Here is a 70,244-nt window from a genome sequence, read left to right as displayed (position 1 = left end):
TCATGTGTTTAATAAAGTAACATTAGTACTCATATCTGGTATATATTTACAACATTGGGTATGAATTATGGCACAAGTTCCTCTTGTGCAACCGTTAGAATATCTAAGGCCAATTGGTTTTGTAAAACACCTTTCTGATTTGTATTTGTTCAGCATTAAGGGCTGAAAGTTAGTCAGAGCATCATCTTGTAGCATAACATCTATAGGTCCCAGAGAGGGAATGAATATTGTAGTAGGATAATCATACCAGTGAAATACATATCTTGCCCAACAAGTTCTAAGGTGTGAATATTACCAGGCTTCTCTGGAAGCTCTGAAAATATGAAGCCAAGAGTAAAAATGAGACCTAGGGTGCATCTTCCTATCCAGCCAGGGGGAAGCCACACCCATAGGTAAGAGCCACATATCCAGTAAGTCCCGTTTGGAGCAAACCAGCATGACCGAGGGATCCAACCAGTCCCAAACAGTTTCTGGCCAGGCCAAAAGGAGGACCTGAACTGGGATTGGAAAGCACAGGAATGATTACATTGCATATTTCTTGAGGCAAAAAATTCCCAATTGTTTCCAATCATTATCATTAAGTTCTTGGCTCACTTCTGGGGATGGCTCTATTTGTTCCCAGCATATGGGAGCATTAGATAGTAGGCTTCCCTTTTTCAGGAGGGACCTCATCCCATATCTGATAAACATCAGGTAAGAAACCACCAGATCTAGACCCATTTACCTTCTTCAGATTAGTTCAGTTCAGTCGCTCAGTCGTGTCTGACCCCATGAATTGCAGCACACCAGGCCTCCCTGTCTGTCACCAACTCCATTCACTCAAACTCACGTCCATCTAGTCAGTGATGCCATCCAGCCATCTCATCCTCTGTTGTCCCCTTCATCTCTTGCCCCCAATCCCTCCCAGCATCAGAGTCTTTTCCAATGAGTCAACTCTTCGCATGAGGTGGCCAAAGTACTGGAGTTTCAGCTTTAGCATCATTCCTTCCAAAGAACACCCAGGGCTGATCTCCTTCAGAATGGACTGGTTGAATCTCCTGGGGACTGGAATGCAAAAGTAGGAAGTCAAGAAACACCTGGAGGAACAGGCAAATTTGGCCTTGGAATACCGAATGAAGCAGGGCAAAGCTAATAGAGTTTTGCGAAGAGAACGCACTGGTCATAGCAAACACCCTCTTCCAACAACACAAGAGAAGACTCTACACGTGGACATCACCAGATGGTCAAGACCGAAATCAGATTGATTATATTCTTTGCATCCAAAGATGGGGAAGCTCTAGACAGTCAGCAAAAACAAGACTGGGAGCTGACTGTGGCTCACATCATGAATTCCTTATCGTCAAATTCAGACTTAAATTGAAGAAAGTAGGGGAAACCACTAGACCATTCAGGTATGACCTAAATCAAATCCCTTATGATTATACAGTGGAAGTGAGAAATAGATTTAAGGGACTAGATCTGATAGATAGAGTGCCTGATGAACTATGGACGGAGGTTTGTGACATTGTACAGTAGACAGGGATCAAGACCATCCCCATGGAAAAGAAATGCAAAAAAGCAAAATGGCTGTCTGGGGAGGCCTTACAAATAGCTGTGAAAAGAAGAGAAGTGAAAAGCGAAGGAGAAAAGGAAAGATATAAACATCTGAATGCAGAGTTCCAAAGAATAGCAAGAAGAGATAAGAAAGCCTTCTTCAGCGATCAATGCAAAGAAATAGAGGAAAACAACAGAATGAGAAAGACTAGAGATCTCTTCAAGAAAATTAGAGATACAAAGGGAACATTTCATGCAAAGATGGGTTCGATAAATTTACCATCTTATGTGCAGCAAAATAGTCATTAAACCAAGATAATGTATGATCAAAGTTGAAAGTCACATTATGTCCATAGTTAAGGTACAATATGTTACATCAGCCCATCTTAGGATTGTTAGATGTCATTAGATCAAGAAGAAGTATTCACAGAGCTAAGAAAGTCCTTTCCTTGAAGTGGGGAAAGCCACCATGTTAAGCCTTTAATTGATGAGGAGGGGCGTGCTCCACAGATCAAGCAATTAGACTGATTATGGAATGCAGCCTAGAAGTGAGTCCAGGACACGAAGGTGTTGTCTTGAAGGTCAAACAGCAGACTCAGGACTTTTGGAGTCAACAGAAGCAAGCCCACATAGATTCTTCAGCCCATCTCAGTTCCTGGCTCAAACAGCAGCTTGTTTGACTCAAAGTCTGGGTCAGGAGTTAACCTCTCAGTAATGTCTGTTGAAAAGCTGAAAGCTGAGTCACATAGTTAATTAGTTTTAAGGTTTTAGGACTTTTGATAATATCTGTGCACAAAAACAGCCTGCCACAGAGACATTCCCTTCTGTGGTGGGTGGTGGGGGGTAGGGTGCAATTTGAGCCCTCATTAAAGCTATGGGTAAAACTTTAAACCAAGTGCCTTGTGTTTCTTGAGTTAGCTTACATGGATATCTTTTAATAACATCATTAGTCTTTTCAACCTTTTCTGAAGATTGGGATCTCCAGGAACAGTGTAAGTGATACTCTATTCCAAGAGCTTTCGACACCCCTTGAGTTACAGCAGCTTTAAAGGTGGAGCCATTGTTCCTCTGAACTTTAGAGTTTAAGATCCCACTTAGATCATGAGAAGTCAGTACTGTAAGATTTTGCCCATTCCTTAACCTTGGACTTTAGTGGATACTGCTTTTGATGTGAAAATAGGTGAGGGTCTTTGAGCTTGATAAAGACAGGAACAGCATTTTGTATTAGACACACAGTTTTTTAAATCAGCCCAAACTCTAGGACTTACATTTTGTAAATTTACATTTTGTAAAAGAGCAGGTTCCATATTTGTGAAAACAGAGGCCTGGACCTTTTTCAGTATATCCCTCCCCAGAAGGGGTGAGAAAGACTCTGGCATGATCAGAAACTTGTGAGAAAATATCACAAAGTCCTAGTTGTAGCTTAAAAGATGACTGAAATAATAGCCTTTGGCTTGTCCTGATAGCCCCATTATGGTAGTGGATTGGGAGGAAAGTGGACCAAGGGCCTCAGTGAGCACAGAGAAAGTTGCCTGAGTGTCCAAAAGAAAATCAACTGATTTGCCCCCACAGTTATTAATACCTGGGGTTCCTCAGGTGTAATTAGGAAGGGAGCTTGTGTGGGGACCCCCAGGCACCTTCAGTCCTGACTGCCTTGAGAGTCCAACCACTGGGGCCTACACCTTGGAGGGCAGTCTCTTCTCCAGTGTGATCCTTTGCAGACTGGACATGGATCCAGGGGCGGCTTAGATGCCTGAGGGCAATCCTACTTGAGATGCCCTTTCTTTCCACAGTAATAACAAGTCCACCCCTTTTTACCTGGGTCCCTCTGAGCATTTTTCCTCAGGCTGTTTCAGAGCAGACCTAACAGCCATTGTTCGGGCTTCAGTCTTTTGCCCGGTTCTTTTTTCCTCCTCATATTCTCTACCATAATATACGTCTGAGCCAGCTGTAACAGTTTTTTAAAAGACTGCTTTGGTCCAAAGGTCTGTTTTTGTAACTTATGGCAGATATCTGGAGCTGACTGAGTAAGAAATCTATCCTTTAAGGTCATTCTTCCTCTGTACTTTCAGGATCAACGTCTGTAAACTTTCGGAGAGCCTCCCATAGTCTATCTAAGAATTCACCAGGAGTTTCTTTCTTTCCCCATTCTATGTCAGTCAGCTTAGCATAGTTTAGTGTCTTAGCATGCACTTGCTTGAGTCCTTCAAGAACACATCTGACAAAGTGGCTCTGTTATGGGAACTGCTTGGCTCCCAGTAAGAAGGAGGGCTATTTTTATGTTCCCTCTTTACCCTTGTCTCACGTTCAAGCCATTCATTTCCAAAAGTAGTAGCTTCTCCCCAAACTCAAGTTTTTGAGTCAGGAGTGGTCTGTCCCAAGACATGCATTACATCTCTCCAAGTAAGGTCATAAAGTAAAGTTAGTCCTGTAAAGCCTTCTATGTACCTTTTGGATCCTTTAGATAGTCTCGACTGCAACTGGGACTGTTTGAATGTCTACCTAGACTGAGGCAACCCCTCCTGGAAGGGTGCCCTGATTCTCAGCCTGTTCACTTGGGAGCCCCAGATACAGGGGCAAAGTAAGAGAACAGGAGGGAGCTGAAGATTTCACACCCAAATCTGTACCCTTAGGGCACAAGTCTGTCATGTCTTGAAGAGAGATAAAGAGCAACATATATGGCATTTTTACCCATTTCTCTTGTTTTCTACAGAACTGATCTAATTGTAAAACAGTATAATTGAGACACTTCAACAGGCCAGGGTTCCCCATCTTCCAAAGGATACTGTGGCCATTCAGTATCACAGAAGAAGATCAGGCATGTCTTTTTAAATTCTGGGGATCAAACTTGTCCCAGCTTTTTAAAAATACATTTTAAAGGAGTGGTTCTGGAGCTGATAGCTCCCATCTGTAAGAGAGAAAAAAGCGGCAGCCACAGCCTTGGCTTCTTCCCATAGAAGGTGTCTGTCTCTGCTCTAGATGGTGGTGTAAACAGATTTTCCACTGCAGCTTTCCTTCCCTGGTCAGACTTAGTCTGTCCCTTACTGATGCAGGCACCTTAATCATCCCTCCTGCTTCTGCCACTGAGGCGGGGTGGAGGTGCACCAGGGGTAGACCTGATGGCATCCCAAATTGACTTAGTTCCACACCATCATGAAGCAGCAAGGCTAGGCGTTTCCATACAGGGGGTCTAAGTAAAAGTACACAGTAATGGCATGGATCATAAGTCCCTTGAAACTCTGTGATCTGACTGATTAGGTTGCTGCTGCTGCTGCTAAGTCGCTTCAGTCGTGTCCGACTCTGTGCGACCCCACAGACCGCAGCCCACCAGGCTCCCCGTCCCTGGGATTCTCCAGGCAAGAACACTGGAGTGGGTTGCCATTTCCCTCTCCAATGCATGAAAGTGAAAAGTGAAAAGTGAAAGTGAAGTTGCTCAGTTGTGTCCGACTCTTCTCTACCCCATGGACTGCAGCCCACCAGGCTCCTCCATCCATGGGATTTTCCAGGCAAGAGTACTAGAGTGGGGTGCCATTGCCTTCTCCGATTCCTCAGGCAATTATGAAATGGTCAAAGAGACCAGGAAAAGGTGATCAAGAAAAGTAAAGTTCGGTCCACACGCTTCGTCCATTTCTGGCCGCTCCCCTTGCAGGGAGGTTGGGTGTCTCTTGGCACTGGCAGGTCGGTATAAATCCCCAACAAGGCTCCCTTTTTTGGGGCCTTGCCTTCAGTCATTATGAGGCATCGCAAAATTGCAAAGCAGGGCTCATCACTTACTTCATGCAGGGCGTGTCATTCATTCATGCAAGCACACCGTAGAGTTAGTAAAGTAAAGCAGAAAATGTGTTTAGTGAGAAAACAGAGAGGCTAAAGCTCTGAGTGTTCTTATCTTGTCCTGAAGATCAAGGATGAGTCCCCAAGATAATAGCTTACAGTGAACAGTGTCAGATTCCTGATCTCCAAAGAAGATTTAGCTTTGGGATAAGGGACAAGGCTTGATCGCTCAAGAGATTTTGTGTAGCAGAGTTTTATTAAAGTGAAAAAGGACAAAGAAAGCTTCTGACATAGGTAACAGAAGGGGGATGGAAAGTGTCCCCTCACTAGTCTTAGAAAAGGGAATTATATACTTTTGCAATTGATTATTACAATAAATCAAAAGAATTTTTTAATTAATTAATTTTTTAAACTGAAGGATAATTGCTTTACAGAATTTTGTTGTTTTTTGTCAAACCTCAACATGAATCAGTCATAGGTAGACATATATCCCCTCCCTTTGAACCTCCCTCCCATCTCCCGCTCCATCCCACCCCTTTAGATTGATATAGAGCCCCTCTTTGAGTTTCCTGAGCCATATGGCAAATTCCTGTTGGCTATTTATTTTACATACATTAATGTAAGTTTCCATGTGACTCTTTCTATACGTCTTACCCTCTGCTCCCCTCTCCCCAAGAATGTCTCAAGGTTGTAAAGATCTTACCATACCCACTCCCATAATATACATTTTAAGATAATCAGATCAGATCAGATCAGATCAGTCGCTCAGTCGTGTATGACTCTTTGCCACCCCATGAATCCCAGCATGCCAGGCCTCCCTGTCCATCACCAACTCCCAGAGTTCACTGAGACTCACGTCCATCGAGTCAGTGATGCCATCCAGCCATCTCATCCTCTGTCGTCCCCTTCTCCTCCTGCCCCCAATCCCTCCCAGCATCAGAGTCTTTTCCAATGAGTCAACTCTTCACATGAAGTGGCCAAAGTACTGGAGTTTCAGCTTTAGCATCATTCATTCCAAAGAAATCCCAGGGCTGATCTCCTTCAGAATTGACTGGTTGGATCTCCTTGCAGTCCAAGGGACTCTCAAGAGTCTTCTCCAACACCACAGTTCAAAAGCATCAATTCTTCGGTGCTCAGCTTTCTTCACAGTCCAACTCTCACATCCATACATGACCACAGGAAAAACCATAGCCTTAACTAGATGAACCTTTGTTGGCAAAGTAATGTCTCTGCTTTTCAATATGCTATCTAGGTTGGTCATAACTTTCCTTCCAAGGAGTAAGCGTCTTTTAATTTCATGGCTGCAGTCACCATCTGCAGTGATTATGGAACCCAGAAAAATAAAGTCTGACACTGTTTCCACTGTTTCCCCATCTATTTCCCACGAAGTGATGGGACCGGATGCCATGATCTTCATTTTCTGAATGTTGAGCTTTAAGCCAACTTTTTCACTCTCCACTTTCACTTTCATCAAGAAGCTTTTAGTTCCTCTTCACTTTCTGCCATAAGGGTGGTGTCATCTGCATATCTGAGGTTATTGATATTTCTCAAGCAATCTTGATTCCAGCTTGTGTTTCTTCCAGTCCAGCGTTTCTCATGATGTACTCTGCATATAAGTCAAATAAACAGGGTGACAATATACAGCCTTGACGAACTCCTTTTCCTATTTGGAACCAGTCTGTTGTTGCATGTCCAGTTCTAACTGTTGCTTCCTGACCTGCATGCAGATTTCTCAAGAGGCAGATCAGATGGTCTGGTATTCCCATCTCTTTCAGAATTTTCCACAGTTTATTGTGATCCACACAGTCAAATGCTTTGGCATAGTCAATAAAGCAGAAATAGATGCTTTTCTGGAACTCTCTTGCTTTTTCCATGATCCAGCGGATGTTGGCAATTTGATCTCTGGTTCCTCTGCCTTTTCTAAAACCAGCTTGAACATCAGGAAGTTCATGGTTCACATATTGCTGAAGCCTGGCTTGGAGAATTTTGAGCATTACTTAACTAGCATGTGAGATGAGTGCAATTGTGCGGTAGTTGGAGCATTCTTTGGCATTGCCTTTCTTTGGGATTGGAATGAAAACTGACCTTTTCCAGTCCTGTGGCCACTGCTGAGTTTTCCAAATTTGCTGGCATGTTGAGTGCAGCTTTTTCACAGCATCATCTTTCAGGATTTGGAATAGCTCAACTGGAATTCCATCACCTCCACTAGCTTTGTTTGTAGTGATGCTTTCTAAAGCCCACTTGACTCCACATTCCAGGATGTCTGGCTCTAGGTCAGTGATCACACCATCGTGATTATCTGGGTCGTGAAGATCTTTTTTGTACAGTTCTTCTGTGTATTCTTGCCACCTCTTCTTAATATCTTCTGCTTCTGTTAGGTCCATACCATTTCTGTCCTTTATCGAGCCCATCTTTGCATGAAATGTTCCTTTGGTATCTCTGATTTTCTTGAAGAGATCCCTAGTCTTTCCCATTCTGTTGTTTTCCTCTATTTCTTTGCATTGATCACTGAAGAAGGCTTTCTTATCTCTTCTTGCTATTCTTTGGAACTCTGCATTCAGATGTTTATATCTTTCCTTTTCTCCTTCGCTTTTCACTTCTCTTCTTTTCACAGCTATTTGTAAGGCCTCCCCAGACAGCCATTTTGCTTTTTTGCATTTCTTTTCCATGGGGATGGTCTTGATCCCTGTCTCCTGTATAATGTCACGAACCTCATTCCATAGTTCATCAGGCACTCTATCTATCAGGTCTAGGCCCTTAAATCTATTTCTCACTTCCACTGTATAATCATAAGGGATTTGATTTAGGTCATATATGAATGGTCTAGTGGTTTCCATACTTTCTTCAATTTAAGTCTGAATTTGGCAATAAGGAGTTCATGGTCTGAGCCACAGTCAGCTCCTGGTCTTGTTTTTGCTGACTGTCTAGAGCTTCTCCATCTTTGGCTGCAAAGAATATAATCAATCTGATTTTGGTGTTGACCATCTGGTGATGTCCATGTATAGAGTCTTCTCTTGTGTTGTTGGAAGAGGGTGTTTGTTATGACCAGTGCATTTTCTTGGCAAAACTCTATTAGTCTTTGCCCTGCTTCATTCCGTGTTCCAAATTTGCCTGTTACTCCAGGTGTTTCTTGACTTCCTACTTTTGCATTCCAGTCCCCTGTAATGAAAAGGACATCTTTTTGCGTGTTAGTTCTAAAAGGTCTTGTATGTCTTCATAGAACCATTCAACTTCAGCTTCTTCAGCATTACTGGTTGGGGCATAGACTTGGATTACTGTGATATTGAATGGTTTGCCTTGGAAATGAACAGAGATCATTCTGTTGTTTTTGAGATTGCATCCAAGTACTGCATTTCGGACTCTTTTGTTGACTATGATGGCTACTCCATTTCTTCTGAGGGATTCCTGCCTGCAGTAGTAGATATAGTGGTCATCTGAGTTATAATAGGATTAGTCAGAAGATTTTCAAGAAGAAGAAACTGTCCTCAAGCAGAATACATTGTTGTTATATAATCCTTACTAAGGAATGTAGAAAAAAAAAAAAGTTTGTCCTTCCCTCCTCCTTGAGAATTCCAGAACCCTGTCTCCTCCTTGACAGCCCCAGACCCTTTTCTCCTCCTCGGGGACCCCAGACTTCTTACCAACCTACCTAGAAATTGACTCTCTCAGTAATATGTGTTTAAAGTTTCTCCATGTCTTTTCATAGCTTGATAGCACATTTCTTTTCATTGGTGAATAACATTCCATTGACTGGATGTACCACAGCCTATTTATCCATTCATCAACAGTGGAAACAGTGGCTGACTTTATTTTTCTGGGCTCCAAAATCACTGCAGATGGTGATTGCAGCCATGAAATTAAAAGACGCTTACTCCTTGGAAGGAAAGTTATGACCAACCTAGATAGCATATTGAAAAGCAGAGACATTACTTTGTCAATAAAAGTCTGTCTAGTCAAGGCTATGGTTTTTCCAGTGGTATTGTATGGATGTGAGAGTTGGACTATAAAGAAAGCTGAGAGCCGAAGAACTGATGCTTTTGAACTGTGGTGTTGGAGAAGACTCTTGAGAGTCCCTTGGACTGCAAGGAGATCCAACCAGTCCATCCTAAAGGAAATCAGTCCTGAATATTCATTGGAAGGACTGATGTTGACGCTGAAACTCTGATTCTTTGGCCACCTGATATGAAGAGCTGACTCATTTGAAAAGACCCTCATGCTGGGAATGATTGAGGGCAGGAGGAGAAAGGGATGACAGAGCATCACTAACTCAATGGACATGGGTTTGGGTGGACTCCTGGAGTTGGTGATGCACAGGGAGGCCTGGCATGCTGTGGTTTGTGGGGTTGCAAAGAGTCGGACACTACTGAGCGACTGAACTGAACTGAAGTGAACTAAAGGTCATCTTGGCTGCTATCAAATTTTGGTGATCATGAATAAAGTTATTTTAAATATTCATGAGCAGGTTTTTGTGTGGATCTAAATAATATATTTTTAAATAAATGGATGAGAAAGGAAGGCTTTCTAGGAATGATAGAAGCCATAAAGAAAACAATTGTTAAAATTTCCAAACACAGCAAAAAAGTTAACATAGTGAGTTTAAGAGTAAACAGCAGGGGGTAGTATTGCAAGACATTTGACACCACTTGACAGTTCTATTTTACTGAGCATGTTGTGAATTTAAATGTGAGACACAAACCTCAAACTTCTCTATTTTGTTTTATTGCTTGCATGCCTATGGCAGAGGAAAGGACTGTCAGTGATCTCCTGTGGATCTGTCCAAGAAACCATTTGAGTATTAAGACCTGTTAGGAATGACTAGATTTCAATTTACATCTCACAGTAGGGAAACATTTTATTAAATAAGACAACCATAATTCCACAGACTTAGAGAGATGAACAGTTATTTTCACAGGGCAGAACTACAGTTTTCAAGGACTGAATATGTCACAAACTTTTTTGTAGGAATAATACTTGTTGTTTTACCCTGCACCTGTAGAGGCAGGAAGGAGCAACTCCCTTCCTCCTTCATAGGTGATATTTCTTTCACCAGCAATTAGAAGCACCTGTGGTTTAAAGAGCTTCCCTGGTGGTGCATGGGTAAAGAATCTGCCTGCAGTGCAGGAGACCCAGGTTCAATCCCTGGGTTGGGAAGATCCCCTAGAGAAAAGAATGGCAACCCACTCCAGAATTCTTGCCTGGAGAATTCCATGGACAGAGGAGCGTGGTGGGTTACAGTCCATAGGGTCACAAAGAGCTGGACATGACGATGGAAGGACTAATACATGGTTTGAAAAGCCATCACTAGAATTCCAAGTGCTAATGCAGGAGGAAAAAGAGGAGTCCTGAATAGCCATAAAACTCTAAAGAAAGAAAAGAAAGGGGCAGAGGAGGAGTGTTAATGGTTGTTATATAGGATAGATAATCTTTTGCTTTCTTGAGTCATAAATAAAGGCTTTTCTTGAATCAATGAGAAAAACACATACAATTTAATAGAAAATATCAGCTAAGAGTATAAAGAGAGTGTCTAGAGGGAAAAGTGTACAATTGTCCCCAACAGAAGGCCATCCCATCTCACCCTTTGATGTAGTTGAGAAAATGCCTGAAGACAGAACCAAGATGATTTTTTTTCAATGATTAATTTGCATTTTCTTTAATGCACAGAAAGTAGCTAGTCAGGACCCATAGTCTCTATGGTATGGGGGCACCAGTAGCCTAAGACAGGTGAAAAGACTGGGCTACCTTAACCATTAAAACTCACAAGGCAGATGTAGATTTGATTCCTTTGAGCAATGTCCCAAGTATTTGCAAAATATGTGCTGAGACAACTGAACAAGTTGACTTCAGACATAAAAATATTCATGATAAACCAGTTAAGAGTTAGATGTGTAGCAAAAGAATTTTGTTTTAGAAGAGTTGATCTTTAACCCTCTTCTCCTCATGCCACCCCCACCCTGGGCAAAAATGAGATATCAGAGGCTTTTCTAGCTAGCAAAGAGAAAATAATGTCTTCTGTATGTTAAAAGCAAGCTTTTCTGTCCTCTACAGTAGGAGGGCATGTATCCACCATATTCAGTGTAATAGTATTATTTGGAAAGTTAAAATTACAGTATTAATATGGATGAATAGTTTGTAAGTTAAGTGTGGCTTTCACTGTAAATGTGAAATGTGGGTGTTAATCTGCATTATGGCTGAGCAAATAAAGAATCTGCCTGCAGTGCAGGAGACACAGGAGATGCAGGTTTGATCCCTGGGTCAGAAAGGTCTCCTAGAGGAGAAAATGGCAACACACTCCAGTATTCTTGCTTGGAAAATTCCATGACTGGAGGAGCCTGACTGGCTACAGTCCATGGGGTCACAAAGAGTGGGACACGACTGAAATGACTTAGCACATTTCTCCAAGCTAAGCAAAAGAACCAAGAGTTACCTGTATTTCTATGTCCCATTTAGTGTTGCTTTCCCAGAGTTAATCTGAACCCAAATGGGCTAGTAATGCCCCCTTCACCCTAAGAATGTCTCCAGAGAGGTGCTTCAGCCCAGCAGGGCCTTTGCCTGGAAGCAGAGGAAGCGAGAGGCTGCCAGGGCATTCTCTTAAGTACTTGTCACTTTGCCTAAATCATACTGTGAGTGGGGACAGATGTGTCCCTGGCTTCCATGGAAATGCAAGTCCACCCAGATGAAGAAATCTACCAAACTTTGTTTCCCCCTGAATCCTCCCACCAATTCAGGAGCTTCAGGAGACATGGGTTCGATCTCAGATAGTTTTCATATGTGAGTAGTAAAAAAACCTACACAGAAGATTATCGAACTCCAACTCTCATGGTAATTGGCATGAACACGCGCCTGCTTTCCAGGTGGTGCTAGTGGGAAAGAGACTGCCTGAAAATGCAGGAGACATAAAAGACATGGGTTCAGTCCCTGGGTGGGGAAGATCCCCTGGAGGAGGGCATGGCAACCCAGATCAGTAGTCTTGCCTGGAGAATCCCATGGACAGAGGAGCCTGATGGGCTACAGTCCATAGAGTCGCAAAGACTAGGATATGACTGAGACACGGAGCACACATGCAAGTCAAAACATGACTAACTTGAGGGCAGGGCATTTGACGAGAGACAAGAGGACCAGATCCACAGAAGATCTCAAGTAAGATGCCTGTTTGAGTTCAGCCTTCGCTGCCATCTGGAGTTACATATAAGAAGCTATCTATGCAGAAGAGGTAAATGGTGGATGTGAGGAGATGCCTGTTGGTCCACTTTATGCCAGTGAAAGGTGGCAAATGCTTGGTTTGGGGTGCAGCTGTGCCCCAGATGTTCATTGGCTCCCCTGGGTCTCCAGACTAACTGAGGTAGAGACCTTGTTCTGCACAAAAGCCTTACAGAGATGTGGTAGGGAGAAGGAAATGGCATGTTATTAAAAAGAAAACAAAACCAAAGCAAAAAAAACCCTCTTCCTCTGGTGTCTCTGCCTCTGAGGTCATTTGAGTCATTCTCCAAGGATGGCTTGGTGAGGAAACCCACACGTTGTTCTTTGCCTACCCTGGGGCACTGGTCCTTCTCTGTCTCTGGCAGATAGGATTGGTGGCCAGGTTTTTTTCATCATCCACTGATCTTGTGTTTTTGTGATGAGACTAGAAGCCAAAGAAAGAGGCTGCCTGGAAAGGAAGGAAGAGTGCAGCAAGATTGTCTGAGAACTTGCAAAACTTTGCAGCATCTAGCAGGTAACAGGGTTTGTTCGTCTCTCTCTCTCTCTTTTCCCCCCTCCCTCCCTCTCTACGTGATTCCCCTAGTAACAGTCTGGGTCAGCCTGCACACTTGATCTTTCAAAGCCTCAGTTTCATTATTTCAAAATTATTAGGGTCAGGAATTACGTAGCCTAAATCCCCAAATTTACTGCAAGAGAAAATATTACTTTTCAGAAATGATTGTATCAATCCATCAGACTAGTATAATAGTGGCAAGAATGCTGGAGTGGGTTGCCATTTCCTCCTCTAGGGGATCTTCCCAACCCAGGGATCAAACTTGCGTCTCCTGTATTTCTTATGTTGCAGGCAGATTCTTTACCCACTGAGCATAGGGAAGTCCATACTTTTCAGAACCTAAAATATGGAACATAATGAGCTCAGACAGTAGCCCTCTGGTGATACTAGCTTGCTTATTTCTTGTGTTTGTGCAAAAGAATTTTCACATATGCACCTAGTGGCTGCTTCATGCACGTCTGTGTTAGTTGCTCAGTCATGTCTGGCTTTTTGTGACCCCATGGACTGTAGCCCACCAGGCTCCTCTGTCCATGGGATTCTCTAGGCAAGGATACTGGAGTGGGTGGTGATTCCCTTCTCCAATCAAGACCAAGGATCGAACCTTGGTCTCCTGCACTGGAGTCAGACTCTTTACTGTCTGAGCCACCAGGACCTATAGAATTTTCTGCACATTGCTGGGAGGAGGGTCTGACCTGCTCCCTGAAGTCATAGGATGTCCTTTGAAAAATGGGCTGAAAAATTGCCTTGTGATTTTAATCTGACTTGATGTCTGTTGCTTCTCTCTCTCTCTCTTTTTTTGGATGTAAAAATTTTTTTTATTGGAGTATAGTTGATTTACAATATTGTGCTAGTTTCTGCTGTACAGCAAAATGAATCAGTTATACATATACATATATCCACTTTTTAAGATTCTTTTCCCATATAGTTTATTACAGAGTATTGAGTTGAGTTCCCTGTGCTATATACATTAGGTCCTCATTTGCTATCTATTATATATATATATACACATATATATGTATATATATATGTATATGTATTAGTGTATATATTTCAACCAATCTCCCAATTTGTTCCTCCCCCCACACCACCATCCATCTCCAGAGTTTTCCCACTGGTAACCACATAAATTCAGATTTTTAAAGGTGAAATCCCTTATCTTTAAAATGTTGGTGGCTAACTTCTATATATTTACTTTTTAAACTTTTTTACTTTGTATTGGGGTATAGCCAATTAACAAACTATGTGACAGTTTCAGGTGAACAGTGTAGGGACCCAGTCATACAATCACATGTATCCATTCTCCCCCAAACTCCCCTCCCATCCAGGCTACCACACAACATTGAACAGAGTTCCATGGACTCTACTGTAGATCCTTGTCGGCTATCCATTTAAAACCTAGCAGTGGGTACCTGTCCATCACAAACTCCCCAACTATCTGTTGCTTCTTTCTGTTGCATGCACTGCTTAACTGGAAGGAAAATTTCTATTTTCAAGAGGGGAGGAATTTTTAGAGACAGGATTCAAGATGATCTGCTCAGGTAAAGCATGTGGTTTGTTTCTGAGAAAGAAATACAATTTTCTGTTTAAAAAATGATTTATCTTCCTCATTAACCAGAATGGGGTCATGAGGGCGTTATTCTGGAGGATTATTGTGCTTGGCTCCCTGTGACAGTAACAGTGTCTCACCATGCTACCTTGTCTGTGATTCCAAATCAGCGTGTCACCCTCTCCAACACTCTCCTATGGGGCCACTAGCGGGAGATTCTGAATGCTTTTGGCAAAGAGTAAAATAATCTGCCCAGGTTTTGGTCCATTTCCGGCCAGTTTCAGTATTTTCCTGAAGCTGAATCAGTTTCACAATTTTCACAAGGGTGCCTCTATGTTTGCCCCACGTGCTCCTTTCAGCTCTGCCCAGGGGAGACGTGGTGGCAAGTAGGGCTCTCCAAGTGTGGTAGAAGGAATCCCCTTCTTTCCCAGTCTCTGGAAGGAGCTGTTCTCTAAACTGGTCCAACTGTCTTCCAAGTGTAGGAAGAAAAGTGTTTGCTGCTGCTACTGCTGCCAGGTCACTTCAGTCGTGTCCGACTCTGTGCGACCCCATAGATGGCAGCCCACCAGGCTCCCCCATCCCTGGGATTCTCCAGGCAAGAACACTGGAGTGGGTTGCCATTTCCTTCACCAATGTATGAAAGTGAAAAGTGAAAGTGAAGTCGCTCAGTTGTGTAGCACTTAAATGAATGAATGAAGGGATGATGGCTTTAAAACGAGGGAGCTGGGTTGTTGGCAGGAGGAAGCATGGTGGTGGTTATGTTGGGAGGGGACTGATGGGCACAGGGGTCTTCAGGGGACAGAGCAGAGGAGAGGTGCAGCTGGGACGTGGTGGCAGCCTTCTCACCAGAGGTATGGCCATTTGCATTAAACTAGAGAGAAGAAATAAATCTTCAAAAAATAGTTGAGAAAGATGGTTTTTGTGAAGGCCCCCCCCCCCCCACTTTTTTTTTTTTTTAACTTCTCTTTCTGCTCAGGCTAGGCTCAAAGAGAGCAGCAATTTAAGCCTCTCATTCTTGGAAGACATGTCTGGTTACCAGTTGCTTGGTCACATATATCATGTGAGTAGCTCTGCTTGACCTGTTCCCAAGGGACTTAGGGGCAGCCCAAGGGGACCAGTCTCTTCCAGCACGCAGGGCAGGCGGCATGCTCTGGTCCTGCCTGCATTCTAAATTGGCCAGGAGACACAGTGAAGGAGTTGCCATCTCTCTCTGATATCCCTTCAACACCAGTCCTGGGTGAAGGCAGCTTCATGTCATTGCTGTATTACCTACCCCCTGAAGCCTCAGTTTCCTCATATTTAAAAGATGTGGACAGTGTCATTTGATTTCTCTATGAGTCCAGGCATATCATCTCCAGCCTTCCCCCTCCAGTTCCCCTTTCTGCAGCTCTTTCAGCATCACCTTCTCTGCCCCTCATCACTCTAGTCACTTACTTGGTACCTGCGTGGTACCCTCAGATGCTCGGGAGCCCCTCCTCAGTGGTCCTCTCTGGAGACCACCATTCAATATGACCCAAGGGCAATATGTGAGAAAATAGAACATCTTGGTTTCAAGATCATCAGCACAGAAAACAAGCTGATATCTAAAAAAAAACACAAAACATAGTTCTCCCATTTGTCACCCCTATGCAATATGTTTAAAAATCCTCCTTGAAAAGATCCAGCCAAAGATTAGAATTATTTTCAGATTTGTTCCTTTTCCAAGTTTCAACAGAGAGAATTAGCTGAATTGATGTATCAGTTTTCTCTAGAAAAAAAGAACCAACAGGATATATGTATGAAGAAATTTATTTGAAGGAATTGGCTCACACGATTATGGGGGATGGTAGGTCTGGAATTTGTAGGGCAGACTGGCAGGCTGGAAACTCAGGCAGGAGGTGACAATGAAGTCTTGAAGCAGAATTGTCTTTTGGCTTGAAAAATACAATACCATTAGAATGAATTACAAAATATTATTAGGAAACTGACAGAAGCTGAATGTTGACTTTCAAATGAAAATAACTTATTTATTAAATTATTTTTCCTTCAAAGGTAATCATTGCAGCCAATTTCACAGATGGTTAGATAATATTCTATATGGTGTGATCCCACAGACGGTGGAGGAAATTCACTTATTCCAAAACATTTTTTTTTTTTGGTTCATCTGTCCTAGATGCTGAAATTCCACAATTAGAGATTCATTCTTTAGCATTAACTTCTTGAGCTTTAGAAAATACTCTAAAAGTTTGCACACAGCAAGGTCCTGATGTAGTTTTGGAAAGGGTTGTGAAGAACTTTCCTAGTAATGGAGCTTGAGTAGTCATCCTTAGGTGGGGCCTCAGTGGACCCCCTCACTGAGCAGAAGAAGTAGGAGGTGGGAAGAAAGAGAAAGATCAAGAAAAAGGCATATGGGGGAAGGCGAAAGAAGGAGAGTGGGCAGGAGAGAGATGGCCCTGAGGTAGTTACTGGTCTGGGACTGTTTGAGCTGAGAACATAGATGTGTAGATCTTTGGTAACATAACAGCGGGCCTGAACCTAACAGATCAGGTGTTTCCTCTGTTTACCGGATGTATGGTCCACCCTCCTGCCCACCTGGACTCATGACCATCTTCTATTTCTGCCATGACCAACTCGTCCCAGTTTGCCTGGGACTCTCTCAGTTTCAACACTGAAGCTCCTTTGATCAGGGGATCCTCTCTGTCCAGGGCAAACTGGGATGATTGGTGACCCTCTACACCACCCTCACCATGGAAGAACTTAGGGAAGAGCTTCTTTTGTGAATTTACCAAAGGGAGAAACTTTGCCAGGCAATCTTGAGTTTGGAACTCAGGACAGGACTGAGACCCTCAAGGCAGAGAGCCAGGATGCCAGGAAATGACCAGCTTCCATGTTTGGTCTTCTGGGTGGGCAGCATGTTTTTCAGTGCATCTTGTCAGTAACTAAATACCGGTGGTGGGAAACCACATGTCAGTGCCCTCGTGTTGGGACTGTCTGTATACTCTTCACTAGGAGCCTCAGTCTAGTGTCAAGAGTGGTTGAGGGTCAGCAGACTTTGGTTTTAGTCTCAGCTCATCCATTAGATTATGTTGACCTTCAGTAGTTGTTTTTTTCCCCTCTTCAGTCTCCTTGTCTATAAAATGTGGTGTTCTGTCCTGGATGTCACATCCAACTTGTCTGAACAATCCTTGCCTGTTCTTTCCCTAGAACAAAATGGAAGGGCTTCGGCAGGGTGGAGGAGACAGTTGCACCACAGGTAAGGTCTGGAGGAGCCCTTCACGACACTGGGGGGCCATGAGCTCAGCACTGGGGCAGGCAACTTCCCACCTGCAGTGCAAGGTACAAGACTAGAGTCACCTGAAGACAAAGGAAACACATTTCCCCAGGAAATAGAACTTACTAGGCTATTTGCTGTCATACCCTTCTTACTGAGTATACGTTTTTTTCATAGAAAACCCAGCCATGTGATAAAATGGAGACCAGGCAGGGATGGGAGGAGTTGAAAGTATGGGACAAATATTTAATTCAGTGGCTGTAGGAAGCTCAGATCATCAAAAAGACTTCTGGGTGGGAACTGAATAGGGAGAAGGTTTTGGAAAGGTTGGAAAAATCCAGCATCCTGGAAGGATAAATCCTAAAGACTTTGGCCATCCTGGGTGATTTATTCTACCAGCCTGTGTGAGCTCCCTTTTTCTCTATATAAGAAAATTTACTCTGAGCCCAGGCCCGTGGTGAGAATTGAGGGTGTGACAGCCAAACTGATCCAGATGTGCTAGTCCTTTGAGATCTTTTTCTTTTTTCTTTTGTTCTCTTCCTCCTCAAGAGGCATGTATTACTCTTTTTGTCAGTTAAAACTGCTAAAACAAATAGCAGAGATTGGGTGGTAATCAAGAAATATTTATTTCTGACTGTTCTGGAGCCTGGGAGGTTCAAGATCAAGGTGTGGGGGATTTGGTGTCTGGGGAGAAGCCACTTCCTGGTTGCTGTGTCCACATCTGATGGAGAGAGAGTCATCTCTTTCTTTTCTTTTTTGTTGTTGTTCAGTCGCTAAGTGGTGTCCGATTCTTTGGGACCCCAAGGACTGAAGCATGCCTGACCTGGACAGGTGTCCCTGTTCTTCACCATCTCCAGAGTTTGCTCAAACTCACATCCATTGAGTCAGTGATGCCATTCAACCATCTCATCCTCTGTCACCCCCTTCTCCTCCTGCCCTCAGTGTTTCCCAGCATCAGGGCCTTTTCCAATGAGTTGGGTCTTTTCCAAAGAGCTGGCTCTTTGCATCAAGTGGCCAAAATATTGGAGCCTCAGTGTCAGCATCAGTCCTTCTAATGAATGTAGTCCTTTTTTTCTTAGAAGGACACTAATTCCATCATGGAGTTTCATCCTCATGCCCTCATCTAGACCTCATCACCTCCCAAAGACCTGACCACCAGTGACCATCACGTTGAGAATCAGTGTTTCACATATGAATTTTTTTTTTGAGGGGGACACATTCAGTCCATAGGGATTGCACATTAACTTTTTATGTGCTCTGACAGGTGGAGGAGGAGAGAGCTTAAATCCAGAATCATCTTCATTGAGGATCATCCTGGTAGGGAAAACAGGCAGCGGGAGAAGTGCCACCGGGAACAGCATCCTCTGCCAGCCCGTGTTTGAGTCCAAGCTGGGGGCCCAGGCAGTGACCAGGAAGTGTCAGAGGGCAACAGGCATGTGGAATGGGAGGAGCATCGTGGTGGTGGACACGCCCCCCATCTTCGAGGCCGAGGCCCAGGATCAAGAGGTGTATGAGAATATCGGAGCCTGTTACCTGCTGTCGGTGCCAGGGCCCCACGTGCTGCTGCTGGTGACCCAGCTGGGGCGCTTCACCGAGCAGGACGTGGTGGCCGTGACCAGGGTGAAGGAGGTCTTTGGGGCAGGAGCTGAGAGATACATGGTCATCCTCTTCACCCACAAGGAAGACTTAGAGGGCGGATCCTTGGATGAGTACGTGGCAAACACAGACAACCTCAGGCTGAGGCGCCTGGTCCGGGAGTGCGGGCGGAGGTACTGTGCCTTCAACAACCGGGCCTTGGGGGATGAGCAGAGAGAGCAGCTGGCCCAGCTGATGGCTGTGATCGAGGGGCTGGAGCAGGAGCACCAGGGCGTCTTCCTTACCAACGAGCTCTTCTGTGATGCACAGATGCTCCTGCAGATGGGGGGTGGCGCCCATGGAGAAGGTCAGAGGCGCTACCTGGACAAGGTACGGCTGCAGGTTGCAAAGCAAAGGCAAGGCCTGAAAGAGGCTGAGAGCAACTGTGCCTTCAAGACAGTCTTCCGACTCAGAGCCTGGATTGTTGTGAATTATGAGCTTTGTGTTTGTCTTGTTTGGTGCAGTTTACTTTTCCTTCTTATTCTACTGATCATCCTGTACCATCTTTAATTCTGTGTGACATCTGTGTGGCAGAGCCATTTCTCAAATATCACCTCATGGATTCATTGTTTAATTCAGAAATAAAGTCTCCTGGTCTGCAGAGGACATGGTTTGTCATTTCTGCAGCTCCCATGACCCTCCTTCCTTGTAGATTTCTGGCTTGGTTCATGCCTCCACTGCTTCCTTGGTGAAGTCACATGCTTCAGAGCAAGACAACAACTGAGTTTCAGGGATGCCTGGCTGGTGTGTGCACCATCCCATTTTCTTTGCAGTGACCAACTCAGTCATGGGCCTGAGACCAAAGTCGGGCCAATGGGAACTGAGTAAAAGTCTGCAGAGGTGGGGCCAGGAGGTATCTCCTTGCCCAGGAGAGACCCCCATAGAGAGACAGTCTCTTCTTCCTCAGGACACTATAGCCTCTGAGTGCAAAGCATGGAAAGACAGCAGTCATGTGAGGTTGAAGGCAAAATGTTAGGGTTCACAAGGGGCTCATAGCATATAGTTAAAATATGGCCCATTGTGGTAACCTGACAAACAAGAGATGAAGTCACAGTGGCCACATTGCCCTGGGGGCATCCTGTTTTTCCTGAAGGCAATATCCTGTTTCTCCCTGCTGGTGCCAGTTTCTCAAGACTATGTGACCACTCAGTGAGACCCCTTCAACTGTGTGACCACAAGACCCCAGCTGCGGGCTAAAGATAAACTAAGGTCCCCTCCCTTTGGGGCGTGATTACCCATCGATAAGTATAAGAAGGGTTGGCTGTAAAGGGAGGGCATTGGTTTTTCTCTAAAGCCAGTTTCTTTCTTTCTTTCTTCCTATAATGAATCTTTCTCTGCCTGAATGCCTTGCTCTATCTCTTTTTCTTTGCATTTGCCTTGCATTCCTGATGACGAAACCCGGGAGGGAAGACCCACCGTGGCTAGCTGGGCTCCTCTTCTGAGCCCACCTTCGGTGGTTCCCTCCCTTGTACCTCACCAAGAAACTGGGATGAGCCCCGGGGACGGGATTCTCCTCTTGCCTTGTTGGACTGACATCCACACCCTGGTTCAAAATTCATCGGCTGCAGGGGTGGGTGAATTTGGCTCTCTTGGATCCTCTTTCTCTGGTCTGGTTTTTGAAGCCCTAGCACTAGGTGGAGGATCCCCATGGCCCTTGGACTCTGGTCTCAGTTTGAAATAGGGGACGTCCATTTCCAGGTAGACCCTGTCGCTGTCTGAGAAGGCTGTGAGAATGGGGATGGCTTTCCTCTCTGAACTTTCTTCTTGTTTTACCTCACCCTGGTTTGCCCTCCTTCCCTTTTGATTGTAACAGGAAATTGTCAGTCCCAAACTACAAAGCTATGGCTTTTCCAGTAGTCATGTATGGATGTGAGAGTTGGACTATAAAGAAAGCTGAGCGCCAAAGAATTGATGCTTTTGAACTGTGGTGTTGGAGAAGACTCCTGAGAATCCCTTGGACTGCAAGGAGATCCAACCAGTCCATCCTAAAGGAAATCAGTCCTGAATATTCATTGGAAGGACTGATGTTGAAGCTGAAACCCCAATATTTTGGCCGCCTGATTCGAAGAACTGATTCATTGGAAAAGACCCTGATGCTGGGAAAGATTGAAGGCAGGAGGAGAAGGGGACGACAGAGGATGAGATGGTTGGATGGCATCATCGACTCAGTGGACATGAGTTTGAGTAAACTCCAGGAGTTGGTGATGGACAGGGAGGCCTGGTGTGCTGCAGTCCATGGGGTCACAAAGAGTCAGACACGACTGAGCAACTGAACTGAGCTGAACTGAACCGAATCTACAAAATCTACCCCTTTAGGCTGCCTTCTCCAAAATCTAAAAACCTTGGGTTTTCAAGGAGAAACAAAGCCAAAGTGACTCACTTATTACTCTCACACTGTATGGCCACAATGTTGACTGGAAAATAGGTCCCAGTGGTCAGAAAAAGGAACTCTCAATTACAGTACTTTATGGGACCTCGGTAACTTCTGCCGCCACAATGCAAGTGGCCAGAGATCCCTTCTGTTCAGGCTTTCTTCACTTTCTGCCCTTGGCCCTCTCTCTGTACTTCCTGTTCTACTTCTCAGATACTTTTAGCCCATTCTGGGCCACATCCCCCTAATACTATATTTCCTGATCCCTGTTGGGAGTTTTCCTCCTCTTCTTTTGACCCTTCTGACCACAGTGCATCTCCTATCCCCTCTAATCCTATCGTGGCAGACCCAGTTCCATGTTGCCCTTCTCTTGCCTTCTGAACCTCCCCCATTCCTATTTCTGAAAAGTGCTCCGGGACTTCAGCTCCACCTCCACCTCCTATGACCAGAGTCTCAAGTCCCCATCCCGACCTCCCTAAATCCCCTCCTCAATCCTGGCTGCTCGGCCTTAAAGAAACAGGACTCTGAATTCCTTCCTGCTCCCTTTCTTCCCTTGCAAGAGGTGGCTGGTACAGAAGGCATTGTTTGGGTACACATCCCATTCTCCCTCTCCGATTTATCTCAAATCAAAAAACGTCTTGGCTCTTTTTCCTCTGACCCTGACACTTATTTAAAAGAATTTAAATACCTCACCCACTCTTATGACTTGACCTGGCATGATATTTACATTTTACTCTCCTCTATCCTCCTCCCAGAAGAAAAAGAATGAGTCTGGCAAGCTTCTTGAGCTCATGCCCATGAAGTGCATCAAACTGATGATACTAATCCTGTAGGCTCAGCTGCCATTCCCAGGGATGACCCTAACTGGGACTACTAGGCAGGGCGTCTGGGGTGAACAGCCCATAATCATATGGTGACTTGCCTTATTGCAGGCCTCCAAAAAGCAGGACATAAAGCTGTTAACTTTAATAAATTCAGAGAAATAACTCAAAGACCGGGTGAAAATCCAGCATAATTTCTAGCTAGATTAACAGAAGCCCTGCAAAAATATACAAAATTAGATCCAACTTCAACAGAAGGTACTATTGTCCTTAATAGCCATTGATGGCATCACTAACTCGATGGATATGAATCTGAGTAAACTCCGGAATTTGGTGATGGACAGTGAGGCCTGGCGTGCTGCAGTCCATGGGGTGGCAGAGTCGGACATGACTGAGCGACTGAACTGACTGACTGAACTGACCCATTTTACTTCCTAATCATACCCAGACATTCAAAGAGAGCTAAAAAAGGCAGAGGAAGGCCCTTGAACCTCTCAATGAGATCTTTTAAATTTGGCTTTTAAAATTTTCAATAACAGAACAGGCAAAACTAGAAAAGGCTCAAAGAGATCAAGCTAAATATCATCTCTCAGCCACTGCCCTACATGGCTCCATACCTCAATCCTCTGACAGAGAAAAGAAATCATCTAGGCCCTGTTACAAGTGTGGTAAAGAAGGGCATTGGGCCCGCTCATGCCCGTAGCCCAGGGCCCCTCTGGGTCCAAGTCCTAATTATGGCATAAAGGGACATTGGAAGGTAGACTGCCCTAATCCCCCTCTAGGGATCCAGACATGGCCTCCCAGTCCCAAGGAGGAGTTTGGACCCAGCTCTGCCCAGACTCCTCGGACTCACCACTGAAGACCAAAGGTGCCCAGGGCCCCAGGCCCCAACTCTCATCACCTCTACGGAGCCCAGGGTGACTTTCACAGTGGCAGGTAAGCCGATCTCTTTTCTTATCAACACTGCTGCTGCTAAGTCACTTCAGTCATGTCTGACTCTGTGCAACCCCATGGACGGCAGCCCACGAGGCTCCCCCGTCCCTGGGATTCTCCAGGCAAGAACACTGGAGTGGGTTGCCATTTCCTTCTACAATGCATGAAAGCTCCCAGTGACCCCATGGACTGCAGCCTACCAGGCTCCTCCGTCCATGGGATTTTCCAGGCAAGAGTACTTACCAACACGGGGGCCACCTATTCTGCCATGCCTGCTTATTCCAGAAAAACTGAAGTCTCTCAGATCTCTATTGTGGGGGTTGATAGTTTAGTGTCTACACCACAGATTACCAAACCTCTGCCTTGCACACTTCAAAATACCCCATTCTCTCATTTTGTCCTCATTATCCCAAAATGCACCACTCCAATCCTTGGAAGGGATCTACTCTCCAAATTCAAGGCTTTCCTCACTATTCCATATCTTTCTCCCAGACCTGGCCTGGCTACTGCTTCTCAAACCTACTATTTCCTCACCTCCCCATTACCCTCCTTCTCCATAAACCCTATAGACCGGGATACTGATAACCCCTCCATTGCCTCCCACCATACTCCCATTTATATTCATCTAAAAGATTCAACAAAGCTTCCCAATCAATCTCAATACCCTATTTCCCAAATACATCAACAGGGATTAAGTCCATCATCTCTAAGCTGCTGTGTCAGTCTCTTGCGCCCTACTCACTCTCCTTATAACATGCCTATCCTTCTGTTAAAAAGACAAATGGCTCCTACCACCTGGTTCAAGACTTGAGACTTATTAGTGCTGCTGTTGTCTCCATTGACCCAGTAGTCCCAAATCCCTATACTCTTCTTTCCCTTATTTCTCCTTCTACCAACTATTTCACCGTCCTGGACCTTCAGGATGGATTTTTCACCATCCTTTTACACCCAGACCCTCAAGATCGTTTTGCTTTTACCTGGACTGATCCAGACAGTCATCGCTCCCAACAATTAACGTGGACTGTTCTTCCCCAAGCATTTCATGATAGTCTTCATTTCTTTGGCCAAGCTTGGCCTCACACTTAACCTCTCTCAATCTTGCCCCAAGTTCTATCCTCCAATATGTAAATGATCTCCTTTGTAGCCCCTCACTCATACATTCTCAGCGACATACAACTCCTCAACTTCCTAGCTGATTGGGGCTATCGAGTATCCCCTCCACTTGCCCTCCCTGAGGTCACCTATCTTGGAGTTCTCCTGTCACCAACAAAGAGACATATAACTACTGATAGCAAGCCCCTTATATCTGCCCTACATCAAAAATGGAAATTCTCTCCTTTTGGGGCTTGGCTGGGTATCTACACCTCTGGATCCCCAATTTTGCCCTCTTAGCACAACCCCTATATCAAGCTACCCAGGGGGATCTTTTGGAGCCTCTCGAGCCTAAGTCAAATACCTGTTCAGCCTTTAATGCTCTAAAACAAGCTATTCTGTCAGCCCCAGCTTTAACACTGCCTGATCTTTCTCGCCCTTTTATACTCTACACTACTGAGAGACATAAAATTGCCCTAGGAGTCTTAGGACAGATGCAGGGCCCTTCCTTTCCCCCCACTGCTCACCTGTCAAAACAACTGGATACCACCATACAGGGATGGCCAGCCTGCCTGTGTGCTCTGGCCATAGCTACACTTCTCACTCAAGAAAGCAAAAAACTTACTTTTGGGACACCCATGGTCATTTGCTCACAACATGACCTTAAGGACTTAACTCTCACACAAGACCATGGCTCTTCTATCACCTTCTCGTATCCAACTAATTCATGTCACCCTCCTAGAATCTCCCGAGTTCTCTTTTGAATGCTGCCCTACTCTCAACCCTGCCATCCTCATCCCTAATTTTTCTGAGCCTCCAATTCACACTTGCAATGAGACATTAGAAGACTTGATACCTCATTCCTCTCATATCTCTTCAGCCCCTTTCAATAACCCTGATCTTACTTGATACATCTCTATTCCTCCTAACAACCAAACCTTCTCTATCACACTAATCCACAACCAACCCAAACAAGCAATTCAATTCATTCTCTTATTGATAAGCTTAGGAAGAGCAGCGGGGATTGGAACAGGGACAGCAGGGCTCACGACCTCTGTAAACTACTGTCACAGTCTCTCTAAGGATCTTATTGAGAGCCAGAAGTAGCTGCTGGCCTTATCACTCTCCAGGGCCAACTAGACTCCCTGACAGCTGTGGTCCTTCAAACCAGAAGAGGATTAGACCTTCTCACAGCAGAAAAAGGAGGCCTTTGTCTTTTCATAGATGAAACCTGTTGCTTCTACGCCAATAAGTCAGTTCAGTTGCTCAGTCATGTCTGACTCTTTGCGATCCCATGAATCGCAGCATGCCAGGCTTCCCTGTCCATCACCAACTCCTGGAGTTTTCCCAAACTCATGTCCATCGAGTCAGTGATGCCATCCAGCCATCTCATCCTCTGTTGTCTCCTTCTCCTCCTGCCCCCAATCCCTTCCAGCATCAGGGTCTTTTCCAATGAGTCAACTCTTCGAATGAGGTGGCTAAAGTATTGGAGTTTCAGCTTCAGTATCAGTCCTTCCAATGAACACCCAGGAATGATCTCCTTTATTGGCTCTCCTTGCTGTCCAAGAGACTCTCAAGAGTCTTCTCCAATACCACAGTTCAATAAGTAGGGTGTTGCAAAGCAGGCAGCAAAGAATCTGACAAATAGGGCCTCAAGAATACATCAACATCTTAGTAAATCATGGGAAAACTGGTTAAGCAATTGGGATTGGATGCCATGGGTCCTACCTTTACTGGGTCCCCTTCTCATATTAACCCTTATTCTGACTTTCGGTCCCTGTCTAATGTGTCTTTTTTCAAAATGTGTCTTTTTTCTCCAGGACTGCCTATGAGTCTTCACCAGCCAGACTGTTCATGAGCTACTTCTAACTTGCTCCAATTATCACACACTTTGAGCTCACTCAGACTTCCCTTAACCCACATTCCAGCCTATTCTTATCTTACCCCATGACAACACCCCCGAACTGTTGCAGGAAGGGGGACCCCTTCCAGGGCCTGAAACTGGGCTCTTGTCTAACACTTGAAAATGAATTGTCCGAGGAGACACATGTGCTGACAAAGCAAGAGATTTTATTGGGAAAGGGCGCCTGGGTAGAGAGCAGTAGGGTAAGGGAACCCAGGAGAACAGCTCTGCCATATGGCTTGCAGTCTTGGGTTTTATGGTGATGGGATTAGTTTCCTGGTTGTCTTTAGCCAATCATTCAGACTCAGAGTCCTTCCTGGTGGTGCACGCCTTGTTCAGCCAAGATGGATGCCAGGGAGAAGGATTCTGGGAGGAGGTTGGAAATGTGGTGTCTCCTTTTGACCTTTCCTGAACTCTTCCAGTTGGTGGAGGCTTATTAGTTCTGTGTTCCTTACCAGGACCTCCTATTGTAAAACAACTCATGAAAATGGTGCTTGGCCAGGGTGGGCAGTTTCAATCAGTGCGCTTCCCCTAACAAAACCAGTGCAAAGCAGATACAGAAGCCTGACCTTCAGCCCTTACCCTATATCAAAAAGGCTGCAACGTTAGGGTTCACAAGGGGCTCATAGCATATAGTTAAAATATGGCCCATTGTGGTGCCCTGACAAACAAGAGATGAAGTTACTGTGGCCACATTGCCCTGGGGGAATCCTGTTTTTCCTGAAGGCAATATCCTGTTTCTCCCTGCTGGTGCCAGTTTCTCAAGACTATGTGACCACCCAACTGTGAGACCCCTTCAACTACGCGACCACAAGACTCCAGCTGTGGGCTAAAGATAAACTAAGGCCCCTTCCCTTTGGGGCACAATTACCCATCAATAAGGTATAAGAAGGGTTGTCTGTAAAGGGAGGGCATTGGTTTTTCTCTAAAGCCAGTTACTTACTTACTTTCTTTCTTCCTATAATGAATCTTTTTCTGCCTGAATGCCTGGCTTACTCTCTTTTTCTCCATGGTCACCTTACCCAACACTGCAAAGCTGAGCAGAGTAATTGAATCAACCCTAGCCCCTGAATCAACCAGCCCTGAAGCCCACCCCATCTCTGATTTCTGATTATGTCAGCCAATAAATTCCTTTATTACTTAAGCCATTGGAGTTTGGGGTCTCCTTTACCTGCATTTGAAAACATTTGAACTAATAAAGAATTCTTCATATCTCTTTAAAAGAAATCCTGAAATTTATCAGAACACCCGTGTTTTCATGCTTCCTGCCAAAAAAGTCAATCGAGAATAAATAAATGAATTTCTCTTTTATCAGGTGACAGGGAGGACCTCTGCCTATATCTAATGGTCCCACTTCAAGAAATGGAAGTTCACTGCATCCCAAGAATGTGAAAAACCCCTGGAATGAATTATTCTGAAAATGACAAAAGGAGGGGCAGAGGAAATGGGATGGCCCCCAGGCGGGTTTTTCTGTGCTTCCTTCATCTTTTGAGGGAGAATCAGCACTCATATTTGAACAGTTTCCATGAGATCACTTTGGGGAACATCCATGTGTGAGTCAAGGTGGAGCACGACCCTGTCTCCTCCTCTACTGCAAAATATTCCTGGGTTCACCCTCCAGCTTTACTCCCCTAGAAAGTCAACAAAGGTGGAATGCCATCTGGCTGACTGAGAAACGCTGCTCCTGGGGTGAGAAATGCTTTCTCAGGTGGGGAGGCCTGGGAACCAACCATCTGCATTCCTGGAGGGAGGCCATCCTCCTGCAGCCCTGCTCCCGAATACTTTCTTTAGTGAGTTTCCCTGGTCCAGTGCCTTCCCTGGAGGGAGGAGGAGACTGCCCAGCCCAGAGGGCTTCAAGGTCGACTCCACCCGATCTGAAGTCTCCGCCCTCCTCTGCTCAGCCCAGTGTCCTCTGAGGGCCCGGGCAGTGGGGGGAGTCAGAGTCCCCAGGAGGCCGACAGAAAGCTGGCTCCCTCCCGACCTTGCTGTCAGTGCCACTCTGTGTCAATTCACCCCCTCATTGTCTGCATTCCTGTCATGTCCTCTCCATCCCCACACCTCCCATTATGGCTCAGGCCCAGATGGATGGCTGAGACAGAATTCTTTTATTCTGAGTGTGATGCCGTGTTTCTAGGCTCACACTTATTTAGTCCAACCGCCACATTGCTGCAGCGTGATCTTTCTGAAATTCCTAAGCTGCTTAAAAACCTTGGGGAGAAAGCCCTTGAACCCGCCCAGGGCCCCGCCCAGCCTGGTCCCTCCCTGCCTCCTCCAGTGATTCTCAATCTCCTGCCTGACCCAGCATTACCGGTTGGGGCACAGACTTGGATTACTGTGATTCTGAATGGCTTGCCTGCTCCCTCTGCCTGAAGTCAGTCCTGGAGGGAGGGGCCGGCACATTTCTAGAAGCCCCGGCCTCACCGTGGCCACGGCGCCTCTGCCCCTGAGCCCACACTCTCCTTCTGGTTGACATCCCACCGCGGACAAATTTCTCTCACACCCATTTTTAGTTTAATTTATTCATTGGCCCACTGGGTTTTCGTTCCTGCCTGGGCTTTCTTTAGTCATGACCAGTGAGGGCTACTCTTGCTTCCCTGTGTAGACTCTCACTTCCGGCTCACCCTCATTTTTATATGCCTTCCTCCCTCTACCACACAGGTGCCTTTGGCCTTACTTCTCTCAGATCCCTGGCGCCCAGCAGAGACCCCGACATTGGGCACTCAGCTATGTGTGGGTGGAGCAGAACTGGATGAAGTCAAGGAAGGGAGAGGCCAGCTTGGGTCAGACAGTGTGGGAAGACCACACGGAGGAGGAGGTCCTTGGTCTGAGAACTCTGAGATGCTTGGTGTTTCAAGGGTTTGAGGAGCTCACACATAACACTCCTTGCACAGGTTGGAATCGGTTATGGAATAGCACTGTTGAGATAAACCACACCTTTATCACCAGCAGGGACATGGACAATGAGTTGGGCGTCACAGAGAGTTCATCATTTACCCACCCAGTCACAGGCTGCCTGTGCAACCGTGGGTCTTCCCCACAGGGTATGAAGGCATGGGCAGCTATCCCATAGAAGAAGTTGGCAAGGGGTCACCCAGACCCTTCCTCATCTGATTTCCTCTTTCCACTGATTTGGTGACCTCCGCTCAGACTTCACCCCAGTGTATGCCTGCTTCTCTTTCCTACCACTGAAATGTGCAATGCCACCTTTCCCCCAAATTTCTACAGATATCACACACGATTGTGCTGACCTTGGGATTCAAGATGTTCCACTACATCCCAGCTCAACCCATGATGGAAAATCTCCTCTAAAATGGGAGTGGGCAAACCACAGCCTGCAGAGCAAATCAAGGCTGAGGCCAGTTCTGTATATAACCTGTGAGCTGAGGAGGGCTTTTATATTTTTTAAAGGGTGAATAAATCAAAAGAAGCAGAATGTTTCATTGCCACATATGAAAAGTTCATGCAATTCAAATTTCTAAACTTGTAGGGAATGCAGCCTTGCAGATCACTTCCTTCTTGTCCAGGGTGGCTTTCATGCTCAAGAGGATGGTTGAGTGTTGAAGGAGACCAGATGGCCGGCTAAGCCTGAATTCCTACACTTATCATCTGGCTGTCATCCAGCCCTGCTCTAAGGATTTCTGGTTCTTTAATTTCCCAGTGGCTGAGTATCAGAGATCTTCCTCCTCACCCCGTCTTCAGGGCCTTCTTCCTTTCTCCCCTAGCCTCTTCACACCCCAGAGATGTCCCAGAACATCCTAGTCTTTCTCTCTTGTGGAGTGTATAATTTTTTTTTTACACCCTACAAGGAAGTCAGAGTATCTTTCATATAAAATAAGCAATTTCAACTGTAAAAAGTAGGTCCCCAGTAAGATGCTTGCTCACACAGCATGTCAGTCCACTCACTTTCCTTTATGCAAACTCCTCGATATTTCTTGATGATGTGCATTTAGTTTATTATTTGCCTTCACCATTTTTAACACAACAGAAAGGGAATTTTTTTCCCCCTTTGGATTTTATTTACCTAAAAAGCAACTGAAGAAAAGGGATGGCATGTCTGATGCAAGGAAGCGAAATTGTAAGTGAAATTATGTAAAAAGAAAATAAAGTTCCTGATCAACATAGATATCAGTTCAGTTCAGTCGCTCAGTCGTGTCTAACTCTTTGTGACCCCATGAACCACAGCACACCAGGCCTCCCTGTCCATCACCAACTCCCAGAGTCTACCCAAACCCATGTCCATTGAGTTAGTGATATACTGACTCTGAAAAAAATGGAAGCTGACGGCAGATGTCATCTGAAAATGCTCAGCCTTGATGGGTACACAAAATAATTACAATGGCAAGAAAAATCAAAAGGCACAGGACAAGAAGAACAAATATTTTGACATGAGAAACAATCCAGGCTTTGAGTCGGAGGAGCGCCTTGAAGGCAGAGTTTCTCTCCGCCTCTTTCAGGTCTTGCTTTTGCTTTGCAACCTGCAGCCGTACCTTGTCCAGGTAGCGCCTCTGACCTTCTCCATGGGCGCCACCCCCCATCTGCAGGAGCATCTGTGCATCAAAGAAGAGCTCGTTGGTGAGGAAGGCACTCTGGTGCTCCCGCTCCAGCCCCTCGATCACAGCCATCAGCTGGGCCAGCTGCTCTCTCTGCTCATCCCCCAAGGCCCGGTTGTTGAAGGCACAGTACCTCCGCCCGCACTCCCGGACCAGGCGCCTCAGCCTGAGGTTGTCTGTGTTTGCCACGTACTCATCCAAGGATCCGCCCTCTAAGTCTTCCTTGTGGGTGAAGAGGATGACCATGTATCTCTCAGCTCCTGCCCCAAAGACCTCCTTCACCCTGGTCACGGCCACCACATCCTGCTCGGTGAAGCGCCCCAGCTGGGTCACCAGCAGCAGCACGTGGGGCCCTGGCACCGACAGCAGGTAACAGGCTCCGATATTCTCATACACCTCTTGATCCTGGGCCTCAGCCTCGAAGATGGGAGGCGTGTCCACCACCACGATGCTCCTCCCATTCCACATGCCTGTTGCCCTCTGACACTTCCTGGTCACTGCCTGGGCCCCCAGCTTGGACTCAAACACGGGCTGGCAGAGGATGCTGTTCCCGGTGGCACTTCTCCCGCTGCCTGTTTTCCCTACCAGGATGATCCTCAACGAGGAGGAAGGTTCAAAGCCCTGATGTTCTATTCCGCCTGTTAAAAAAAGAATTTTCTTGTTTTACCATAGTAGTGATTCTTTTTTTTTTTCTTTAATTTAAAATTTTTATTTACTCTTGAAGTAGATAACGAGCTGGCTTAAAACTCAACATTCAGAAAACTAACATCATGGCACTGGTCCCACCACTTCATGGCAAATCGATGGGGAAACAATGGAAACAGTCAGAAATTTTATTTTCTTGGGCTCCAAAATCACTGCAGATGGTGACTTCAGCCATGAAATTAAAAGATGTTTGCTCCTTGGAAGAAAAGCTATGACAAACCTAGACAGTGTGTTAAAAAGCAGAGACATCACTATGCCAACAAAGGTCTGTTTAGTCAAAACTATGATTTTCCCAGTAGTCCTGTATAGATGTGAGAGTTGGACCATAAAGAAGATTGAGCACCGAAGATTTGATGCTTTCGAACTGTGGAGAAGACTCTTGAGAGTTGCTTGGACTGCAAGGAGATCAAACCAGTCAATCCTAAAGGAGATCAACTCTGCAGATTCATTGGAGGGACTGATACTGAAGCTGAAACTCTAATACTTTGGCCACCCGCTGCAAAGAAGAGCTGACTCAGTAGAAAAGACCCTGATGTTGGGAAAGACTGAAGGCAGGAGGAGAAGAGGACAACAAAGGATGAGATGGTTGGATGGCATCATGGACTCAGTGGACTTGAGTTTGAGTAAACTCCGGGAGATGGTGAAGGACAGGGAAGCTTGGTGTTCTGCAGTCCATGGGGTTTCAGAGGAGGACATGACTGAGTGACTGAGCAACAACAAGCTGATGAGCATTGTTGTTTCAGTTTCAGGTGTACAGCAAAGTGATTCAGTCATTCCTATGTGTGTATCTATTTTTTTTTCAAATTCTTTTCCTATTTAGATTATTTAGAATACTGAGCAGAGTTCTCTGTGCCATACAGTAGGTCTTTGTTGGTAGATTTGTCTTTGTTAGTGATTCTTAAGATTTTTCTATCACTGACTTTTTGTGGTATCTCATGAAAGCTATGGACCTCTCTCTGCCAAACAGTGATATGAAAATCATACAGATGTTTGCATACAAATTTAGGTTGCTCTTGACTGGTAGGAAGCCCACATTGGGAGCCCAAGCTTGGACCCATACCCAAAAGCCAGAACTGCTACACTATGAAGGATGCTCCAAGGACTTCTTCAGGACCAATGAAACACAGATTTTTGGAAAGAAAAATGATCCTTTGCTTTTCCCATGATGTTACTTAGGCCAGTTTCATGCTAATCTCAGGTGAAATTACAAGGAGGTGAGGATAAATCATAAACAAGAAAATATTATCATCTGCTTTTCACCCACTAGTTCCCAGGCACACAGACTGCTCATCACAGTCATCTGAACCCTGGGAGTAAAGGAAGTCTCAGATGTTAGAGTCTCAGTGACCTCCCACTGAGGACCAGCTGAATGTCCCTGGGTTTCTGCTCTTAGAGTAGGGATTTGAATATTGGAAAGTGAGCTTGTGGTTAATGTCAGGGACAGAGTCTGACAGATGATCTTGGATGGGTGGCTGAAGAAGAGATGATAAGAACATTCAGTTCAGTTCAGTTCAGTCACTCAGTAGTGTCTGACTCTTTGCAACCCCATGAATTGCAGCACGCCAGGCCTCCCTGTCCATCACCAACTCCCGGAGTTCATCCAAACTCACGTTCATCGAGTCGGTGATGCCATCCAGCCATCTCATCCTCTGTTGTCTCCTTCTCCTCCTGTCCCCAATCCCTCCCATCATCAGAGTTTTCTCCAATTAGTCAACCCTTCACATGAGGTGGCCAAAGTACTGGAGTTTCAGCTTTAGCATCATTCCTTCCAAAGAAATCCCAGGGCTGATCTCCTTCAGAATGCACTGGTTGGATCTCCTTGAAGTCCATGGGACTCTCAAGAGTCTTCTCCAACACCACACTTCAAAAGCATCAATTCTTCGGTGCTCAGCTTTCTTCACAGTCCAACTCTCACATCCATACATGACCACAGGAAAAACCATAGCCTTGACTAGACGAACCTTTGTTGGCAAAGTAATGTCTCTGCTTTTCAATATGCTATCTAGGTTGGTCATAACTTTCTTTCCAAGGAGTAAGTGTCTTTTAATTTCATGGCTGCAATCACCATCTGCAGTGATTTTGGAGCCCCCCAAAATAAAGTCTGACAGTGTTTCCACTGTTTCCCCATCTATTTCCCATGAAGTGATGGGACTTGATCATGATCTTCGTTTTCTGAATGTTGAGCTTTAAGCCAACTTTATCACTCTCCACTTTCACTTTCATCAAGAGGCTTTTAATTCCTCTTCACTTTCTGCCATAAGGGTGGTGTCATCTGCATATCTGAGGTTATTGATATTTCTCCCGGCAATCTTGATTCCAGCTTGTGCTTTTTCTAGCCCAGCATTTCTCATGATGTACTCTGCATATAAGTTAAATAAGCAGGGTGACAATATACAGCCTTCACGTACTCCTTTTCCTATTTGGAACCAATCTGTTGTTCCATGTCCAGTTCTAACTGTTTCTTCCTGACCTGCATACAGGTTTCTCAAGAGGCAGGTCAGGTGGTCTGGTATTCCCATCTCTTTCAGAATTTTCCACAGTTTATTGTGATCCACATAGTCAAAGGCTTTGGCACAGTCAATAAAGCAGAAATGGATGTTTTTCTGGAACTCTCTTGCTTTAACAATACATATTTTGGAAAGATCATTCATGTGGCTGATAGAATTACAGGAAATTATAACAAAATTGTTGGTGTTGGTCAGGGTCAGTCTGTACCAAGAGCTAAGTCTTCTAGGGATGAAGAGAGTGAGAATGCAAGGATTTCTGGAGTTCTTAAAAGCCCAAATGAATTAAATTCATTTTAGGCTCCTAAAATCTGTTATTTTACTCCTTTTACTCTATGTTGGTCTTGCCTTTGCTTAAGGATTCTGGATTTTTTTCAAACATGATTACTAAATCTCTGTGGGGGAAATTTGGGCTTCCCAGGTGGCACTAGTGGTAAAGAAGCAGCCTGCCAATACAGAAGATGCAAGAGACCCAGGTTTGATTCCTGGGCCAGGAAGACCCCCTGGAGGAGGGCATAGGAACTCATTCCAGTATTGTTGCCTGGAAAATCCCATGGACAGAGGAGCCTGGTGAGCTACAGTCCCAAGGGTCACCAAGAGTCAGACACAATTGAAATGACTTAGCATGCAAACATGGGGAACCTGCCCTCTTTTCAGCTGAGCACAGGTAGGGAAAGACATTTTGGTTCCAAATCTCCTGACTTCTGACTTGAAATTTTGTTTTCACATTTCCCATACATCACCACGCAGGGCAGAGCTTCACACTTGGGTGTGTGGGCTATGCTGATGGCAGGGAAGATAAACAACAAGATGAAAGTGAAAGTCACTCGGTTGTGTCCTACTCTTTGCAACCCCATGGACTATACTGGGGCTGCCCTTGTGGCTCAGCTGGTAAAGAATCCGCCTGCAATACAGGAGACCTAGTTTGATCCCTGGGTTGGGAAGATCCCCTGGAGAAGGGAAAGGACTATACAGTCCATGGAATTCTCCAGGCCGGAATAATGGACTGGCTAGTTATTCCGTTCTCCAGTGGATCATCCCAACCCAGGGATTGAACCAAGCTCTTCCTCATTGCAGGTGGATTCTTTACCAGCTGAGCCACCAGGGAAGCCCAAAGAACGTGATAGCTAACTTTTTCTTCTGCAGTTTAAAATAATTGGTTTCTCTTCTGTCTCAATATTTGAGGTCAGGGAGTGGAGGAGGGAAGACAGTGATTTTCCCCTGGTGTCCAGAGAGCATGAGAATTTGGAGGGTTTCTTACCTTCAGCCATGGTTCCGTATCTGCTCCTCTGAAGCCCTTCCATTAGTTTCTGGAATAAAAAGAAGAAAGGAATAAAAGCAAGTGTCCTTATAGGAGTTGGTCCAACCAGTCCATTCTGAAGAAGATCAGCCCTGGGTGTTCTTTGGAAGGAATGATGCTGAAGCCAGTACTTTGGCCACCTCATGCGAAGAGTTGACTCATTGGAAAAGACTCTGATGCTGGGAGGGATTGAGGGCAGGAGAAGGGGATGTCAGAGGATGAGATGGCTGGATGGCATCACTGACTCGATGGACATGAGTTTGAGTGAACTCTGGGAGATGGTGATGGACATGGAGGCCTGGCGTGCTGCGATTCATGGGGTTGCAAAAAGTCAGACAGGACTGATGGACTGAACTGAACTGAACTGAAGGCCTGAGAACACCTGCAATTTAGACAGCCAAAAATAATTATCTTTACATGAGTCATTTCCATTGCTAACTTTCTAACTTATATTTTGCTTTCAAATACCCATATATAACTTTAAGCAAGACAGGTGATGCTAGGTTATGTTAACATAGTGAGCTCTTGCTATTCTTCCTCCTTCTGCAGGAAAGCAAGAAATGTTTGAATATGCATTAGTTGATTATCTCCCTTCAAGCTGAAAAGGCATGAAATAAAGAAAGCCTTCTTCTAGGAATGAGAAGTTGGACTTTTTATTAGTTTATTATTAGAATCAAGGTAGGCAAACTTGTTAGACTAGACAATAAAAGTTGCCTTACTGTAAATGAATAGTGGTTTGTTTGAAGTACTGGGCATTTCCAGTCCCAGAAACTCTTTGTATCAGATGGACATCCCAGTGGCAAAGAGGAAAGTACAATGCACCTTCCAGTGGGAGTGTGGAATTGGGGTCCAGGGCTCCTTTGAGGATGGACATGAGAGGGAGAAGGGGAAGAGGCCCGAACATAGTCACCATCCTCCCTTCCTCTGAGCAGCTGGGGGAAGAGAAACTGGTGCCCTGACTGAGGGACAGAAGCAACATTAGGGACAAATTCAGGATAAAGTCATTGCCTGCTCAGTTTTAAATCAAATGTCTTTAAATCAATAGCCACTGTAAAAAATCCTAGTCGATGTCACCAGAAATTAGCAAAACCGTGGAGATAAAGGTTTCATTCAGCTGAGGCATGCTATTGTGCCATTCTTCTTGGTGCTAGAAAAGATAATTGTGCATTAGAAAAGGCAAGCCTGCAATATGCAAGTATAATTAAAATGAACTCTGAGCCTGTATTTTATTTCATCAATGTTAAAGATTATGCAGTCATGAAACAAACATTTTAAGGAGAGAAATACACAGAGGAATGAAATGAATGCCCACCATTTGCAATGAACAAATCTCAGCATTTTGGCATTGTTATTGCTGCTATTCTGTTGGACTTAAAACATTAAAAGAACATCACACATATAGCTCCATTTCTTTATTTTCTGACTACTCCACTTCCCAGTCTCATTCTCACTCTTCCTTTCAGAGGTAATCAGTATTCCGAGATGTTTATGTCTCTTTCTCAATTGTGTATTTACACTTGTACATACACATCGGTCTATAGTTAAGATATAGTACTTTTTGGTATTTTCATCTTTTATGGAAGTGACATTATTTATGTAATATTTTATCTAATTCTTTCTTAACAAACATTTGGTGTTCCAAATACATCCTTGCTACTACCAAGAGTGCTGCAGAAGAGTCCTGCACACATCTTGTGCACGTGACAATCTCTGGGATGGACTGCTTCCACCTGACTAGATGTTGCCAAGTCCGACTCCAGTAGACTTGTGCTATCAGGCTGGCAGCAGCCACATGTAAGCATCCCTCAAGTCTTCACTTACACTTGGTAATACTAGATTTTTAATTTTTTGGTTACCCTTTTGGGCATACATTAGAATGTCTAATGTCTTAATTGGTTTAAACTTGCATTTTATTGATTAACATTGAATTCAGAATGGTTTTCATAACTGATTTGCTTATTTAGGTTGATTCTGGTATTACTACCTTTTTTACATTTTTATATTCACACAGTCGGGATGCATAGAAATGGTCCCCATTAGGGAAACCATCCCTTGTCACACTGTCAGAATATATTAAGATAACTTCCTTCCTTTCCTTTTTCTCCCATACCCGTTTCCCTTCCTTCAGCCCCAGAAGAGCATTTTCCTCACCACTTTTTCCCACATGCTGTCCTTGTCTCTGATAAATTATACTCAGTTCAGTTCAGTTCAGTCGCTCAGTCATGTCTGACTCTTTGCGACCCCATGAATCGCAGCATGCCAGGCCTCCCTGTCCATCACCAACTCCCGGAGTTCACTCAAACTTGAGTCCATCAAGTCGGTGATGCCATCCAGCCATCTTATCCTCTGTCGTCCCCTTCTCCTCCTGCCCCCAATCCCTCCCAGCATCAGAGTCTTTTCCAATGAGTCAACTCTTCGCATGAGGTGGCCAAAGTACTGGAGTTTCAGCTTCAGCATCATTCCTTCCAAAGAACACCCAGGGCTGATCTCCTTCAGAATGGACTGGTTGGATCTCCTTGCAGTCCAAGAGACTCTCAAGAGTCTTCTCCAACACCACACTTCAAAAGCATCAATTCTTCGGTGCTCAGCTTTCTTCACAGTCCAACTCTCACATCCATACATGACCACAGGAAAAACCATAGCCTTAACTAGATGGACCTTTGTTGGCAAAGTAATGTCTCTGCTTTTGAATATGCTATCTAGATTGGTCATAACTTTCTTTCCAAGGAGCGAGCATCTTTTAATTTCATGGCTGCAGTCACCATCTGCAGTGATTTTGGAACCCCAAAAATAAAGTCTGACACTGTTTCCACTGTTTCCCTGTCTATTTGCCATGAAGTGATGGGTCCAGATGCCATGATCTTCGTTTTCTGAATGTTGAGCTTTAAGCCAACTTTTTCACTCTCCACTTTCACTTTCATCAAGAGGCTTTTTAGTTCCTCTTCACTTTCTGCCATAAGGGTGGTGTCATCTGCATATCTGAGGTTATTGATATTTCTCCCGGAAATCTGATTCCAGAATGTGCTTCTTCCAGCCCAGCATTTCTCATGATGTATTCTGCATATAAGTTAAATAAGCAGGGTGACAATATACAGGCTTGACGTACTCCTTTTCCTATTTGGAACCAGTCTGTTGTTCCATGTCCAGTTCTAACTGTTGCTTCCTGACCTGCATACAGGTTACTCAAGAGGCAGGTCAGGTGGCTTTTGCTAAAACTGAACAAATTCTCTGACATCGTTTCTACCTCAGATGAGATTTTCTATATAATGGAATGAGTATATCAATGTGGTAAAAATGATGAAGATAGTGGTGACAATGTTGATGAACTTTACCATCATAATAAATCTCTGTGCATTTATTTTAATTTTAAAGTTTCTTTTATGTCCATTATTTTAATTGTTCTTCAAAATTCCCTATGATGTGACCAAGATAGGTATTAACTTTTCTATTAAAATATTGGGAAACTGAAACTTAACTGCTCTGCCCATGATCACACAACTGCCATGGGGCTAAGAGCAAAAAATGACACATTTTGCCTGCATATTCTCTTAGATTTATCAGGGCAGAAAAGTGATTATAAAGTCAACCAGCTTCTTGAAACATCACATACCATGTTGCCATCCCTGGTCAGGACAAAACTGAAGCCAACAGGCTGGAAGCTTGCCCTAAAGCCAACAAAGAGAAGTGTATTGCAAAATTTGGGGTGCATTTTTTAAAAAATTCAAACATAAAATTGCAGGGGACAGAAGTTGCTCAGAAAGGAAGGATTTCAGTTTTAAATGATCTTGTGTTTTTCTGTGGCTTGATGATCAGTGTGACCCAGATGGAGCTCTGTGGCTGCCACAAAATGCCATCAAATTTCCGGTTGGTGAGCAGAGGTGCAACACCGTCCTCCTGAACCATCTTCTTAGTGGGTCAGGCTGCCGAGGAGACACATCCCACTGAAGAATGGATTTATTTTTTTTTTTTTGGGTGGATATTAATAAATACCAAAGTGTCCAGAGACTGGTCAGAAAGGATATTAATGGAGATGCTGAAATGACAGGATATTAAAAGGACTGAATCAAGCCTAGGAAGACATCTGGAAGTAGTGTAAACCTGAAGCAATGTGACACGTGTCAATTGCAGAGTAGACAAAAGCAGAAAAATGAAGAATGGAGGCAGATTTCTTCTCCACAAAGAAAATCTTAATCCTCCCCAAACGGGATCAGGAATCATGATAGAGACGATGTGCAAGCAGAGATTATAAGGGTATCTGACAGGAACAGCAGGAGGAGCTAACTTAGGGAGGAGGCTGAAGCAAATGAACATCATATACCTTCTGATCTTTAAATTGGACTAAACTGATATAATCTTGACAATACATTATTCTATCAAACCATAGGAAAGCGGGCTGTCTCATGTATGCTGTTTCTGGAAAGGTAAAAATATTTTTCATTTTTCGTCATTCATGAGTCTCTCCTTCCCGGTGTGCCCTAGTCCCTCTGTTTCCTGGCATCGCTGGTTTCACAGTTTAGCATCATAATTTCATAACACAGCTCTCACAGGGGGTTGACAGCAGACCAAGGATGGTTCCTGTACACTCTGGAGTCTCTCTGCCATAGAATCGAGTTCTACATCGTGTCGCAGGAAACGTGTGGTGTCTCTGGGGGAGAATGGGGTGGCTTTCAGAAGATCAAGGTCTTGGAACAATGTCCACTGAGAGGTTTCATTGGGAACACGTGACTCAGCGAGAGTACTCTTCCTGTGGAGCCCTAGGAATGGATTCCTGCACCCTGCCATCTCTGGGAGGTGGTGCTTGTTACGGATGGGCCGGGGGTGGTATTGGAGAAGTTAAGAAGGTAAAACTTAAGATGTTCGCTCTACCTACTTAGGGCACCTTGTGAATTTGAGTTTTTCTCATCTGTCAAATGAAAGAGACTATTAGTGAAGCTCTGTGAAACCCTGTGAAGCTTGTGAAAATCAAAGGAGCTAAGAAGTAGGCCACGACACGGAAAAGATCGCAGCCCTGTGGAAAGCGATAGGCTATGAACGCGGAGTGAGCCGTTCCCAAACCCGCTTCAGTCGCACTGGGAACCCGCTGTTGTACATAACGCTCTCTATGGGCGCCGGGTTTCACTGACAGGGGAGCCCAGAGGCATGGATCCGGTGTGAGGTCGCACCAGAAGTCAGTAGCCCTGATTGAACTGCTGGCTCCAGACGCCCTCCCCAGCCCCAGCTCCCCTCCTGCTTTGCTCCTCGCCGCTCACCCCCCGGTCTCCCCAGAACCCCGGGACCCCCGCCAGTGTCCCCTTACCAGGCGCGGTGCAGCGGGCTGGGTGCGGGCGGGTCGGCGAGAGCGCGCGGCAGAAGGTTGCAGGGCACGACTGTAGGATAAGAAAGAAAGTGGGGCTAACGGAGGGCGCCCCCTGTCCCCTCTGGGCGGGGAGAAACTGCTGCCCGCCGAAACTCGAGAGCACTGGGTTCAGAGCGTGCGCCACCCCCCGCCCCTCAGCCTCTACTCCCCAACCCCGACTGCACTCAGGGATGCTTCCTGTCAGAGACCGCGAGCGCCTCGCCCCCTCTCATTTCCTCTTTAAGACGTGAGAGAAGAAAAGAACTGATGTTTGGATTGTGAGAGAACAAAATATGGACCCCCGCCAACTCCCCGTCCCTCACCCCCTCCTCGCTAAAGCCCACTGGTTGCCTCCGTAGGAGTGTTTGGTTATGCGGAGAACTTCTTTACCCTCAGTGCAAAGCTGGAGCAAGGTGCAGAACAGGATAGAATGGAACCCTCTTCCTTTCCAGAAACTCCGCAGAACTGGGGGTCAGAGAGCCACTGTCCTTGTCTTTTGTTTTTGGGGTAGAAGTTTCTGTTCTTAGGGAGTGTGTGTGTGTGTGTGTGTGTGTGTGATTTTTGAGGAGTGGTAGGCAGTTCTTTTTGACTGTGTGGGTCACAACAAACTCTGAAAAATTCTTCAAGAGATGAGAATACCAGACCATCTTATTTGTCTCCTGAAAACTGATGTTTTTGAATTGTGGTGCTGGTATGTGGGTCAAGAAGCAACAGTTAAAACTGGACATGAAACAACTGACTGGTTCAAAATTGGGAAAGGAATATGTCAAGGCTGTATATTGTCACCCTGCTTATTTAACTTATGTGCAGAATGTGCTGTGCTTTGCTTAGTTGCTCTGTCCTGTCTGACTTTTTGCAACCCCATGAACTGAAGCCCACCAGGCTCCTCTGTCCATGGGGATTTCCAGGCAGGAATACTGGAGTGGGTTGCCATGCCCTCCTCCAGGAGATCTTCCCAATCCAGGGACTGAGCCCAGCTCTCCCTCATTGTAGGTGGATTCTTTACCATCTGAGTCACCAGGGAAGCCCAAGGATACTGGCGTAGGTAACCTATCCCTTCTCCAGGGGAACTTCCTCAGCCAGGAATTGAACTGGTGTCTCCTATGTTGCCACGGTAGAGTCTGCCTGCAATGTGGGAGACCCGTGTGTGATCCTTGGGTTGGGAAGATCCCCTGGAGAAGGGAATAGCAACACACTCCAGTATTCTTGCCTGGAAAATCTCATGGATAGAGGAGCCTGGCGGACTACAGTCCACAGCATCGCAAAAAGTCAGACATGACTGAACAACTTCACTTTCACTTTCTCCTGCATTGCTGGCAGATTCTTTACTAGCTGAGATACCTGGGAAGCTCTATAAGCAGAATACATCATGTGAAATGCTGGGTTGGATGAATCACAAGCTGGAATCCAGATTGCCAAGAGGAATATCAACAGCCTTAGATATGCAGATGATACCACTCTAATGGCACAAAGCCAAGAGGAACTAAAGAGCCTCTTGATGAGGGTGAAAGAGAAGAGTGAAAAAGTTGGCTTAAAACTCAGCATTCAAAAAACTAAGATCATGGCATCCAGTCCCATCACTTCATGGCAAATAGAAGGGAAAAAAGTAGAAGCAGTGACAGATATTATTTTCTTGGGCTCCAAAATCTCTGCAGCCACAAAATTAAAGGATGTTTGCTCCTTGGAAGGAGAGCTATGACAAACCCAGACAGCATATTAAAAAACAGAGACATCACTTTGTCATTAAAGGTTCATATAGTCAAAGCCATGGTTTTTCCAGTAGTCATATACAGATGTGAGAGTTGGACCATAAAGAAGGCTGAGCACTGAAGAACTGATGCTTTTAAATTGTGGTGCTGCAGAAGACTCTTGAGAGTCTCCTGGACACCAAGGAGATCAAACCAGTTAACCCTAAAGGAAATCAGCCCTGAATATTCATTGGAAGGACTGATGCTAAAGCTGAAGCTCCTATATTTTGGCCATTTGATGTTAAGAGCTGCTGCTGCTAAGTCGCTTCAGTCGTGTCCGACTCTGTGTGACCCCATAGACAGCAGCCCACCAGGCTTCCATGTCCCTGGGATTCTCCAGGCAAGAACACTGGAGTGGGTTGACATTTCCTTCTCCGATGCATGAAAGTGAAAAGTTAAAGTGAAGTCGCTCAGTTGTGTCCAACTCTTTGTGACCCCATGGACTGCAGCCCACCAGGCTCCTCCGCCCATGGGATTTTCCAGGTAAGAGTACTGGAGTGGGGTGCCATTGCCTTCTCCAGTTAAGAGCTGGGTCATTGGAAAAGACCCTGATGCTGGGAAAGATTGAAGGTGGGAGGAGAAGGGGACAACAGAGGATGAGATGGTTGGATGGGCATCACCGACTCAATGGACATGAGTCTGAGCAAGCTCGGGGAGTTGGTGATGGACAGGGAGGCCTGGCATGCTGCAGTCCATGGGGTCACAAAGAATCGGACACGACTGAGTGACTGAACTGAATTGAACTGAAACTTAATGGGAGTAAAGAGTGAAAGGAAATACAAAATAAGAATTGGGCCAAGAATGAGGTTGAATATAAGACATTCCCTCATAGCTCAGTTCGTAAAGAATCCGCCTGCAATGCAGGAGACCCCTGGTTTGATTCTTGGGTTGGGAAGATCTGCTGGAGAAGGGATAAGTTACCCACTTGAATGGGTACCACATGGACTATACTGGGGTTTCTCTTGTGGCTCAGCTGGTAAAGAATCCGCCTGCAATGTGGGAGACCTAGGTTTGATCTGTTAGGTAGTTGGAATAGGAAAAAGGAGTCCAGAATCAGATCAGATCAGATCAGATCAGTTGCTCAGTCATGTCCGACTCTTTGCGACCCCATGAATCGCAGCACGCCAGGCCTCCCTGTCCATCACCAACTCCCGGAGTTCACTCAGACACACGTCCATTGAGTCAGTGATGCCATCCAGCCATCTCATCCTCTGTCGTCCCCTTCTCCTCCTGCCCCCAATCCTTCCCAGCATCAGAGTCTTTTCCAATGAGTCAACTCTTCGCATGAAGTGGCCAAAGTACTGGAGTTTCAGCTTTAGCATCATTCCTTCCAAAGAACACCCAGGGCTGATCTCCTTCAGAATGGACTGGTTGGATCTCCTTGCAGTCCAAGGGACTCTCAAGAGTCTTCTCCAACACCACAGTTCAAAAGCATCAATTCTTCGGTACTCAGCTTTCTTCACAGTCCAACTCTCACATCCATACATGACCACAGGAAAAACCATAGCCTTGACTAGATGAACCTTTGTTGGCAAAGTAATGTCTCTGCTTTTGAATATGCTGTCTAGGTTGGTCATAACTTTCCTTCCAAGGAGTAAGCATCTTTTAATTTCATGGCTGCAGTCACCATCTGCAGTGATTTTGGAGCCCAGAAAAATAAAGTCTGACACTGTTTCCACTGTTTCCCCATCTATTTGCCATGAAGTGATGGGACCAGATGCCATGATCTTCGTTTTCTGAATGTTGAGCTTTAAGCCAACTTTTTCACTCTCCACTTTCACTTTCATCAAGAGGCTTTTGCGTTCCTCTTCACTTTCTGCCATAAGGGTGGTGTCATCTGCATATTTGAGGTTATTGTTATTTCTCCTGGCAATCTTGATTCCAGCTTGTGTTTCTTCCAGTCCAGCGTTTCTCATGATGTACTCTGCATAGAAGTTAAATAAGCAGGGTGACAATATACAGCCTTGACGGACTCCTTTTCCTATTTGGAACCAGTCTGTTGTTCCATGTCCAGTTCTAACTGTTGCTTCCTGACCTGCATACAAATTTCTCAAGAGGCAGATCAGGTGGTCTGGTATTCCCATCTCTTTCAGAATTTCCCACAGTTTATTGTGATCCACACAGTGAAAGGCTTTGGCATAGTCAATAAAGCAGAAATAGATGCTTTTCTGGAACTCTCTTGCTTTTTCCATGATCCAGCGGATGTTGGCAATTTGATCTCTGGTTCCTCTGCCTTTTCTAAAACCAGCTTGAACATCTGGAAGTTCATGGTTCACATATTGCTGAAGCCTGGCTTGGAGAATTTTGAGCATTACTTTACTGACATGTGAGATGAGTGCAATTGTGCAGTAGTTTGAGCATTCTTTGGCATTGCCTTTCTTTGGGATTGGAATGAAAACTGCCCTTTTCCAGTCCTGTGGCCACTGCTGAGTTTTCCAAATTTGCTGGCATATTGAGTGCAGCACTTTCACAGCATCATCTTTTAGGATTTAGAATAGCTCAACTGGAATTCCATCACCTCCACTAGCTTTGTTTGTAGTGATGCTTTCTAAGGCCCACTTGACTTCACATTCCAGGATGTCTGGCTCTAGGTCAGTGATCACACCATCATGATTATCTGGGTCGTGAAGATCTTTTTTGTACAGTTCTTCTGTGTATTCTTGCCATCTCTTCTTAATATCTTCTGCTTCTGTTAGGTCCGTACCATTTCTGTCCTTTATCGAGCCCATCTTTTGCATGAAATGTTCCCTTGGTATCTCTGATTTTCTTGAAGAGATCCCTAGTCTTTCCCATTCTGTTGTTTTCCTCTGTTTCTTTGCATTGATCGCTGAAGAAGGCTTTCTTATGTCTTCTTGGTATTCTTTGGAACTCTGCATTCAGATGTTTATATCTTTCCTTTTCTCCTTTGCTTTTTTCTTCTCTTCTTTTCACAGCTATTTGTAAGGCCTCCCCAGACAGCCATTTTGCTTTTTTGCATTTCTTTTCCATGGGGATGGTCTTGATCCCTGTCTCCTGTATAATGTCACGAACCTCATTCCGTAGTTCATCAGGCACTCTATCTATCAGGTCTAGGCCCTTAAATCTATTTCTCACTTCCACTGTATAATCATAAGGGATTTGATTTAGGTCATATCTGAATGGTCTAGTGGTTTCCATACTTTCTTCAATTTCAGTCTGAATTTGGCAATAAGGAGTTCATGGTCTGAGCCACAGTCAGCTCCTGGTCTTGTTTTTGCTGACTGTCTAGAGCTTCTCCATCTTTGGCTGCAAAGAATATAATCAGTCTGATTTTGGTGTTGACCATCTGGTGATGTCCATGTGTAGAGTCTTCTCTTGTGTTGTTGGAAGAGGGTGTTTGTTATGACCAGTGCATTTTCTTGGCAAAACTCTATTAGTCTTTGCCCTGCTTCATTCCATATTCCAAGGCCAAATTTGCCTGTTACTCCAGGTGTTTCTTGACTTCCTACTTTTGCATTCCAGTCACCTATAATGAAAAGACATCTTTTTGGGGTGTTTCAGTGCAATCTCAAAATCGACAGAATGATCTCTGTTCGTTTCCAAGGCAAACCATTCAATATCATAGTAATCCAAGTCTATGCCCCAACCAGTAACGCTGAAGAAGCTGAGGTTGAACAGTTCTATGAAGACCTACAAGACCTTTTAGAACTAACACCCAAAAAAGATGTCCTTTTCATTATAGGGGACTGGAATGCAAAAATATAGGGGACTGGAGCCCAGAATGGTGGTGGCTAAAAGACTAGGAAGGGAAAAGCCTGATAAAAAAGAACAAAGGAAGGTCTGAGGACTGGAGTGAGGACCTCAGGTAGAACAAACAGCACTCCTGGCTAGCCCAATTTACATAGGTCAGGCCCAGGGGAGGGAAAAAACATAAAAAGAGGAGCCAAAGGGCGGGGTGGCGGGGGGAGGTCTCTCCCTTCCTCTCTCTCTCTTTCTCTCCCTCCCTCTTTCTCTCTCTCCCCTTTCTCTCTATCTCTGTCTCGCACTTTCTCCCTCCTTCCATCCCTCCCTTGCTCTCTCTCTCTCCCCTCTTTGAAGTCTTTTGGGTGAACATGCCCTCACGCCTGGAGGATGTATTTTCGTTTATTTTCTAAATAAAACTGAGCTGTAACACAGAGCTGTGACACTGATCTGTCCGAGAGCTGTAACACAGTCTCTCTGAGAGCTGAGACATGGTCTGTCAAAGGGCTTTAACGTCTGTTGCCTTAAATTTTTGTTGCGACGAGACAGAACGGAGGAAATTATACACTCCCTTGACAGATCCCTGGGTTGGGAAGATCCCCTGGAAAGAGGAAAAGCTACCCACTCTAGTATTCTGGCCTGGAGGATTCCATGGACTGTATAGTCCATGGGATCGCAAAGAGTAGGACATGACCGAGCGACTTTCACTTTCATAAGATATAAAATAAAACAAAATACTACATTATTTTGGAAGATAACTACTTTAAAAGAAAAAGTAAAAGACAAATTTAGAAAAAAAAACCTTAAAATATTTATTGCTGAAATAAGCAAGCACAAATCCAGTTCTATAAGAAAAGGCATATATTACCACTATTAGATGAAGGCTCCAGGGCAGGAAAAAAAAAGTCCTGGGTCATAGTCTAGCTCTGGCTTCCTCAAGGACTTATAGGAATTCCTCTTCTAGGGCATTCAGTCCACATGGTATTCTTTGGAAGGAGTAGTGGCATCTGTACAGCCAGGCTGATGAATACTGAATATTGTGCATAATTATTGAATCTTGTACAACACTGAAAATGGTACAAGACTAGGTAAGAGGGTATGCAGTGTTTGAAATCTGCTTGAAAACCTCATCATGGCCAAAAACAACTCTCAGAAGTAAGCCAAAGATGAACCTCTCTGTGTAAAATGAAGCTGATTCAGGCAGTAGGGCATGGAAATATGAAAGAAGCTTACCAACACATTAACGAGGAATAAAAGGTGAGAGGAGACCTATGTAAATGATATGAATATATATTCACTTAGAGCATTTTTGAGAAGTTATAGTGTTTTGATCCTGTGTCTGGTTAAGGAAGCTCTTTTTATATGACAGGAAAAATAGTTTCAGGTTCTGATTTGCCACTTTTTGCCTTTAGAAAATCACTTGATTCTCAGTAGATTACTTTCCTCTGCAAATAAAAGGTTCTTAATGATAATTATCCTTCATACTTCATGAGGTAGTTTTTATCATAAAATATTAATCAATAAATTATTATAGTATTCTCTCTAAAATTATGTTTTCTATTTTATGATCAATCTTGCATTATTTTCCTTTATTATCTATTTTGTATTCAATTCAGTTCAGTTCAGTTGCTCAGTCATGTCTGACTCTTTGTGACTTCATGAATCACAGCACGCCAGGCTTCCCTGTCCATCACCAACTCCCGGAGTTCACTCAGACTCACGTCCATCGAGTCAGTGATGCCATCCAGCCATCTCATCCTCTGTCGTCCCCTTCTCCTCCTGCCCCCAATCCCTCTCAGCATCAGAGTCTTTTCCAGTGAGTCAACTCTTCGCATGAGGTGGCCAAAGTACTGGAGTTTCAGCTTCAGCATCATTCCTTCCAAAGAACACCCAGGGCTGATCTCCTTCAGAATGGACTGGTTGGATCTCCTTGCAGTCCAAGGGACTCTCAAGAGTCTTCTCAAACACCACAGTTCAAAAGCATCAATTCTTCAGTGCTCAGCTTTCTTCACAGTCCAACTCTTGCATCCATACATGACCACTGTATTACATGTGTATTATTAAATTATATATATTTAAACTTTTTTTGGCTGTGCTGTGTAGCATGTGGGATCTTAGTTCCCAGACAAGGGATTGAACCCATGCCCCCTGCAGTGGAAACATGCAGGTTCCAGGGAAGTTCTGACATCATTACACTTAAAAAACTAAAAATTGTGTCTTCCGTTTACTTATGAGTCTGTGCTATGCTGTGCTTAGTCACTCAGTCGTGTCTGACTCTGCAACCCCATGGAATATAGCCTGTCAGGCTCCTCTGTCCATGAGGATTCTCCAGGCAAGAATACTGGAGTGGGTTGCCAAGCCCTGCTCCAGGGGATCTTCCCAACCCAAGGATCGAACCCAGGTCTCCTGCATTGCAGGTGGATTTTTTACTGTCTGAGCCACCAGGGAAGTCCTACTTATGAGTCTATATAGCTCTAAATCTAAGAATTAGAAACTAGCAATATTTTAGAGAATAAGTACAACTTTGATTGTACTTTGTAAATATATTTGATGACTAATCATACGGACTTTTTATTACCACTAGCACCCGACTCTGTGGAATAGAATAATATGGAATAGTTATTATTATAAATACTAAGTGTGGAGTATTCACGAGTATGAAATTTATGTATTTCTGAGTATGAGTATGAAATTTATTTATGAAGATTATTATTATGATGTTTCCTCTACACTTTTCATTTCTGTATCATATTCTTATGGAATTTAACCTACAAAGTGCTTTCTTTTGCATTAGTTCATCATACATATTAAGATTAATTTTAATATACACATCTCAAGAAAAGATGAAGCCCCATGGCCACAAAGTCTCTGAGCAAGTTCATAGGGGTGGGTTTTAGAACACAAGCCCTCTGCACATCTTCTGCTCTTTCTACTGTACCCCACAGCGGTCCCACTGGTACCCAAACAGGGCATTTTACCCACAATGTCAAGCCTTCTTCTGATCCTATACATTTCTAGATGCTACAGTTTGCACGAGAATTTGACAATCCTAACACTCATATTTGGGGCTTCCCTGGTAGCTTAGATGGTAAAATATCTGCCTGCAATGCAGGATACTTGGGTTCAATCCCTGGGTCAGGAAGATCCCCTAGAGAAGGGAATACAACCTACTCCAGTATTCTCGCCAGGAGAATTCCGTGGACAGAGGAGGCTGGCAGGTTGCAGTCCGTCAGGTCACAAAGAATCGCACACAACTGAGCAACTAACACTCATATTTGTCTTAAAAATCGTATTTACATTTACAAACAAGACAATAAGTAATGATAGAAATTGGAGGGTATAGATGTACATTTGGATGTGAGAAAATGAAAAAATGAAAGAACAGCAGGTTAAATTCAGTTCTGTGGTAAGCAGTCTTGGCCCACAGCGCGTGCTCGTGCACACGTGGTCCTGGATGGGCAAGCTGCAGACCTGGCGGTCCCCGCCACAACGGCCCTTTCCTGGGCGCCTCAGTTTGTAGAAAGATTTTCTCTCTGGCTGAGAGTCCCTGCATGGGCCCAGCAGGCAGCTAAAGAAGGAATTGATAATAAATTTTTTTCCAGCTAAACTTCACTGAGTCTAAATCACTGCCCTCAGGCCCCCCTCCAACTGCAGGCAGCCTTAAGGCCAGAGTCCATCCCAAGTCTCCCTAGAACTTTACTCTGAGGTGGCATTGAAGCGCATGCGCATAGATTCCTGCTCCACGGAAACTGGGATGGCCTTAGGGTGCCTGCGCACAACCTCACTCCCCCCGCCCTCCATTATCCCTCTGGCCTGCTCCATGCCCCCCGCACATCACCCTCCCCCTTAGCACACTTGAGCCCTGATAGTCTTGGGGTATCTGCATCCTGCTGCATCCACACCACCTAACTAGGGTGTGGCTAATAGAAAGGCTTCCCTTTGAAGTGTTGTTTCAGAAATAAGGAAAGGATAACGATAACGACTGTTTACACAACGTAAGGATGTGGTTCAAGGACTTAGGTGGGTTGACCCACCCTCTGTAAAAACCCATAACGGTGCAGCCACACCTAACCTCGAGTTCTCTGTGGCTCTCTGCTGATGCACCTGCGGCTTCCTGTCTTCTCTGAAACAGGAACTTTATTATTATTTGCATAAAAATCCAGATAGATAACTACATTGAAGACATTGCATGTTATTTTCCCCAAATCTTACTTCATTTGGGACAGACATGAACCATAACACATGCTAGAAAATTTGAAATTGTGTTATTTTCAGTACAGTCACATTTAACTTCTTGGTTCTAAGTCATTGTACTGGTAAATAAACTGATGTATGTGTGTGTGCGCTCAGTCGTGTCCAACTCTTTGCAACCCCATGGACTGTAGCCCACCAGGCTCCTCTGTCCATGGGATTTTCCAGGCAACAATACTGGAGTGGGTTGCCATTCCCTGCTCCAGGGTATCTTCCTGACCCAGGGATCAAATACGCAGCTCATGGGTCTCCTGCATTGCTAGGTGGATTATTTTGGTGGCTCAGCTGGTAAAGAAAGAGACCTGGGTTTGATCTTTGGGTTGGGAAGATCCCCTAGAGAAGGGAAAGGCTGCCCACTCCAATAATCTGGCCTGGAGAATTCCATGGACTGTCTAGTCTCTGGGGTTGCAAAGAATTGGACAGGACTTGCAATGTCACCTGGAATTAAACATTAACATGTTTGACTGTGATTTCTCTTTCCTTGATGATAATAAAAATCTGCAAGGTCACTGAAGGGAGATCACTACCTATAAGAACTAGAAAATAGCAAGAAGAGTCTGTATAGGCTATGGTCTGAATGCTTGTGTCCGCCCCCTCCCCCCTCAACATTCACAGGTTGAAAACCTAGTCTGGAGAGGAGGGTATTAGGAGGTGGTGTCATTGGGAAGGTCTTAGGTCAGGAGGGTAGATTCCTCATGATTGGAATTAGTGCCTTGTTCTAATTGAGTGTGAGGGCACAGTCAGAAGTTGGCATTCGCAATCTCAGGACTCTCCCCCAAACCCGATCATGATCATGGACTTCCAGCCTCCAGAACTGTAAGGAATAAATGTCTGTAGTTTTTAAGCCACCCAGACTGTGTGTGTGTGTGTGTTTTTAAAATAGCGGTCCAAAGAGAGGAAGGCAATGTCTAAACAAACAAACCAGCAAACACACACAACCTCAAAATAAAGAGTGGGATTCCTTTGCTAGGAATCCATTTTCTACCAAAAACTGCCATTTTACAATTTCTCACAGATGATCAATACCTCAAAATAACTAAACACATTTTTAAGGATGTTTTAAAGTGGTAAACTTTATTTTAAAACTATGTGCTGGAGTAAGCATGAAATTTCTGAAAACTGATTCCTTTGAAATCCCCCTTCAGATCCAAGTGTCCAGGTCCTTTCTTGCCAGGTGACCTGCAAGACTGAGGTCACACCGTCACCGCCTCGGGCCGACGCCTGCAGAGCAGGTACAGCAGGAACAGGGCGCCCAGCAGGGCGGCTAGGCCCAGCTTACACCGGGTCCCCAGCCCCGCCTTGGGCCACCGCCACAGCCCGGCCAGCGGCCACGTCCGCGCGCGGGCGGCCAGTCGCTCCGCCACCCTGCGCAGCCTCTCCTCGGGACTCAGCCCGCCCAGGGTCTGCGCCAGGCGGTACACGTCGTTGGTGTAGGGGGCGCCGCCGTGGTCCCTCACCAGCTCCTCCACCAGCCCCATCAGCTCCCCGACCTGCGCCTCCCGCTCCCCGTCAGCCGCTCGGTTGTCGAAGGCGCAGCAGCGGCCCCCGCACTCGGCCACCAGCTCCCGGAGCGCGCGGTTGTCGGTGTCGCGCACGTACTGCTGCAGCGAGCCCCCGTCCAGGTCCTCCCTGCGGGTGAAGACCACGACGGCGTGCGCCGCGATGCCCGCCCCGAAGAGCGCCTTCACCCCGCGCCAGGCCTGCAGGTCCTGGGCGGTGAAGCGGCCGAGCTGGGTCACCAGGAGCACGGCGTGGGGCCCCGGGGCCGACAGCAGGTAGCAGCGGCCTCTCTCCTTGAAACCCGGGTCTGCCTGGGCGACCTCGGGGCTGAAGAGGTCCGGGGTGTCGAGGACTTCCACGTCCCACGAGGCCCAGCAGCAGCTCCCCGTGGCGCAGGCCCTGGTCACCGCTGTGGTCGCGAGCCTGGAGAGGAAGTGCTTCCGCTGGAGGATGCTGTTGCCCGTGGCGCTCTTCCCGGTCCCCGACCTCCCGGCCAGGAGGAGGCGCAGCCTGCGCTCCTGCAGGGCGGACCTGAACTCCTGGAAACCTGTGGGCAACGGTGGTCTGTAAGTTTCGGAACCTGAGAGCAACATGTCCCGGTTCCCGGGTCACCTGGACGCCTTGCGAGCAAAGGAGAACAGAACGCTTCCACGGTTGTGTTTGGGGCCAGACCTTTACTGAGTGACCTGGTGTGAGATTTGGGCACTCCAAGGGGGTCTCTACCCGTCTATTTCTCCCGTCTTTGGCGTCACACGTGCAGCTGTAGGTGCTCCAGCAGCTGCTGAATGTCTCTCTAGAGGATGCGCCTTTGTAATACAGGCCATTACTTCGTCTGATATGATCTGTCATCCAGGCTGTGCAGAGCTGGTCCCCAGTGACAATTTCTGTCTTATTTTCCCTGATACTGTCCCACTGGAGAAAGGGGTGGGGCAGTGGGCCCAGCCGGGAGGGCTATCTGGAGTCCCAAAGCCGGAGATTGAATCATAGACCTGTCCTCTACCAGCCTGGTAACCCTGGAGAGCTGCTTAATCTAAGTGTTAAACCTCTTCTGCACAAACGGAATCAATATTGTAGCGCTGTACTCAAAGGCTGTTGGGAGGATAAGACCAGGCCATCTCTCTTCCCTCCCTCCTCCTCCTCTCTTCTTCTCTCTCTTTAAACTGCTGTCTAATAACCTCCATCCATGTTCACTAACACCTTCTACCTGGTGAATCATGTTCTCTCTAATACACGATCTGATGCCCTCTATGTCCCCTTCTGTTCATTCATTTTACTTTGGGAACAGAGCTGCAGGTTAGTCAAAGAACTTAGTATCTCACAGCAGGGTGGGGGTACAGATCCAGGTGAAGTGCCAGCTCCAGGCCTCTTGCTGCTTCACCCCAGCATTGAGATGCCTCTCGGCTTCTCTCTGTTCAGTCTTGAATTAGCCCATTCCCCTACTACCTAGAGCTCACTCCTGGGGACAAACACTCATTGTGAGACGTGTTCTTACCATAGGCATTTTCTTCATCTCTTGGCATCTTCCGTCCTCCCATGATTACCTGAAAGAATCCCAGACGCAATTTGTTCATTCACTCATTCATCAAATAGGTGTAACTGCCTACAATGTCAGGTCAAGTCCAAAATGCTGGTGACCCCACTGTGAGAAGGTCATAGTTCCTGCCCTCCTCTGAGCATCGGAGTTTAGGGAAGGAGGAGCCTGGTCTGGGTTGGGATGATGCTCTGAGAACACCTGGTGAGCTTGGCTTTGTCTTCTCAGGGCCCCCAAATGCAAAGAGCAAAGGGGAGATAACACTTAATCCCATCCATGCCAATGAGTAAACTTAAGATGTTAATTTCTCCAGGTGATTCCATGTCAGGTGGTGCTAATGGTAAAGAATCCGCCTGCCAATGCAGGAGATGCAAGAGATGCGGGTTCGATTCCTAGGTCAAGAAGATCCCCTGGAGAAGGAAATGGCAACCCACTACAGTATTCTTGCCTGTAAAATTCCTGGACAGAGGAGGCTGTTAGTTTGCAGTCCAAAGGGTCAGCAAAAGTTGGACACGACTAAGAGACTGAGCACCTATGTCAGTGACGTAAGCTGTTGGAAACAAGATTTCCCAGGAGTTTCAGCAGCGAGGGTGGTGATGGAGGGTGGGCTTGAGAAAACCCCGAGAACAAGAGTTTGCTCACTGACTGAGGATCTACCTTAGGGTCGCTGGCCTGTGAAACAAGCAAGAAGAAAATTGGAAAACAGACGTATTTCCCAAACTCATCTGGAGAGTTTCTGCTCTTAGATAACAACATAGTTTGACTTCTCCTTATGTATCTAAATATGGGGAGACTGGGATGCTCTCCTCCAGCTCTTTATGTTCTGGCCCTTGAGTCTGAGGCTTCTCAAAGTACAATGATTACACCCACTCAAACATCATTTAATACAATTAAACATTTTGTGGTCGTTTGCCTGATCATGCAAGCTTCTGAACATGAGCCCACAGTCTCTGCTCAGTCTACTTCTCTAGCCTCATTTCCAATGAATCCCACCTCGCCTGCCCCCTCTTCACCCCTGCCCTCAGTCTGCCACTCCAGACACAGATTTCAGCACCCTTTCCCAACCCACCTCGGGCTTTCCCTCCCAGGACTCTTCATCCCACCCTACATTTCTGCCTGAGTCCTGTCTGTACTTCAACATCCATTTCAAATTCTACCTCCTCATGTCACCCACCTGTTTCCTGCAGGTAACTGTATTCAATCCCATTTGGCACCAACAGGGAAGGAAAAGCAAAGGGAGAGGCTGGGTGAATAACCTCTCTCTGGCCAGAGGACTCAGAGGGCAAATTTGTCCAGAACTCAAGCCGAAGCTGTTTGTGTTTCTGCAGTCACTCTCCTGCTGCCCCATGCAAAGCTTTCAGTAAAGTTTACCCCGGGGCAAATCACATGATATGATTAGTTATTTTGTGTCTAGGCATCAACAAAGTCCCATAATTGACATCAGAGCAGAAATGAAGAAAGAGCCATAAGATTCAAACCCTAGAAGAAGAGTAGCTAAAGCAAGAGGTCCTCACCAAAGGTGGAAATGAGGAAGTGTGCTACAGGGAATCCACAAAACTCTCGAGTAGGTCATTGGGATTTCCAGATAGTTTGAAATGTGGGTTAAAATCATTTAAAATAAATTTTAAGAAGGTGATAAGCTCTTCCTGAAATTTGGGGTGATAAATAGCTCTTTTTTATTGTAAAGCATTTGAATTCCTGTATTTTGAATACTCTGAAAATTCAAAGTTCATGTATCTCAGTGCCTCTCAAATATGTTGTTTTTCAGAACTACTTGAATGTTCTTTAAAAATGTCAATTCTGGGGGGACCATGCTCAGAAATTCTGATTTATGAATCCAGTGTATCTGATATCATCAGTCCACACATCAGAATTAAGAAATGAGCCGTTTATTCAGACCCCTTCATTGTACAGATGAGGAAACTGAGGTGTTCCTACAGCAGGGGTGGGAGAGACTTGAATTAGGGAGCCAACGTGTCAGGGCTCATGAGGACGAGGGGTTGAAGACCTGGTTCCTAACCTCTTTAGTCTCTTGAGGGTCCCTTTCTGTGGACAGAGGGGAGAGGGGGCATCTGGGGCGGGGTTTCCTGATTCAACACACTGTAACTTGCTCTAAGTTAGATTGCTTTGGGGCCACAGGAAAGATCTTTTGCCTGTGCTGAACGTGCAGTTTGAGCAACGTTGAATGCCTTTTAAAATGCATTTTACTCCTGGACATGGTTCCAGTACAGACTTTTTTTACTGTATGGGGGAGGTGTGGAAGGAGACAGACATGTGTGCCCTCCAGACTGGGGACCATGCTCATAAACCTTTTTTGAACTTCCTGTATTGGAAACTTTGAACATCTTTACAAATCCAGATGCCCCATCTTAATGAGTCCAGCTGTTACTCACCCGAAAGGTGCCTGGTGGAGCCTGGGTGCTCAGACAGTAAATGCTCTCAGAACCATGTTCCTTCTGGTTAGTTGTAGCTCTTGCTCCCTGCGGGGCTCACCTTTCCTGGTGACAGGCTCTCACCAGTGATCCAAGAAGGCCCTGATCTCTGCTTTCCCTTCAGTTTTGAGTGTGGCAGGCTGTTTCCTTCCACTCTGCATAAAGGAAGTCTTTGAGACTCACAGCTCCTGTAAGCCTCGAGGGAGGGTTAGGTGGTGATGATTTAAAGAGACAGGAACATTGATTGTAGGCTTAAAGCATTTATCTTACAAAACCTCTCTCCTGTTGCGACTAATCTTCTGTGTTCTCTAGCAGGGCCCTCCCCTCCCCCCATACCAAATATCTTGTTGTAGGACCCCCAAGGCCTGAGTCTCCTTCTAGAACTGCTTAGTGATCTAATCTTCAATTACTTTTTACTGTGTAAGCGTTTCCCCCATATGAAAAAAGTCCAGAGCGCTTCCTGCTCCAGAACAAAGAACATGATAGCTTTTCTCAACAGCCGTCCATTGACTGGACAGCCCTATGGCCAGTGCCCCTCTAGGGTCCAGCCTGTCAGAAAAGTCCAGAAGCAGAGTTTTATCTGAGAAAGGATGTCTTCTCAGCTGTGGGAGGACTTGAAGCTAGCTGATGTACTGAGGATGAGGGTGAATTGCTGTTGCTGTTTAGTCACTCAGTCATGTCAGACTCTTTGTGACCCCATGGACTTAGCCCGCCTGGCTCTTCTGTCCATGGGATTCTCTAGGAAAGAATATTGGAGTGGGATGCCATTTCCTCCTCCAGGGGATCTTCCCAACCCAGGGATCGAGCCTGTGTCTTCTGCATTGGCAGGGAGAGTCTTTACTGCTGAGCCACCATGCGTTTACACCATTCCTAAGTTAGCATTATGTAGAGGCTTACTCTGGTCATCTGTGTTGTTATCACTGATTCTAGTTATTCTGCCTCCTCTCATGAGGGTCATGAGAGTGAGGTCAGTAAAAGACCCAGTGGTGTGGTGAACAGGTACCAAAGGACTGGCTCTAGAACTGGTCAGGTCACCAATCCAACTCAAGCTTTTTAGAGTTGACTATCGCTGGATGTGGGAAGGATGACTGTCCTGAGCCCTAATCTACTGGCTGGGACCTGCTATTTCATCTTTCTTTCCAGCCCATTTTTTCAGGTAGGAAAGAGACCCAAGGTCAACTGTTTTCCGTTCTTTTTTTTCCAGGTACAATGTCTCTTGAATGACTGACACCCCCATTTTTTTCCCATTCAGCATTATTATTATTATTTTTTTTCCAGCATTATTGAAGACTGGAGTCTCTCATTCTCCCACTAGAGTAGTGGGGCCAGGACAAGTGTGAGGAAAGTTTGGTGTCCAGGGCACAGAGTTGAAGGAGACACACTGCCAAGGTTTCTCAAGTGCCAGTCCTACAGGTGAATGACCCCGGGAGTGAGTATTTCCTTAAGACTGAGGTGAATATGGCTCCTCACTGGCTTTACCCAAGTCCGAACCACATAGACCAGTCTTGACTAAGTCTTTGCTACCCAACGTATACCTTTCATGAAGATGCTTCCAGTGTTTCTTTGATAACTCCTTGCCTTTCAGTGTTCTCATGCACGCATGTGGAATCTTCCTTCACCACCTGTGACTTTGCCTGAGGGTTTACCTGCTTACAACAGGGTGCTTTTAGCTCTAATCCTTCTTACATTTTCCCACCTCTTTTATGTGTATTGTTTGCTGCATCCTTGGAGTTTTCCTAATTATCTAGTGAGCTCATCAGTCATAAAGACTGTGTTTATTTTAATAAATTCTAGTTTGCATTTAACAGGAAGATGTTAAATGTAAAATATTGCAAGTGCAAAATGCAAAATACTAGGTCCACTCTTGTCTGAAACATAAGCCTCTAGTATGTTTCAATCCTGACTGGGATTGGACACAAGGGGTAAAATCTAGCTGAGCCCCTTTTGATGCACATAAAACAGACTATTGATGTGTGTGTCTGTGTATGATTGTTGAGCGTGAGTTGGTTGCATCAGAGAAATAAGCCATATGTCCATTTACCATCTTCAGAAGATAAAACCATAGCATGGAGTTAAAGACATGTGATCTCAGGAACTTTACAGCTCACTTGTTAATTTACTATACCTTGTAGAAATTTTATTGCCATTTTTATTATATTCAGAAGAAATAGTGATAGTATAAAGAAGAAAAGGCGTTTTCAGGAGCATAAAACTGACTTTAGATAGAGACTTGCAAATGAGAAGAATTTTATGTTTATAACTTTCAGAAGGTTTTGGTATTATATTTCAAAACAAACAGGAAATTTTAAAATCATTTGATTCATTAACAAATAGGATGAGGTTGAGATCTAAACAATTCACAGAATCTCAAACATTTAGCGGACACTGACTGTCCGGGGCAGGCTGCTGCTGCTAAGTCACTTCAGTCGTGTCCGACTCTGTGTGACCCCATAGATGGCAGCCCACCAGGCTCCCCGTCCCTGGGATTCTCCAAGCAAGAACACTGGAGTGGGTTGCCATTTCCTTCTCCAATGCATGAAAGTGAAAAGTGAAAGTGAAGTCGCTCAGTCATGTCCAACTCGTAGCGACCCCATGGACTGCAGCCTACCAAGCTCCTCCGTCCATGGGATTTTCCAGGCAAGAGTACTGGAGTGGGGTGCCATTGCCTTGTAACTTACTCAGGATATGACAATGAATGAAGAGGCAGTGGTCAGTAACTATGACACAGGAGTCTTGCATTCCAGTCTACCGGTCTTTCTAAAAATCATCAATAGTTTTTTGGGTATGACTAATAGTAAACTACAGAATAAACGGCACATACTAAAGGGTAAGCAGCAAAAGAAATCGCATGTCTTGTGGAATACACAAAATAACTGACTGAGCAATGCGGCAGACACCTGAGCACACAGCGCTGTTTGGATTAGGGCTTTCTCAGGCAATTCGCTTTGGCCACGATTGTACCACGTCTCTGAATTTCCATGTATTTTATAAAGGTCCCTTTGAAATCTTGCAATCTTTCCTCTGACTGTACAGGCCCACATTCTGACTGTTAGAAGGCTGTACAACCTGTTAGTGTAGCGGTCACCCCTTTCCACTGTCCCCAGGCCCTCAATCAAGTCCATGAGCTCCTTCACGTGGTCATCCCAGGTGCTCCCTGTAGCATAGTTGTCAAAGGCACACACTCGCCCCCCACACGCTGCCACCAGCTCGCTTAGGGCTCTGTTGTCTGCGCCTTGGATAAAATCCCTCAGGAAGCCTCCCTTGAGGTCTTCCTTGCGGGTGAAGACGACAACTGTGTGCTTCGTGGCACCCTCTCCAAAGATCTCCTTCACCCCCTGAACAGCCTGCTGGTCCTCCGTGGTGAATTGGCCCAGTTGCATCACCAGGAGCAGCACGTGGGGTCCTGGGGCAGAGAGCAGGGAGCACCTCTGCATCTCTTGGAACAGGGAGTCAGAGGGGTCCTTCCTGCAAAACATATCTGGTGTGTCAATAACCACCACCTCTCTGTCTCCCCAGCTGCCCCGACTCTTACTGCAAGTCTGCGTCAAGGACCAGGCACTCAGCCTGGACTCAAATGCTGGCTTCTAGAGGATGCTGTTCTCTGTCGCACTTTTGCCAGTTCTCGTTTTGCCCACCAGAATGATTCTCAGCTCTGATCCTCTGGCACAGTGAGCTGGGTGACTCTTTGTAGAAGGTCCTGCTAAGAGCAAGTTTACTTAGAAGAGAAAGACAAATACCACATGATATCTCTTATATGTGGAATCCAAAAAAAAAAAAAGGATACAGATGAACTCACTTACAAAACAGATATAGGGGCTTCCCTGATGACCCAATGTAGAGGACACAGGTTCAGTCCCTGGTCGGGGAACTAAGATCCCACATGCTGTAGGGCAACTAAGCCCACGTGCTGCAAGAAGAGAAGACTGTGTGCTGTACCCAGCGAAGCCCGCACAATGCATCCAAGAGCCCCGTGTGCTGCAACGAACCCAATGCAGCACGAATGAATCATGAAAACCAGACATGGAGTCACAGACGTGGAAACAAGCTTCTGGCTACTGAAAGGGAAAGGGGCAGGGGAGGGGTAAATTATGAGTTTGGGATTAAAATATGCACAATACTGTATATAAAATAACAAACAAAGACTACTGTAGAGCACAGGGAGCTGTACTCAATATCTTGTAATAACCTGTAATGTAAAAGAATCTAAAGAGAATATATTTGTGTTTGTATGTATACCTAAATCACTTCGTTGCATACCTGAAACTAACAAAGGATTGTAAATCAACTGTATTTCAATTAAAAAAAAAAAGGTGAAAAAAGAGCAAGCTTACTTTGTTATCACCATACTGTCATGCCAATGGAATATTTTTAATGATAAGGAAATATCTGGGAGAAGATACTCTCATAATATATTGTATTTATAAAGTAGAAGCTGACTCTATTATCAAATAAGATAATGATTTTAAAGCATCTAGCTTTCTCTAGGTCTGCAGGGCATTGTCATATTGGATCCAAGAAAATTGGGGGATGAGATAGAATTAGAAATGTATCTTGTCATTCAAAGTTTGTCTATATCACTCTGTTCTGGCCCCCTAAAAGGCAAATTTTCTGAAGATCAGAAATGTGTAGCCAAGATGGTGGTTCCATCTCCAGGTGGGTAAGTAACCTGCTTGTTCCAGAGCCAGAGATGGTTCCTCTGACCTTGGCTGGGCAGAGGTGTAGTCATGATCACCAGTGAAATGATTGGACCAGGGAAATTGAAATGAACAGTGCAAAGTTATTCTCTCTGATGAAGAAACAGTTGCTGGCTCATATTGTGATTCTAGAGGATAGCATGATTTTTATACAAACTAGGCACAGAATAGGGCTTCCTTGAGAGCTCAGTTGATAAAGAATCCGCCTGCAATGCAGGAGACCTGGGTTCTATCCCTGGGTTGGGAAGATCCCCTGGAGAAGGGAAAGGCTACCCACTCCAGTGTTCTGGCCTGGAGAATTCTATGGACTGTGCAGTCCATGAGCGACTTCCCCTTTCACTTCAGGCACAGAGTAGGACAGAAATGGCACACGCAGGAGGTCACTTACCAGAGGGACTGCCTTCATTTTGGCCCATGGCTACTCCTGAGGGACGGAGAGACCAGAGGTCAATTAAAAAAACGATCATTTTTGAGTTACAACGCATGAAAGAACCTTACATTTCTTGAGCATGTTCACAACCATGCCTCAGTTGTCTGCACAAAGCTGAGGAGGTGGGTGGGAAGAATTACGATTGCTGGTTTACAGAGAAATATAGTCACTTGCTCAGAGTTCACTCAGTGAGTCAGAAGATTGGGTTTGTTTGTGGCCCCACTTGCTGCTTCTCACCCCCACGCCCACCTCTCCCCTAGGGTCCCTCCTCCGTGGGGGACCACCCACCCCACCCCCTCTCTTGCTTTCCGTGGCCTTCCTTTGTTTCCTTTCTAGGTCTGCCGTGGTTGTCCGAGGCTGAGTCCTCTTCCCTTCCCTCCTCCCCATCTGCTCCCTTCCTTAGTTCTCCACCTTGCCGCCAAACGCCTGCCCTCACACGAGTCCTTGCTGAGAGACTCGGTGAATTAAAAACCCAACTCGGCAAAGTGCACTCTTCTTCAAACCAGAAACGTGCTTCATTTGATCTGTTACTTACTTGAATTTTCCTCTTTCCACAAGAAGCCTTGCCATTTAGTTCCCTTTCCTATGCAGAGGGAAGTATCTTAAAAACTGGCAACCTGTACTAAGTGACATGGCACAGAAAACTCTTGTGTTAATGAGAAAGTTCTTCCCAGTTAGCCCTTTTGTGTAATGTTCTCTTTGCCACTATTGGGTAAACTAAATTCCAAGATTACAGGTCCTGTAAACTGGCCTCACTTAAGCCAAATGCCATCACTCTGTTTCCCTGAAAACAGGGCAAATTTGTTTAATTTTTTTTTTTTTTTTCTTTTTCAACCATAGCCTGAAAACTAGGAATGAACAGCACAGAACTTTCATGAGTGTGGGCTTACCAGAGTTACTGTTGAAAGAAATAGATGCCTCCTTGTTCAGATCTGTGACTTGACAGTTCAGCTTCAAGAGAGAGAGAGGGAAAAAAAAAAGCTGAAAATCTAGTCTGCTTCTTCCTCTCTTGAATCTCCAGTGAGCTTCCATGCTGCAACAGAGCCCCTACACCATGACTATCTGAAATTCTCTTTTCAAAAATAAACAGTTAAAATGGCAAAATTTAATGAGTCATTTGTTGTCTTGTGGACTTGCCTCAATTGAAAAAACAAACAACGTTTGAATCGTTTAAGCTGGAATAAAGGGGAGGCTGATGATGCTGGTAGATTTGATTCCTTCCCCCATCCTGAGGCTGTGTCCCTACATTTACAAGTTTGCCTGAATGCAACCCTCCAAGGCCTCCCAGGAGGAATAACCTTATCCACACTTAGCGGTAACTGTTCTAAAGGCAAATGCCACTGCAGGGGGAGAAAGTATGGGTGTGGGGGCACAAGACAGGGCACTGTGCAGGGGGAGAGTACAGAAAGGCGAACTGAAAGAGGGAGATGTCTGTCTGAATGCATTTGGAAACGACTCATTCATGGTTTCTTTGCTTTCCCTTTGCTCAGCTATGCAGTTCAGGGCAGCCTCCCTGGGGGACCAGTGACCCGGGCAGTGTCTACAATGATCTAGGCAATGTCTACAGTAATGATCTGAGTGTCTACAGTCAGGGGGAACGACCCAAAGCATTAAATTTGAAATCACTCAAATGTTTTTATCTTTATTTCTGTGATATTCAGCACAGTAAGGACAGAGGAAATGTGGGACTTCTTAGACAGCCTTTAAATATCCTAGATCAGTAGTGATGCACTTCGCTTTCCCTACCAACTGTTGATGAGAAACGATTCCCAGGCCTGGACCTCATCATATGAGAGGCTGGAAAACACAGTGCATCCCTGGGACCCAGGGGGACACCACTGTCTTTGTCACACACTATTATCACTGTTTTGAATTCTTCCACATCCTTTACTTTGTAGTCTTCTACTTAATAACAGTAATCTCTTCCTAAAAACAAAACATTCTGTGTCAAAACGCTAACAGGGACCTATTTCCAATTGTTTTATATGAAAGCAAATATAATGCAACATCGAATTCAAAGCCCACTGATTTTCTAAATTGTATGTAAAATTCAGTAAAGCACCTCTATAAAAACTTTCCATAGAATAAAAAAGCTTAAAATATTGCTGTTTTGAATACCTCAAATGTTTTTGGTTTATGAAAGAAATGTATTGGATAATGTAAGTACCCTGACAAACAACTCAATTAAAAATGGGCAAAGGACCTGAATAGATATTGTTTCAAAGAAGACATACAAATGGCCAACAGGTACTTGAACACATGCTCAGCATCATTTATCAGGGGAATGTAAATCAAAACCATCATGAGATTGCATCTCACACCCGTTAGGATGGCTATTATTACAAAGACAGGAGAGAAGTGTTGGTCAGGATGTGGCAAATTCATGTGTTGGTAACATGTATCACTCAATATGCATGTGGTCAAATTATTTTTCCACTGTTAAAGAACTATGTCTTTTTAATTAATATCTTCTCATATATTTGTTTTTTGTGCTGTGCATGCTTGGTAGCTCAGTCATGTCCGGCTCTTTGTGACTCCATGGACTGTAGCCCACCAGGCTTCTCTGTCCATGGGATTTTCCAGGCAAGGATACTGGAGTGGGTTGCCATTTCCTCCTCCAGGGGTTCTTCCTGACCCAGGGATCACACCCTCATCTCCTACATCTCCTGCATTGGCACGTGAATTCTTTATGACTGAGCCACATGAGAAGCTCAGAATATATTTGTTGCTCATGGTTAAATTTTGTTAATTCTTTTGATATTGATTTGGAGAAGTTCTTTATGCAGTCAAAATGATCATTTTTACCTCCTCTTCTTGGATTAAAAAAAAATCTAATTTCATTCACTGTTAGTTTATTGTAGCTAGTATCTAGAAGAACCCACAGTTTGTTGTGATCCACAGAGATGACAGAGGATGAGGTGGTTGAATGGCATCACTGACTCAATGGACATGACTTTGAGCAAACTCAGGGAGATGGTGAAGGACAGGGAAGTCTGGTGTGCTGCAGTTCATGGGGTGGCAAATAGTCAGACACAACTTAGTGACTGAACAACAACAACAAAATCTAGATGAATGTTCAATAATCACCATATAGTAGGCCTCCTTAACTTGTTTCTGACTTTTGTGGCAATAGCTCAATGCTTCCAGTTAAATAAAGTACAAGCTTTGAGGTTGAGATGGAAATTATTATTGTAAAAATGTAACCAATTATTTAGTTCAGTCTCTCAGTCATGACCGAATCTTTGCAACCCCATGGACTGCAGCACGCCAGGCTTTCCTGTCCATCACCACCTCCCGCAGCTTACTTAAGCTCATGTCCATTGAGTTGGTGATGCCATCAAACCATCTTATCCTCTGTTGTCCCCTTCTTCTCCTGCACTCAATCTTTCCCAGCATCAGGGTCTTTTCCAATGAGTCAGTTCTTCTCATCAGGTGGCCAAATCTTTGGAGCATCAGCTTCAGCATCAGTCCTTCCAATGAATATTCAGGACTGATTTCCTTTAGGATGGACTGGTTGGATCTCCTTGCAGTCCAAGGGACTCTCAAAAGTCTTCTCCAACACCACAGTTCAAAAGCATCAATTCTTGGGTGCTCAGCTTTCTTTATAGTCCAACTCTCACATCCGTTGGAGAAGGCAATAGCAACCTACTCCAGTACTCTTGCCTGGAAAATCCCATGGACGGAGGAGCCTGGTAGGCTGCAGTCCATGGGGTCCTGAAGAGTCGAACACGACTGAGCAACTTTGCTTTCACTTTTCACCTTCATGCATTGGAGAAGGAAATGGAAACCCATTCCAGCATTCTTGCCTGGAGAATCCCAGGGACGGGGGAGCCTGGTGGGCTGCCGTCTATGGATTCGCACAGGGTCGGACATGACTGAAGCAATTTAGCAGCAGCAGCAGCTCACATCCATATAGGACTACTGGAAAAACCAGAGCTTTGACTAGACAGGCCTTTGTTGGCAATTATTAGGACCTTTGTTGGCCAATTATTAGATGCTAAATTTTTACCAAATTACTTTCCAACAGCTAAGGCCATGATTGAATTATGTTGCTCCATAGCTTCATAATACATTAAATTATATGACAATATTTCCTCATATTGAAACTTCTTTGCACACCTAGGACAAATCTTTATCATCTAAGTTATTGCTGGATTCTATTTGATAATAGCCAATTTTGAGGTTCTGCATTCCTTTGTGAGTAATTTTATTCTTTTCTAAAACAAAGAGATTCTTTTCCTTTGATTACCCTGGTTTTGGGGTCTCCTTTTCCTTCTGAACTATCAACTATGGTGTTTTCCTTGAATAGATACTTGCACTGCAGAAGAATCCTGGTTCTGTCTTTTAAGAAAATAAGATTTTTTACCATCACCACCTTTCTCCATCATCTCTTCTTTTCTTAGGCAAGTTTGACATTGAATGAAGATTATATAGCATACTGAATGTTTTTAAGGAAAATGTCAGTGTGCATCAGGAATGTATAACAGATGAATTTAACTGATTGGAGAGGGGTTGTTGGGAAAGACTTCTGAGAAAAAGTAATATTGCTTGAAAGTGAAAGTCAGTCAGTTGCATCTGACTCTTTGTGACCCCATGGACTATACCAGTCTGTGGAATTTTCCAGGCAAGAATACTGGAGTGGGTAGCTTATCCCTTCTCCAGCAGATTTTCCCAGATGAGGAATTGAACCAGATCTCCTGCATTGCAGGCGGATTCTTTACCAACTGAGCTGTTACGGAAGCCCAACATTGCTTGAGCTGAACTTGAAAAGTGAGGGAGGTGGGGATTGGAGGTATTTCCAGGAATAAGTAACACCACATTCCAAGGCAAGTGACCACATGGAGTCCTCAGGTATTTAAAGGAAGCCAAGGATGGCTAGAACCCAGAGGCAGAAAGTCAGATTATGTAGAAATGAGGCTGGAGATCAAGGCAGGGATTTGTCAAGTTTTGGTCCTAAATGTTTTCTTGCAAAACAATGGAAACTCCCTCTGGGACTGACTTGGGGCTGTAGTGTCCTGGCCCTGAATATGAGTTGTGTGAAGAATGGATAGGAAAGTCCTGTCCCTTGTCCTTCTTTATATGATCTGTATTTGGGGATCTTTCCTGGGGTCCTCCTCGATATTCTCTTTCACTTCCTCTGCTTCCCCACCCACTCCACTCCTTCAGGGCGTGGAAACAGACCTCTATGTGGTTCAGGTGAGATGGAGAAGTACAGTGGGTGTGACTTCTGAGGTGAGCCCTTTACCGCAACTATTTCCTGATACCCTTCCCCATGCTCAGGACCCTGTCAACACTTCAGTTTTTTCCAACCACTTCCTGCATAAAACGCTTTCGTGTTTCACCTCTTGTTCTAAGTTCATCTATGTCTTGAGAAGAGCTTGGTTTGGGGGCATTTCTTTTGAACCAAGAGAGAAAAATAACTGTTTGTGATTCTGTCTGCAAAAGGAAACCACGAGACCCAGAGCTCTTCCTGAGGCAAGCTCCTTCCTCTGAGAGGAAAACCGATTTATCAGGTGTGATCCAAAGGGGCTGAAACCCCCTCTACCAAACACCACCTGCCTCTCCTCTCTTTCAAGTAAAGCTCTTCCAGGAGGTGCTTAGGCAAAGAAAACAGCGTACAGGGAGAGAGACTGAGAAGGAATTCAAATGGGGCCGAATACAGATTGAAGGAGTTCAAGCAAAGAGTTAAAGCTTCAAGTCCTCTAAACACCATTATATAGTCTGAAAGTTTCGGCTGTTGTAGCCTATGGCCCTTTACTCTCAGATGTACAGGGTATTTTAAAAGAGGTGAATATCTCCGATCTAACTTGCTGCCAGATCCTGGGTTTGAATAGTGAAACTATATTGAAGCATTCAACTCCATTGAAACTGTATTCAACTCCATTCAACTGTATTTAACTCCATTGAAACTGTAGGGATGGCTCTATTTGCTCTAGTTCTAACTTGCTGTCCTCACCTGCCCACCCCTACCTTCTGTCGGTTTTAGTTCCCCAGGGCCCATCAGTGACCACGGATGGCCAAAACATATCCTCCGTATACTCAGTGGGGTTTTGGAAATGGGCCATTTTAATCCCTGTTTGGTCGCTGACCTGCTACGTGACCTTAAGGCAAATTTAACCTTAATTTGTTTCATCTTCAAATGATAAAAAACTTCAACTATTGACAGAATTATCAGAATTAAGTGGAAAAATGTATGGAAAGCACATTGCCCCAGTGCCTACCACTGTGATTTCAAAGCCTTAACTTGCACCAGAGTGCCTGAAGAACTTGTGAAAACACAGAGGGCTAGGCAACATTCCTAGTTTCTGAATGAGCAGGATTTGGTGAAGCCTGAAATGTGGGAGTTCTAACAAATTCCCAGGTGATATGAGTACTGCTGGTCCCAGGGCCTCACTTTGAGGACGACTGCCCTAGGTCATTGGCATCATTTGCATTGAAGCTGGGTTACCATCATGTGCCCGGAACCAACTATAAACAGAAGTAGGAGTTGTGTCTTTGAGACACTTTTAGTTTCTGGTTTCTCCGTACATGGGACATCTAGGACATTTCCTGGTTGTCCAAAGCACTCCTACATTTTCTTTCTTTGAGGTTCATTCTAGATGAGAGGGTCCAGGTCTGACTTTCTCACCCAAAGCTTTTACATTTCACATGTGCTTTGTCTATCCCCTTTAAGATCTCCTGGTAGCTGATTTAATCTGAAGTGAAAGACCTTTTACAGAAAATGCCTTAGCCTCGTGGTGCTCAGATTTTTACCTTGCATCAGACACACTTGGAGGGTTTGTAAAAACACAGATGACTACACTCTAATTCCAGAGATTCTGGTTCAGTAAGTTTGGGATGGAGCTCAAGACTTTGCATTTCTAACAAGTCTCCAGTTCAAGCTGATGCTGCAGGTCCATGGCCCACATTTTGAGAAGCCCTGGTCTATTATGCAGTAAGTCTGCAAAGTAGTTGATAGTAGCATTTTGCATGACTTGGGAGATGGTCAGAGTAAGTGGCCATTTAGATAAACTATAGGTAGATTCAGATGTCTCTGATATGCCTGTCGTGTGTCAGAAGATAAGGTCAGGGAAAAAAGAAGAAACCTATATGACTTCCTTTCTACACATGTCTTCATATATCGATAGGAGACAAGAACTGACAGTGGTGGAATAGTGGCGTCCAGGAGGCAGTGTCTGATTGATGGGAGGAGGGCTGATCAGTGATCTAAAGTTGTCACGTAGGAGGTCATGGAGGAGATTTTCTCTAAAGGATGGGAGGATGGGATACATGGAGTGCTTTGGGGATAAGCAGACAGGTGGGAGGAAGTGGCATGAATGATGGCTTGGAGGTAGAAGCATATGGGTGGGAAGAAGAGCACAAGTGAACTATGAAACAGACACCACTACCATTTAATTACTTTGGACTAAACACTGTGCACACGAATTTGGGTGAACTCTGGGAGTTGGTGATGGACAGGGAGGCCTGGCGTGCTGCGATTCATGGGGTTGCAAAGAGTCAGACATGACTGAGCAACTGAACTGAACTGAACTGAACTGAAACACTATGTTTTATATCTTCTTCTTACTTAATACTTACAGCCACATTGGGAAGTACAGATTATTATATCCATAGCTACATAAGTAAAAACAAGGTTCAGAAAAGTGAATAACTTGAACAACTCAGAGAATAAGTGTGGGGTTAGAGCCAGGAAGGGGACTTTGAGGACCCCAGGCCTATTGCTGTGTCCCCAGGGCTACCATGTGTAGCAAAATGTAAGGAGATGGGGCCATGAAGAAAAGTTTGCAGCCTGAGGTAAATCTGTCAATTCCAGGCCAAGAAGTATGACCTGAGATCTACAATGGTGGTCTCTTGAGCAACAGACACAGGATAAAGCTGAGTTGCATAATCTTGATTTGGTAAGAGGAGATTAAAGAAGAGAAACTGAGACAAGAGTAAGTTACCATCTATCCACTGAAATTCCTATTTTTCTTTCTCTTCTCCCTTTTTTTCTGACTCCACCAATCTTGTGTTACCCAGTATCAGTCTAGGTATCTCTTCCACTTCCTCTCCTATCTTTCTTGCACAAGGTCTTTTTTAAACAAACAAAACTGAAGTATAGTCGATTTACAATGTTGTCTTAGTTTTGTGGGGCTTCTCAGGTGGCTCAGTGAATCTGCCTGCTGATGAATCTCTTGCAGAAGACACGGGTTCAATCGATCCTTGGGTCAGGAACATCCCCTGGAGGAGGAATGGCACCCCACTCCAGTATTCTTGATGGCAGAATCCCACGAACAGAGGAGCCTGGCAGGCTACAGTCCATGGGGTTGCAAAGAGTTGGACAGGACTGAGTGACTGAGCATGTACATGCTTAGTTTCAGATGAACAGCAAAGTGATTCAGTTATACATACATACGTATTCTTTTTCAGATTCTTTTCCATTATAGATTATCACAAGATATGGAATATAGTTTCCTGTGCTACAAGATTTTTGTTGTAGCACAAAAAACTACAAGTAGGCCCTTGTTAGTTATCTATTCTCTATATAGCAGTGTATATCTGTTTATCCCAAACTCCCAGTTTATGTTTCCCCTCTTTCCCCTTTGATAACCATGTTTGTTTTCAATGTCTGTGAATCCATTTCTGTTTTATAAATGAGCCCACTTGTTTTTTTTTTAGATTTGACATATAAGTGATATCATGTGTCTTTGTCTGACTTACTTCACTTAGTTTGATAATCTCTAGGTTCATCCATGTTGCTGCAAATGGCAAGATTTCATTCTTGTTTATGGGTGAGTAGTATTCCAGTGTATGTATGTGCCCCATCTTCTTTATCCATTCGTCTGTCGATGGACTTTTAGGTTCACACACGTCTTTTTAACTTTTGACCCCAGTTCTTGATCCCACCACACCAGGGAGTCTGAGATATCCAACCTCATGAGAACACCCTTCCCTTCAGTCCTGGTTTGGGGTCCTGGCAG

At 44.9% G+C, this 70,244-nt stretch overlaps 4 protein-coding genes across 9 annotated transcripts; 1 reads left to right on the top strand and 3 right to left on the bottom strand.

Moving 5' to 3' along the window:
• Positions 1 to 12,708: 12,708 nt before the first annotated feature.
• On the top strand, positions 12,709 to 20,091 carry LOC133246638 (GTPase IMAP family member 5-like). 2 transcript variants are annotated; one of them, XM_061415147.1, is made up of 4 exons: positions 12,709 to 13,015; positions 15,577 to 15,660; positions 17,784 to 17,832; positions 19,115 to 20,091. In XM_061415147.1, the coding sequence occupies exons 2-4, from the start codon at positions 15,625 to 15,627 to the stop codon at positions 19,993 to 19,995; spliced, it is 966 nt and encodes a 321-aa protein (XP_061271131.1). In that variant the 5' UTR covers positions 12,709 to 13,015; positions 15,577 to 15,624; the 3' UTR covers positions 19,996 to 20,091. The 2 variants fall into 2 exon arrangements, with proteins under 2 accessions (XP_061271131.1, XP_061271132.1); XM_061415148.1 differs by lacking the exon at positions 15,577 to 15,660 and having other exon boundaries at positions 12,710 to 13,015.
• Positions 20,092 to 30,598: 10,507 nt separating this feature from the next.
• On the bottom strand, positions 30,599 to 56,182 carry LOC133246640 (GTPase IMAP family member 5-like). 2 transcript variants are annotated; one of them, XM_061415158.1, is made up of 3 exons: positions 56,122 to 56,182; positions 35,626 to 35,674; positions 30,599 to 31,793 (listed from the first exon to the last, which is right to left on the bottom strand). In XM_061415158.1, the coding sequence occupies exons 2-3, from the start codon at positions 35,666 to 35,668 to the stop codon at positions 30,910 to 30,912; spliced, it is 927 nt and encodes a 308-aa protein (XP_061271142.1). In that variant the 5' UTR covers positions 35,669 to 35,674; positions 56,122 to 56,182; the 3' UTR covers positions 30,599 to 30,909. The 2 variants fall into 2 exon arrangements, with proteins under 2 accessions (XP_061271142.1, XP_061271143.1); XM_061415159.1 differs by lacking the exon at positions 56,122 to 56,182 and adding an exon at positions 40,961 to 41,161.
• GIMAP1 (GTPase, IMAP family member 1) lies at positions 51,753 to 56,211 on the bottom strand. 4 transcript variants are annotated; one of them, XM_061415144.1, is made up of 4 exons: positions 56,122 to 56,211; positions 54,177 to 54,400; positions 53,690 to 53,738; positions 51,753 to 52,744 (listed from the first exon to the last, which is right to left on the bottom strand). In XM_061415144.1, exons 3-4 carry the CDS (start codon positions 53,730 to 53,732, stop codon positions 51,891 to 51,893), a joined length of 897 nt encoding a protein of 298 aa, XP_061271128.1. In that variant the 5' UTR covers positions 53,733 to 53,738; positions 54,177 to 54,400; positions 56,122 to 56,211; the 3' UTR covers positions 51,753 to 51,890. The 4 variants fall into 4 exon arrangements, with proteins under 4 accessions (XP_061271128.1, XP_061271127.1, XP_061271126.1 ...); XM_061415143.1 differs by lacking the exon at positions 56,122 to 56,211 and adding an exon at positions 54,903 to 56,115; XM_061415142.1 differs by lacking the exon at positions 54,177 to 54,400 and having other exon boundaries at positions 56,122 to 56,204.
• A 110-nt stretch (positions 56,212 to 56,321) lies between these two features.
• On the bottom strand, positions 56,322 to 62,223 carry GIMAP2 (GTPase, IMAP family member 2). Its single transcript, XM_061415145.1, is given in 5 exon segments — positions 56,322 to 59,089; positions 59,092 to 59,210; positions 59,212 to 59,860; positions 61,243 to 61,278; positions 62,175 to 62,223. Coding segments are annotated over 4 exon segments (1,008 nt in total). The 5' UTR covers positions 61,271 to 61,278; positions 62,175 to 62,223; the 3' UTR covers positions 56,322 to 58,877.
• Between the last annotated feature and the right edge of the window lie 8,021 nt (positions 62,224 to 70,244).

The sequence above is a fragment of the Bos javanicus genome, chromosome 4, assembly GCF_032452875.1.
Source record: "Bos javanicus breed banteng chromosome 4, ARS-OSU_banteng_1.0, whole genome shotgun sequence".
Classification (NCBI taxonomy): Eukaryota; Metazoa; Chordata; class Mammalia; order Artiodactyla; family Bovidae; genus Bos; species Bos javanicus.
Note: the sequence above shows the minus strand (reverse complement) of the source record. Positions and strands in the feature narration are given on the sequence as shown.

Coding starts and splice junctions, on each gene's coding strand:
- LOC133246638 (XM_061415147.1), top strand. CDS start 15,625: ATGTCTGGTTACCAGTTGCTTGGTCACATATATCAT. Junction 15,661..17,783: donor TGCTTGGTCACATATATCAT/GTGAGTAGCTCT, acceptor TTCTTTCCCTAG/AACAAAATGGAAGGGCTTCG. Junction 17,833..19,114: donor AGGAGACAGTTGCACCACAG/GTAAGGTCTGGA, acceptor GTGCTCTGACAG/GTGGAGGAGGAGAGAGCTTA.
- LOC133246640 (XM_061415158.1), bottom strand. CDS start 35,668: ATGGAAGGGCTTCAGAGGAGCAGATACGGAACCATGGCTGAAG. Junction 31,794..35,625: donor ATACGGAACCATGGCTGAAG/GTAAGAAACCCT, acceptor TTTTTTTAACAG/GCGGAATAGAACATCAGGGC.
- GIMAP1 (XM_061415141.1), bottom strand. CDS start 55,076: ATGGGGCAGCAGGAGAGTGACTGCAGAAACACAAACAGCTTCGGCTTG. Junction 53,739..54,902: donor CAGTTACCTGCAGGAAACAG/GTGGGTGACATG, acceptor GGATTCTTTCAG/GTAATCATGGGAGGACGGAA. Junction 52,745..53,689: donor AGATGAAGAAAATGCCTATG/GTAAGAACACGT, acceptor CGTTGCCCACAG/GTTTCCAGGAGTTCAGGTCC.